Raw genomic sequence first — 54,296 nt, forward strand, 5'->3', positions numbered from 1 at the left:
ACCTTTTTGTTTCACAAAAGGTTCTTTGTGGCGAAAGAAGGTTCTTCAGATTATAAAAAGGTAAGAAAGAGATGGTTCTTTGACTCCATGGTTCTTTGTGGAACCAAAAATGGCTCTTCTATGGCATCGCTGTGAAGAACCTTTTAAGCACCTTTTTAGTAAGAGTGTAAAGCGCTAAAAATTACAACCCGATCTCATGAAAGTGCATATAAATAGTACGCCAAATAAAAATGAAAACTCGGAAAAATGGACTTCGGCGTGTATATGCTACGCGAAGGGTAGGATTAGGGTTGTGGGGTAGATGCGTATCATATGCACGCCAAACACGTTCGTATCATATATACGCCAAAGTCCATTTTTACGTATCAATACCACGAGTTTTCGTTTTTATTTGGAGTACTATTTATACGCATTTTCATGAGACCGGGCTCAAAAATTAACTCTCTTCATAATCCGTATTTACAGTATCGTTACAATAGGCTACATTTTAATAATTGGTTAGTGTGTTTTATCTGTATTTTGATTAAATGTTAGCACCTGTAGTACCTCCCCTTAAAAGGGCTGATGCACACTGTGTAGTACGTGGCCCCCGGTCAACACCAGTCCCCAATGAGCATCTACGACTGAGTATTGACAGCCAGCGTGTTCACATAGCCGTGAGGACACATGTCGTTTTCGGAAACGCAGTGGGAGAACTGGGCTGTGTTGCCCCCGCGTCCACGTGCAAACCTCCGGACACCTCTTAAGGACATGCACTGTTCAACCAGCTCCAGGCACTTACACCCCAAGAAGAAGATGTTCTTGAACATGAAAACCGATATGGGCGTTTTGTAAACAAAGACGAGGAAACATCTGACCACCAAAAGCGGTGCGTTGAGCAGCACGCCGGTGAAGAACCTCGCCCATATCCAGCGACAGTTCATCTCTGAGGCCGTCAACTCGTAAAGCCAAACAACTGGAACGCCCAGTGCGATGAAATACACAGATATAACCGTGTACCTAAGGTATATGTTGGGGATTTCGTTTTTAAGGAGCAGTTCCACCAGCGTGAAGCTGTCCAGGATGTCTAAGCAGGTGCTCATGAAGCAGCCTTGGGAGTGAAAGCGCGTGGCACCGTTGGGATCTTCAATGATGGAGTTGATGAGGCAGTAAAGCAAAGGCGCGCACAGAAGCATGGTTATTTTAAACCCGGTGATGCCAAATGGCACCTTCAGGGCGATCAGATCCAGGATGGACGTTTCCAGAACGAGCACCACTTTTGGGGTGGACGCAATCACGTAGATAAGCCATGCCAGGTACGCAAAGGTGAACTCCCCGAGGTTGCATCCAAAGATGGAGCTCTTCTGATGGAAACCACAAGCTCGTTCTCGCTTACTCCTGGCGTTTTTCATGAAGAAGATCGCCCATCCCGATATGACCACCAGATCCGTGGCTATCCACGAGCACCAGTAGAGATCCGTGAAGATGATGAGGTAGAAATCCAGCATGCCTCCTTGGAGAACGAGCACGAGGAAACACAAGATCTTATAAAACAGGTTCTTATTAGACCTCTGCACGAACAGAGGGGTGGACTGCATGAATTCGCCCGATGTCATGGTGTAAGACTGAGGCTGAGCTGTGGCTGAGGAGGAGACCAGGGGCTGGGAGCTGCCCTCCTCGAGGTTGGCACTGCCGCTGGTGGTCTGCGTGTCCCTCCTGGACGCGACGCTTCGGATGAACAACAGCTGTCCGTTTTCTGGTGCTGAGGAGACAGGTGAGTCGGGCTGGGAGATGTCTTTTATGATTTCAGCAGTCATTGTATTCATGCCTTCTCCTCCCGACTTGTTTTGGCTCTGCTAGTGTAATGATAGCCGCTCAAGGGGGCAGAGGAGGAAATCCCGTTATGGAATTGCGGTGGAATGGAATGCGCGCTTACCATTCTCTCCAAATGAAAGCTGATAAATAACGAACTTAGTGATGATTGAATCTACGAATCCGATATTCCTCAAAACATAAATCAATGGTTCAAACATTTAATATTCCCGTTTAATAGTGAAGATGTACTTAGAATATTACTAAATTAATTGTTCATGTCATTATTGATTGCGTTTTTTAATTTAGTAGCCTATACTTTGGTCCTCTATTCATTTTTTGAGTGCTTGTGGAATGTAAATTGTTGGAAGTAAAAGCGTTTTTATTGCAAACAGTTAATTTTGGTCTTCGCAATCTGTACATCAAATTAAAAAATAATAATGGAAGAAGAATAGCCTATAAAAATGCTACAGTAAACGTTTTCTTATCTGTAGCTACTGCTAAAATTATAATTTAAAAGTCAATGAAATACGATTTTAGTTTTAATTCAAATGCTGAAAATTTTAATTAAATGTTGAAATGGGACAAATTGGAAGGTATGAATTACCTTATAATTTGCAAAATAAATGAACATGTTTAACAAGATAAACATGTATAGGCCTACACTGTAAAAAGTGATGTTGGCTTAAAAAAAAAATTGAGGAAACCCGTTGCCTTAAAATTTTTAAGTAAATGATAATTTAAAAAAATAAGTTAATTGAATTGTCAAGTTTCCTAAATTTTTTTAAGTTAAGTCAACTTTCACTTTTTACAGTGTACTTGGTGAAGCCATGGTGAAAAAATATATTTGTAAAAGTTATTAGTAATTCTAATAATTTATGAAAAGGCGGCAATCTCAGAATAAAACCAAAATGTCACTTTTTAATTTTATTCAAAGACGCTTTGTTTCTGGAAAGATAAGAATATGTAAAATAAGAATAATGTTGATGATATGATGTGAATTTCACAATACGGTTTCCATAAAAATGCAAAACAAGTACGATGCGAAAGGCTTCACCAAAGCAGTGCTTTTATAGACAATCACATTTGTCTTGAAGATGATGTGCATTCAAGCATAATCACTCACAGAAGCCTGATGTAGGACATCAGAAGCCTAGTATGAACATAATGAGCATCATTATTTATCAGAGTCTGAGCATTGTTTCATTACAAAAATGCTGCAGTTTGTTACACAGTCTCTCAGCTGTATTAGTGCTTAATGCTGATTTATAAAATATTTTAAACCATCTATTTCTAAAGGTTTGTTGCAGGTATAACTTTCATTTACAAAAAAACAATGCCGTAATATATTTTGGGCCAGAATGAATAAGACTTTTTTTAACCAATAAGCCCATTGCATAACTGCTAAATTAAATACCATGATAGCAGGCTATTCTCCATTACACGCATAACTACAGAGACAACAAAAATGCCCTGAATACTTTATCTCCAAACCTCTAAGGCTAAATATTACCAATCTGTCAGTAACATTTACATAAAAACCCACAGACGTGTAATAATTTGATAATAAACTTTAATTTCAAGTTACATTGGATGGTTCTGAACCATAGAAAACAAGCACATTTCTGTATAAACATATGCATATCAACCAAGTTCGACAAGAACCGAATAACAATTGGGTGTTTGTGGTTTGACTACTGCCAGCTGAGCTTAATATGCAATATTCACTGAAGCAAAAACAGATTTACAATTAATAGACAGTTAAACTGATGAACATTCAGCTTCATATTTGAATGCATTTAAGTCGGCTTTTGGGAGTCCAGATTCACAAATCTTCGGCACACTCAGTTCGTAGGGACTTCCCATGGGATACCACAGCTAATAAGGTACAGCTAAAAAGGTACAAAAAAAACAACTCGGTGGATAATTTAATAGTGAGGAACAAAACATTTAGGGATAAATGTTACACGAGTTGTCCGTGTGAATGTTGACGAGTGCATTTGTGACATCCAGGAAGCTCCCCGCCACCACCACCTCCCACCCAGTCAGAATCAGTGCATGAGAAGAGGATATTTCAAAAATATCAGAAGCATTAACAGCCACCAGTTAGTTAGGTCATACACAGTTGCTGTATCCTCACAGTCAATAATAAACATGTCAAACCCACACCCGAGATAAACTCGGTCAGGTTTGTTAGCTATATCTTTCCAATTTTATATATAACTTAGTGTCCTTTCTTGCAATTTTTTAAATTACTTTTGTTTTTGCTCTTTATACTTATTCTAGTACATTAACCAGACATGGACAGACTCACAGAATGGAGAAGGTTTCCTAGAAAATATTTTTTAGCACAAGAGCTATTTTTTATGTCTTTTGACGTGTGTTTTATATTCATTTGTTGAATCTGAAATGAATTCATTGTTTTAATGGCCTGCTGAAAGGCACTGCCACAACACAGGGGAAAAAAGACGCTACTGCCCATCAGTCACACAAGACAGTTCTGTCTAGTTTCTAATAGGGATAGAAAGAGTAAATAGGGACAAGGGTTAGTCTAGGAGGGAGTTAGCGAAGGACGGAAGGAGGCCTGCTATAGGTACAGCTCGTAGTAATCGTCCAGCTCTTCGTGGAACAAGTCCCACTCATCTTCGGAGTCGGTGACATCATCGTCGGTTCCGGCAGCCAGAAGCATGAGGAGCATCTCGCTGAGCTCGAACGTCACCATCTCGTCTTCGTTGTCGAAGGAGTCGCTGTTCTCCCGCTCGTCGAAAAGATCCCAGAGTGGCGTCCGTCTGGAGTTCTGCAACACAGATTCCATTAATGGCTCAATCGAATTCGTTGCACATCATTAAGTAAATACGATATGCTTTCACGCAACGGAATTTTCAGTTTGGCCATAAGGCTTCAGTAGAAGCTTTACCCGGTTTCTTCCGTTGGAGCCGGTCTGTCTCCTCTGGGGTTGAGGCTCTTCCAGACGCCCATCAGGAAAGGCATGCTTGTAAAAGCAGTTGGCTCCAAATGGACAGGTCCCACGGCCTTCATCAAAATATCGGCATGATTTACCCCTGGGTATGAAGATGGACAAAACTGATTAGCTAAACAAATGAGTCACAAAAATGCTTCATAATGCTTTGGCCCTAAAGGGAGAGTTCACCCAAAAATGAAAATTCTGTCATTAATTACTCACCCTCAGAAATTGAGAGAATAGTATTTTCGTAGATTCATAAAATTAAAGTTGAACATGGACTATTTTAACGATGTCCTTACTACCTTTCTGGGCCTTGAACGTGTCGGTTGCATTGTTGTCTATGCAGGGTCAGAAAGCTCTCGGATTTCATCAAAAAAATTCTTCATTTGTGTTCTGAAGATGAACGAAGGTCTTACGGGTTTGGAACAACATGAGGGTGAGTAAATAATAACAGAATTTTCATTTTTGGGTGAACTATCCTTTTAAAATTACAGTTCTGTCATTTATTCACTTTCATGTTAACACCGAAGGACTACAACACCTGCATGAGTTCAAAAATGGCTTGTAAATGCCATTTAACACCACTGAAGCCAACAAAATTGGTTCTTACATTTATCACGACCAAATGTCAAATTCGATGCAAAGATTATTGCTGTTACATCTGATATGAGAGCTACAGAAGAGGGGGAAATTTTCAAGGAATAATGATTTAAATTTCGGTCGGGTCATCACACAAAGCTATAATATGAATTCAGAAAACCTGGAATATAGTGCACTAGTCATGGGGGAAAACTTTAATGCTGCATATTTTGTCATTTTTGTCCCAGTCCCAACACCCTTTACTTTCATTATATGGACAAGAGTGGCCAGAATACTTTTCCATAGAAGGCAAACGACATTCGGGTGAGTAAATGACAGAATTTAATTATTACTTATTTATTACTATTTTACTCTTAATTTAATCAGAAAAATTCTCATTTGTGTACCCCATGCCATCCTTGTACTTCTGAATGAGTTGCTGTTTCTCCTCCTTGTCCTCCACCCAGTATTCACTTGGTATGACAAAGTTTGATGTGATTCGACACTCTGGGCAGGACCTGAACACATTCATTTGTTACTAAAAATATGGTTGTTCCTTTTACACCAGCACTGATCTTTAAAAGAAGAGGTGGACAATTACAATTAGCGATAATAATCCTAAGGTAACGATCATAGTATTTGAAGTGATTAAAGATCATCTCCCCAGAATCCAATTCAACTTAATACACGTTTAATTATCTTAAGGACGGTCTTACTTTATGATCTTGCTCTCGAACTGCTTGGCGCTCCGCCATTTCCTGATGCACTTGAGGCAGTAACAGTGGCTGCAGTTGGAGAGGATGCCGAAACGGCGTTCGCTGGGGTTGGTTTTCTCGAACACCACCTCCATGCACACGCCACACATCATGTCTTTGCTACGCTGGATGGCAAACGAGATTTCCATGTCCTTCTCGTGAGCCTCAATGCAGGCCTGCCATTAACAAACAATATGAGATTTTACTCTAAAACGTTCCGAAAATGGAAAGAGTCTGAGAACAGGATGTCAACTCCGTACTCACCCTGATGTGTTGCGAGCGTTGAGAGGTGTCGGAAGGATGGAGAACTTGTAGGCCGCACATGTCGCAAACGTCGCCGTGGAGGTAGGCACAGTTGAGGCCATAGCGACATTCGCCAACAGCGGCGTACGGGCAAAGCTGTTTCTTCATTTCTTTGTTAGCTAGTTCTTTCTCGTACTCTTCTTCGATGAGAGGTCCAGGCCCCTCAAACGGCACTGGCTCAGCTGCAGAGAGAACAAAAGAGGAATGATTTTAAAGGAATAGTTCACCCAGAAATGAAAATTCTGTCATTAATTACTCGTTCATCTTCTGAACACAAAGGAAAATATTTGAGATGAAATCTAAGAGCTTTCTGACCCTAAGAGCTTTTTGGGGTGAACTAACCCTTTAAGGTTTAGAGACCGAGTTCCTGGGATAGGGATAGAAAATCAACCACGTTATTGTGGTGTAGGCTGAAGAATACCAATCTTTTTGTTTGCAATCTAAAGATGACACCACAAATGTTTTATTTTTTAAATTCAGTCCTTCAGATTGAGACATAAATTACCTGAAAGAAATTTGAAAAAGAAACGGCAAGATTTATTGACGTATTTGGCGGTTTCCTAATGTGGTCCACCACAGTAAACGCTGGAGGAAAAGCACCTGCTTTCCTGAACGTAGAAGTTTTGGCCGCCACCCAAAGACTAGGAAAGAAACAGAACTGTTCCTTCAGCTCTTTGCTGATGAAGTCATCCTTTAAGATAAATGTAAGTGGGTCTGGGCCAACAAGAACAAGAGAGCACACTGGTAGAGCATAGCTTAAGCGCTGCTGCGTGTGCAGGGTCAGGCCAAGTTTAGTGAGGGGGCTGATTATTTATGCATTATAAAACGGCTAGTTCAGATCGTATGTGCCACATTTGAAGTAGTCATAAAATGGTGATAAATACACACCTGTGGCCAAACATTCTATAAGAATGTGCCAAGTTGCTACGTTGCTTGGCAACTGTAAAAAGCCTACAGTTAATGAGCTACATTACGACACGGCAGAGTTATTTTATTATTATTTATAGTATTTATTTACATTTTGAATTGGCTGTCATTTTAAAGTCAAAATTTATGTGCTTTTGTCTTTTTTTTTTAGATTTCTTATATTTAGCTTTTATTTCCGTTTTAATAATTTTCTAAAAAGTTTCCCCATATTGTATTGTTTAAAATCATTTTATTTAATTGAAATAAACCTGAATAAACCTGTTTTCATTTACTATAACATTACTACACAGAAGAATCATGTTGCGGTAATTTTACCACCTTTTTAGATTTAGCGATGACTTCACGTTGTGTGTCGGCACAGCATTCCTTGGTGTTCATCCCAAGGTCATGGTTTCGATACCCAAGGAATGCACATGCTGATAAAATGTGTAACTTGAATGTACTCACTTTGGATAAAAGCACTTTCCAAAGTGTAACTGCAAAACCCTTTCCGTGTAACTTTACAATAAGATTCAATTTGTTAGCTTATGTTATGCATTACGCACTAACAATAATAAACGATAGTTTCACAACATTTATTAATGTCAACAAATTGAAACTTACTGTGTTTCCAATCAATTATTTAATTATTTACAGAAACGTATTGAAAAGTTGCATCTAGTTGAAACCCAGTCTGCTTGGGAATCAGAGTAAGAGAATCCAGATACATTGTCTAATTTATTTTCCAGTAAGTGAAAATCAGTTCCTTTGGTTCTTGTATACAACCAATGAAAAAGCATGCCACAAAAACAGTAACCACCACAACAGTTACAGCATTATGACGACAAACCAAAGCATTGGTCAAACAAATAGATTTAAAATAAAAGCCTAATTGTAAAAGAGCCTTCATATTGAAAACCGAATGCTTGGCTTATCACAGTGTTTTCACAGATTGTCTTGGCAGTGACAACTGAACACGTTTCCCTGCTACACTCACCCCTCCCACAGTAGGGCTGCCCTGGCACGAACTCGGCAGCATTGACCCAGTCCACTGCCCCCAAGCCTTGGGGCTTCTCCTGGGCATCGGTTGTACCACCTGGCCCATCAGACACGGGATCAGGAGTGCCAGCAAGGGGAGCAGCGGTCAGCGGCACCGACGGCTTAGAACTAGGGACTTCGTCTTGCTTGGCAGGTTTAGTATGTTCATACCTGAGGCACAATGCAAATTTAATGAAAATACAATAAAATGTGGACTGATACAGAAGGTAAGCCATGCAATGAAAATGCACCCCTAGGTCTACGTAGTTTATCTCTGAAATGAAAGCTTCTAAATGAAAAACTTGTTTTCTGTGGTAGTTATGAAATGTAATTACATTTTTGCTAGTATAAATACACAGAAAAATCATATTTAAGTGAGTGTTGGGTGTTATTAAAACAATGTGCTTAGATAAACTATTTTAGACAGGCTTTAGCACCTTATAATCATTAAGCGGCTGGGTGTTTTTCTTTCTCAGGTGTCAGAGCGTTTCCCACTGGAGATATTTTTTTCTCAAGCTGATACAGTCACAAACTTGAAGACTTGTGTGTGGTTACCATGGTGAGTACATGTCTTGTTCACACTCCTAATGCAGCAGTTAGCCTCTTTCAGAAGTGATTCATTTAAATACGTAACATTTCCGAGTGGGTTTGACAGTGTAAACTGTCTGCAGTCTTCACCATGCTAATGAAAACACAATGGCTAAACATTTCGAGATGAAAAAACATAGAAGACAACAAATGTAGGTAAACCAGTCAACCTTACTAGTGTACAAGAACAAGTTTTAAATGTAGTGTCAGGTTGCTTGCATCTGAGGGGACGTTTCAGACAACATAATTATTAAGAAGTATGATTCACCAATGTTATTAAAAAAAAAAAAAACTTGTGTTTTTTTACAGCGTTCACAGTACAGTGTAATAAGTATTGAGTTGCTGATTATTTATGTAATGAGTAATATAAAATTACATGTACATGCGGTGTATTTACTTTGTAAAACTACTTGTACGTACATATTACTATTCTTTTTTCATGCATTTTATTTTTCAAACCAACTTGCATTCAAGCATTTGAAGTATGCATTTTATCGCGTTATGTATGTGTTCCCTGGAAATCAAACATGTGACCTTGCCATTTCATTTCTAGCCGTTTTCACTTTAATTTTCAATTTAATTGAACAATAGTCAATTTATTAAGTAACATCAAATAAATAAATAATAATTGAATATAAATTAGAAAATTTATATGACAAGAATGGCCAAACAAGAATGACAATACAGTTTCTCAATACAAATATTACAAGAAACTAATACAAAAAATAAATATGCCATGCACTCATAGCATACTATTATTTACGATAGCTAACAAGCCTGATGACATTGTCATAACATATAGTTTAGTATATGACCTTCATATTTCTCATTATTCCCCATCAAAACACACTTCAATGCTTTCCTTAAGCATCCAGAGACCCCTCCATCCTCAAACCTCTTGGGTCATTCAGCCCTATTCTAGCCCAATGCGTGTTTGTGTGCGTGTGTCGGCCTATACGTGGGGGTGGGGGTCGCATAAATAAATGACACAGCAGTGGAAGCACAAGTGGCTACTGCAGAATGGCGGAATGAACCGAATGAACCTGACGGCGGTAGCAACAGCAGCAGAAGAAGACAGACAGAGAGAGAGAGAGAGAGAGGGATGCATGTTAACACACTGGGGTTATGTAAGTGCCATGCAGGCTGCAGTGTGCTGCTTTATTTGGCCCCCAGATTGGTGGGGGTGGGGGGGCACATAGGAGACAGCAAGAGACAGAGATAGACACAAAGCAGCAAAGAAGAATCCATCCATAATGAAGCATACACTGAGGCCCATTCTACACACACTTAATGAAAGCTCACCCCCCTTTCTCGCAAAACACACAAGAACAATAATGCGGTAAACCCCATATGGGGACAAAAGCATCACTGCACCTCCCTATACATCTGACAAAGCTGACAATACAAATCAGACATCAATCTAGCCTCCAGACATCAGATATTTAAGCTCAAGACCTTGTAACGGCAGGAAACAGTCCTCTCAAGCCGAGCAAGAGGGAGCTCTCGGTCAGATGTAATGCTGTCATAGAACAGCCTCGGCAAACAAAGACATTCCCATACTGCTGAGCTGGGGGCAGCAGTTACTATGGGGATACACTTGACTGCAGACAGATATGAGACAAACATTGTCTACACTGTCTGGCTCGCAGGCTAATTTTTTACTCTGCTTCCAGCACCAATGCATTGGACTGCAATGGTTAAAGGTGGTGTGTTTGTAGGCCATTTCTTTTTGAGTTTCTAAAGATATATAAATGCCAATTGGTGCACTCAAAAAGAGATGGCCTACAAACAGACCATTTGCATGTGTTGCATTAGTTTTGGCATTTATATGTCTACAGGCAGCATTAATACACCACAAATGTAAACAGTCAGTTTTGTAGGCCATTTCCTTTTGAGTGCACTTGGTGTCCTTGGGTATGAAAACGCCAACATTAATGTAACACAAATGCATACGCAACTCGACCTGTAATAGCTCTTAAAGTGACAGTGAAAACATGAAAATTCATGTCACTTCAAACATATATGACCTAATTTTTTATATTTAAATAATGTCCATACAATGACAGTCAATGATAGCCAATGTTGTTTATGCACAAAAATGCTCTTCAAAATATCTTCTTTTGTGTTTTGCAGGAAAAAGATACTCGCACAGCTTTAGGAATTAAAAAATGATGGCAGAATATTCAATTTGGGTGAACTATCCCTTTAAGAAAGCGACAAACTCAACCACTTGTTTACAGAAAATTCTGCGTCTTAGATATCACGGGTACAACACTTCTCAGAAGCCTTGCTTACCACTACTACATTTAAACACACTCACGTGTTACAGCCCCAAACCCGGAAATACAGATTACATTACCTTTGATGTTATGTAATATATACACAGATCTAATCAGGAGAGTAAGCGGTTGTTTTGAAGCACATTCTGTTTCAACACTTACATTTCATCATTGTGTCTCTTACCTGCAACGGTCCCCAAAAGCACAGCATCCCTTTTGAAAGAACTTGCAGATCATGGTTGGCTTGCAGCTGCTGAGGTCGTGTAAATATCGACAGTTGTCGCCCTCTTTGCAAAGCCCGTGCATGAAATACCTACAAATGAAAATGTATTCTGAGCTTGATATGACAGCACTCATAGAGAATCCACTGTATAGGATTTTACACATTGTGAACAAAGGTTGCTTTATGACACCCTAATATAAAATGATCGATATCCATCTCACACTAGTAAGCATCAGAGCTTATGATTCATAATACACTGCCCACATCATTTACTGTATAAACAGCTTAACCCAAATAACCCTTCATATGTTACATTTGACAACAGTGCTAATGTAAACATTACATATTACTTGGGTTTGTTGTAATCTCAAAAACACCTACTTATATTTTATACTATTAGATATGTGGGTTATTTTGTACAGTCATGGCTAGACTAGGATAAAGCTTGGTAAATGGATTCATTTACATAAATCATCAAGGCTGACACTGACACATTGGCTGCTGCCCAAACTGGTAAACTCAAGGTTTTTTAATGGCTTCCTTGAATAGGCTACTCTTTACTGTCAAACTGACTGCCATATGTGGCGAATGCAGTGCTGTGATGTTTATCACAAACACGGATGTTGCAGAGATAAACACACACACAGAGAGAGGAAGAAAGGACCGCAAATAGCAGCCGCTGTCGGACTGATGATCGGTGCGTTACAACAACAAACACACACACACTCCTCCAGTTCAGCACAAAGACAGCGGCGCTATCCGATGCCTCGCCGTCGACACACGGACAGGCGGTTGCGTTTTATATTTATGACCGTATAATGTTGAAACAGCCGCGTTCCTCGACTGATTTTCACTAACCTGCAGGTTACGTGCTTCGTCCAGCCTCCGATAACTGCTGGAGCCGCTGTTGACGCTGCCGCTGCCTCCGCCATTGCTGTTTATGTTGAAGCCCCAGCACCCGGATCTTCCGGAAAGCGGCTGTTCTGCGCTCGGACATTTTCGGAAAACCGAAGGCGTCGTACTTGATCGAGTGTTTTCGGAAAACAAAAACCGCATCGTAATCGGGTATTTTCGGAAAGCCGAAGACATAACACGAGTCAGGTGCCTTACTAAAACATTCCAATAAAAGTAATTGCTAATAAAATTAGGGGAAACACCTCTTCAAATGAATACATTTTCGACATACCCTAAAAAATAACGCGTATACCTGTTGTTCTTTTTCTAAATCAGGGACAGACAGTTTGTAGTTAATTTGATCGTACACAAATTAGCGTTCAGATACTTTTTGGAGTGAATATTCAGAATAAAATATTAAACATATTAAAATCTTAACCAGTGTTGAGCAGTAACTAGTTACTAGTAATTTAGTTACTGTAATAATATTACTTTTTGCAGTAACTAGTAGTGTAACAATTTACTAATAAGATTTCAGTAATAATATTACAGTTACTTTCCATAAAACAGCTTAATTACTTTCGATGCCTCAACCCCGCTGATTTAAAATCTAACAATCAAATAATTGATTATTATCATGACTGGCACATGCATGTGACGTCCCCAGTACAGCAGGCAAGCTTGGAATATGGAAAAGCTTACATTCAGCAGATAGAAATATTGCATTATATCAGCATGCAATCATACATTACATTAATATAATTACAAATATTTTTGGAAAATTAAACGGTTTCTTACAAACATTTGATAAAATACATAACGAAATTTAATCGCATATGGGTAACGGAAAAATTACTTCAAGCTACACATGACAATTAATGAGATGAATACAACACTTCTACTTGAATGTCACTATCAATCAATATTGAGTGTTTGTAATAACTTCTGACTGCGATCCAATGTGGATTTTGGTCAAATGATGAGGCAGAAATATGTTGTTAGTAACATTCTAGAAGAATTTTATCTGGAAGATACACAGTTACAACTTCTGTGGGGCGTGAAGAAAAAAGTAATGTAACTAAGTACTGTTGCCAGAAAGTAATAAGTAAATTAACAATATTACTTTTGAAAGGAGTAACTAGTAATGAGTAATATATTACATTCTTTGAGTATCTAGCCCAACACTGATCTTAACATGTATTGGTGATAATCACATTATCGAAGATTATAGCCTAGCATTCGATCTGTATTCTTTAAAATGAGTAAAAAGTGTAATTTCCAAGCGAATTACTTTAAGTGGTGTCGTGTTTCTCTGAAAAGCCGATGGAATTAGGTATTGCTTTTCCTTGTTTCATGTTTCAAAACTTTATGGAGAGTTTTCACGTAAATGCCAAAACCCACTACTATGGTTGCCAAATATTACACACTTCAAATATAGCAAAGAGAAAGAAGGTAGAAATAGCAAACAGATAATGTAATGTTTTGCTGGGAATTTTGAAAAGCACACTTTTCCCAAAGCAAATAGAAATTTTGTTGGAATTTGTTTGGAATTCCTTTAAAGAAGTCCCATTCCTTATTGAACATATGATTAATAACTGTCCTTAAGAGGAACCATGCATGTACATTTTATTTTATTATTTATTTATTTTTTGTATTATTTGCTCATTTATAGGTTCTTCAATCATTTTTGGTCATTAATAATACAATACAATACAATACAATTTTATTTATATAGCACAGTTTAAAAACAACCGAAGTTGACCAAAGTGCTTTACAACACTATACAGACTATAGGCAGAATTAAATACAGCTAAAAAACTCAGATATTCACAGAATATACACAGGCTATAAGAATGTGTGGCACTCCAAACACAAGGACAGAGACAATTTATCATGGAGTATCAAACGCCAACGAGAAGAAATAGGTCTTTAATGTGGATTTAAAAACCGACAAGGTTGGAGCATAATCCTGCAAACACTATGCTTTATAAGCAGCTTCTTGAGAAGAAAGATGTCAGCGCACCAAACATAATAGGCTATATTCTGAAGAAATGTTTAAAAAATAAATATATATATATATATATATATATATATATATATATATATATATATATATATATATATATATATATAATTTTTTTTAATTAAAAAATCTATTAATTTCATAATATAAACAGTTCATCATCACATGTCAGATGTAAACAGGTGTTCTTGTAAGACAATGGTAAGGAAAGTCCCTTCACTGTTCCTTTTTACACCTGACCTCAGAGTCACCAAAACAAAAGTCTGGGTATTTCTGTCTCCTGAAACCATTATCATTGTGACTGGTGTTAAATATTTAAAAGCTCATTATTAAACAAATCCCTGGCATCCCCTGTATTTTTTATTTATTTATTTGAAATTTTTTTCTCCCTGGATTGCAGGTATTGACATTTAATTAGTGCATTAACATTTTCAATGAAATCCGTTAGTGCTCTTTCTCTCTATATAAACACACCCAGTAAATAAGTAGAATAAATAGCACCGATGGAGGTGTTGCAGCCACAGCATTAACATGGGTGAGTAAATATGCGAATGTGCAGTAACAAGGTAAGTCATATTAAAATGCAACCTTTCTGTAATGAAACTAAACTAACTAAATGTGTTATAAATTACTTTAGAGAAATTTTTCCCTTTTAAGGTTTTATCCATGGGCATTTACAGAAGTTGAGTATTGTGCATTTAGGGAAGTTAAAGTACTTCGTAAAACACCATTGTGTAATTGTTTTGTAAATATGGTTAATACCGTGTCTTTATAAGGCCACATAATCTTGTGCACAGCAGAGCTCAAGCTGTAAATGGACAGGAAGAAAATCTTACAATTATTTATTGAACTACAAATATTCATGTTTCATATATAAGGTAAACAACCATTTATTTGTTCAAATATATATATATATTAGTGGTGGGCATAGATTAATTTTTTTAATCTAGATTAATCTCACTGTAATCTTGGAATTAATCTAGATTAATCTAGATTAAAATGGCTCATTTGAATTCTGCCAAGTAGATAAGTAAACAACTAGCAGTCATCAAGAATTTTATATTGATAATAACATTGAAGACATTGTATGATTATTCCTTAAAGATAAGGTTTTAATAGTTTTAGTAGTAGTAGCCTATTATGTTCTGCCCAATGTCTTCAAGTGAAACCGAACTTTTATTTTGACGGGTTGCCGTGAGGATAGTTTTTCTCAAATGAAACGCTCGAATGCTCATGAAGTGACTCTCAGAGCAGTTCTGGAGATGTTGTTCATGTATTTATGTCCTCATTTAGTGAGACGACAGACGTTAATATCGCCGCAAGCGTCACGCGGTCTTCTGTATGAGTAGTGAACAAACCCGCGCGTCTGCGCCATACATTAACACAGAGACACACAGAAGTCATATTTAAATAGACGTTTCGCGGCTTAATATTTACAAATAGGAGTGGGAGTGTGCTCACTTGTGTGTGCGCCACGCTTGTTTGTGTGTGTGTGTGTGTGTGTGTGTGTGTGTGCGAACCGGGGCGGAACTCCGCTGTGCGCGCGATACAGAGAGCGCGACCATGTAACGTAGAGACAGAAATGACTTGCCGATTTCCATTTGGAAGCTTCTTAAAAATAAATCGAGGTGAAATTCATCATAGCTTGCGTAGTATAGACCCAGCTCCCAACCCAACTTTGAGAATAGATTAACGGCGATATTTTTTTTATCGCCCGATAAGAGTCTCACGTTAACGCAGCACGTTAACGCCGATAACGGCCCACCACTAATATATATATATATATATATATATATAAAATTTTGTCAAAGCAAGTGTATAGCAGTCATTTAGCTTATTGTTTTAATGGTATATGTAAAAATAATCTACAGTACAGGAAACTGTATATTATTTTATGTTAATATAAAAAATAAAAATATTATAAAATATAATATTTTGTTAGATTTTTAATTCATTATGTTTTTATTATGTATTTACATCTTTTTTTACATAAATTTAGCTATTCAGTTGCACATTTAGCAAAATAAATATATGCATATATAATTAATGCATGATTTAACACATATAAACCTTTTTATTTGCAGAGGATGTCCTCCACCATCTGGCCTGTGCTCATTTCATGTCTCTTACTGATTTCGTTAAAAGCACATGGCGAAGAAGTTGGATATTGTTCCACTTTGACGGAGCACACTAAAGATCTTTCCAATAATAATCTAACAAGGATACCATCACATTTATCAATCAGCATAGAGTACTTAGATGTGTCCCACAACAATATCTCCAGCATTGTTCACGGTGACCTGTCTGGTTTAACCAATCTCTGCTTCCTCAAAGTCACACACTGCGGACTTCAATACATCTCCCCTGATGCCTTCAGCAGAAACTCTGAAATCAAAGTACTGAACATCTCCTACAACCGTCTGACGGTCATTCCTAATTTGCATTTGCCCCAGCTAAGGATCCTAGACCTATCCACCAATCCATATCCCAGTTATGCACTTCCAGGCTCGTTTGGTAACTTAAGTTACCTTTCGATCCTTGCGATCGGTAGTAAAGATGCTACTTCTGTTAATGTGGAGGACTTTGTTCCTCTTCAAAACACCCATTTAAAAAAAATCATATTTGGAGATGGAACGGAATTACAGAACTATGAAAATGGCTCTTTTTCGCAACTCAAATCTTTACAGGAAGTTGTTGTGAAAGTGACCTTTTGCCAGCGTTTTGACATCTTCAATGACATGATTATGGATTTTGATCAAACCCAAACGAAAAAAATTCAGCTTGTAAAGTTATTTCCAGACCAATGTACCATCAAGACTGATCCTTTCATGGCTTTTAAAGATTTGCGCGTCCTCAGTAACTTAAGCATCGTAGATACCTGGCTCAACAGCTCTGTGATGGTGAAACTGTTCAAAAATGTTTGGAAATCATCTTTTGAGGAAACTGTGTTTTTAAACATCACATACAATGAGGACACTCCTGATGGCTTCCAGCTTTCAAAGCAGAATCACACCACGAATCTACAAGCCTTCGTACTTGATGGTGTACACCACCATCAGTACCATTACCCCACTTTTAACGTGAGTGTGGAACTAGTCAACAAACTAACCGACCTGAAGTTCTCCGGTACCGGAATGAATATTCTTCCATGCAATCTAATTTCAGCCATAAAGTCTCTACAAGTCTTGGACCTGTCAAACAACCTCTTGGAAGAAAGTGGCTTCTGGTGGATTGGTTGTACATCACACAAAGTCTTTCCAGCCTTGAGGAAACTCTCGCTAAGCCATAACCGTTTCAAAGACCTTGCTGAGATTGCCAAAAACATCAATGATATGAAGTTCTTAGAGTCTCTTGACTTGAGTTTCAACTCTATTTCCATTGGCAAACCATGTTTTTGGCCGCCCCACTTGATTGAGTTGAGTCTCAGCCACAACAATCTAGGAAACAATGTGTTTGACTACCTATCTCCATACTTCCAAAAGATAGACCTTTCGAAGACAGGCATAAGTGTTATTCCTTTGAATATTATATCATTGTTTCCCAGACTAACGTACCTTTATCTGAGTTTTAACAGCATACAGGTCATCCCAGCGGATCTTCGGGCTCCTATGTTAGTAAGCCTGCACATCGACCAGAACGCTATTACTTTCATTAGCCAGAAATCAATGGAAGGTTTCCCCAAGCTGAGGACTTTAAAAGCCGGCCTCAATCCATTTAGCTGTGATTGCGATTCCTTTTGGTTCATGGCGGCGTATAATAAATCACTTCTCTCAGATTGGCCCCAGGATTACACTTGCAGCACCCCGCCGTTGTTTTCCGGTCGGCGTTTGGAGACATATGAGCACGGATGGCTGTCCTGTCAACCGGGCTTGCAGGCTGCTGTGGTTCTGTCCGTGTTATCTGTGGTGGGAGTTGCTCTAGCCATCATTGTTTATGCTTGTGATGGTATTTGGTATGCCAAAATGCTTTGGGTTTGGATCCGAGTGAAAAGGAGAGGCTACAAGAGGGCTGATCGACTGCTAAATGCCACCTTTCGCTACCATGCCTTTATTTCCTACAGCCAACATGACTCAGCTTGGGTGGGATCTCAGCTGGTACCTGAATTAGAAAGGTCAGGCCTGTCTCTTTGCGTCCATGAGAGAGATTTTGAACCTGGGAAGTGGATTGTGGACAATATAATCCATTGTGTGGAGGACAGCTACAAGAGCCTCTTCATCCTGTCCAAACACTTTGTGCAAAGCGAGTGGTGCAACTATGAACTGTTCTTCGCCCAGCACAGGGCGATTAGTGTGAACAACGACTCTCTGGTCTTCATTCTGTTGGAGCCCATACCAGCAGACTCGCTACCCAAAAAGTTTCTAAAGTTAAGAACACTGCTGAGGCGGAAAACGTACCTGGAGTGGCCGGCAGATGAACGCAAGCAGAGAGTGTTCTGGTGCAATCTTAAAGCTATTCTGCAGACCGTAGACCAGAGCAAGATTTTAAAGGATGTGGCCACAGACATTGCTGAAATGTGTCCTCTGGTGCCTGTTAAAGAATGAAATTCTGTTTATATTTTTGAAATACTGTAAATAAAATTGTGATTTAAAAAAAAAAAAGAATCTTAAGTTTCTGGCTTGCATGAACCTTTAGTGCAGAACAAAAGTTCTGTTCTATTCAGTGTTGGGATATTTTCATTTCTTTTTAAACTGTGTTCTTTGTTTCGACTCAGATAGCCAGCCCAAACATGAAATATTCTTTCTAAAAAAAAACCTTGGCCTGTGTCTCCACCTACTGTTGAACTTCAGAAGTGGTGCAAACTTGTATTTTTAAACTTGATAAGTTCAAGTTTTCAGTACTAATACTAATACTTCACCAATTTCTTGAACATTTGTTCAGTGATGTAATAATAAAGATAATAATAATAAAAATAAAAATACTGATATGGGGCAAACTGTCACGTCACACTTTTTTAAATCAGTTTTTTTATTATTATTGTTGTTGTTAGTAAATAAATAATTATTAGTTATTATTATTATTATTTATTATTATTAAATAAATTATATAAAGAAAGAAAGAAACAAACAAACAAAGAAAAATAGTGATATTTAAATTACTGGGGCTGTCACACTTTTTACCCCAGTTATTATTACTACAAGTAGTATTAGTAATATTCTGGCTTTAGTGATGTATAGCTATGTATAGCTAATGCATAACTTTGACACAATTTTGCAACATGTATAAAATTTACAACATGAAAATCTGCAGCAAAGTTAGTAAAACAATTATGATACATAATTCATACAATAAGATAATTAATGCAACAGCGATATTTACCTATAATTGGCCAATATGTAGCCTATTGTAATTTATAAATTGCGCAAAGTGTAGGCTACAATTTAAAACATCTTGCTCTAATAAAACAGTAACATTAGGCAATAAGACATTTATGAAACAATTCATGAAAAACGTAATAGGTAATGTACAAATAGCATATATATTAAGCCATTTATTTGCCAACAAACGTTGCAGTTATTTTGCAAATGTACAAAATTTATGACTTCACATTTTGCTTCAATAAAAAAAGTGAAAATATACACAGTTCGACCTTCACTGTATCTTGTTCTCTAAACATTTCCAGTGTCCGCTGTATATTGCACACTACATTACCCACATACGCCCAAGCCCATCATCAACTGCGCATGCGCGGAAAGTCACTACTTGACGCGCCCCCCCTTCCTATTTCAATGTAAGATGGTGGTTAGGAGGCACTACCGCTCTACAAAGAGGCTATAAGAAACAAGGCTTGGTGTTTTCGCATCAAATCACACAGGAGCAGGGACAAACCACCCGGGAAATTATATTGTGACCTGTTGTGCTAGACCTGGGCCGTTCAGATAGATTTTATTTGCTGTGAAGCTGTCTGTACAGATAGACAGGGTGAGTATCCCACCAAGGCCTCTCTTGTCCACCGCCTCCACATTCAGCTGCTTTCCTCTCTCAATTCACCTCTTTATAACATACCTCATCCCTCTTTATCCCTCAAACGTCCATTTCTTGTGGAAATGCCTGTGTTTTGTGTGTGTTTCATCAGTCTGGCAGACTAACGTTAGTCGTACAGTTAGCCGAGTAGCCACTAGCCGCACCTTTTGACCGGCTTTTAATAAAATACACGAATATTAATTCTCGCTTCGCCAAACACTGACTTATTTTTTGTCATTCAGACTCTTAGACAGTACACAGTATATGTACACTGATTTTAGTATGTATTTAGCCTGTTGAATAACTTCCATATGTGCTAGCGTTGCTGGTTTACTCAAAGGCATTAACAAGGAAACGCATTTCATTTCTGTATATGCATATGTACTTTGACAGAGGGAATTTCCTTGTTGTTTGAATAGGAAGTTGCCGTTATTTCTGAGCAAAAATGATTTTAAAAACATTTTAAAGACATGACGTCTCGTGTTTCTGTGATATTGACATTGCTCCGTTACTGCAGTTTATTTTATTATTTTTGTCCACACCCTTTATTATTGTGTGTGGCGCCCGTTTCAGTAGGCAGTCCACTGACAGGAGGTGCTTCCTATAGGTTTTCATGGACCAAAAGCACCTGTCATCCTTTCCACAAGAAATAATATGAAGCCAGAGTCTCTCAGAAGAGGATATTTTTGTGTTTGGTTGCAACATTATGTTTCTGTTGAGTGTGCATCATTAATACTGTTGTCAGCAGTGGGCCTTTTGAGCTTACCATCTGCATTTTTTCTTTCGGATGTGAGCGTATTTTTAAAGGAATAAACAAGCCAGAAATGAAAACTTGACCATGTTATTTCAGACCCATATTTCTTTCTTCTGTGGAACACAAAATTAGATGTTGGGTAGAATCGTTTTGATTGTATGGAAAGACCGATGCAATGGCTGAGACTGTCCATTCGGTTCCATCCAGTTTAGGGGTGAACTTTTTCCTTAAACACTTTACTTTGTTGCATGACAGATAGCATGTAATTTAAATGAAGGTTTGCCGGTTATATTTATGCAGGCGCATATCCTTGTAAGAGGGTAACACGAGAGAGTTTTGCTTGTATTGGGCTTTGGGAGCGATAACAGGTGGGTTTTAAGTGGACCGATTGTCATGGTTCCAGTGCACCGTCAGGCATTGTTTGTGCCAGACACAATGTTTGAGAGACAATTTTCTGGCAAGGGTCACTGGTGCTATATGATCCCGTTCTGAATGGACATCTGCCTTTGTGTTCAGTTGCATAGAAATGGCGCTGTTTGTTTGTATAGTTGGTTGAAAAAGTTAATTTGCACCTTTACATTCAGTCCGAACGGGTCAGCCGCAATCCTGGCGGTACAGGAAAAAAGCCTTTTAATTTCAACTTTGGTAAGATCTGGAAAGATCGGCTGTTTTGTGATTAAAGCTCTTTAGCTGTGTTAGATAACCATGCTTTTTTTCTCGGCTATGGGCTATTGCAGATATGTTCAAAAATGGATACCTTTTGTGCTACATTTCAGTGTTTTTAGTGCTTTTTATTCTGTCTGGCCAGAATAGTTTTTGTGGCAAAGGCATCTCTTTCATTCCTTGCCGATGCCTCTTCCATCTTTCTCATGAAGAGCAGCCCACAAATGGACACGACTCCCACTCTGATGATAATTTCAGCTAAGTTCTTCTGTGACATCAGAATGATGCCAGCTGAGACAACTGTCCATCTATTTGCTAATTGTCACCATATTGCATACATTTGTCAAAGCAAAAGGCAGCTTTTAGAGCCTTTGACTATAAATTTAACCATGATGTTTTGAATTCAATCTGTCTTAATATGTAGCAGTGTGTAGTTGACATTTGTTTGTAGTTGTGTATTAGGATGTGTAATTGAAATGAGTGTGTACTAGAGCTGCTGACTTGACTTGATGGAACTGCATGTTCACCACCCTTCAAAGCCCACTTAAAACAGACCTTCCTTTTGACTTGCTCATAAAATTAACTGCCTGTTGCACTTTCCAAGGACTTTCTAGTCCATCTTTGAGGCTTTAGCTTGTGATTTTTGTTTTAAGTTGCAGTTTTGTCATAAAGTGTTATGAAACCCTTCAATTTTGTTTGTAGATGGCAGTGTTCCTGAGATTTGCGCTGTTTTTGTGGTTTCAAATGTTGACTCTCTATTAAAGGTAACAGCATTTTGACCAAATTTTCAAAGTCCATTTCAAAAACACAGACCTTTTGATTTGACTCGCATATAAAATTAACTACCTGTTACAGAAACACTTTCAAAATGGTGCCAAAGAATATACAGTATAAGTCTGCCTTCAAGACTTAATCTTGATTTGACTTAATCAAGACTTAATTTGTTTTGTTTTTTAAGTTGCTGTGTTCAGTGTTGCACAGCTGTTATTCTCATCCTTTGGTGTGGTCTTTAATGTTGTTATTGATGTTTTGTCATAAAATGTTGTGAAAGCCTTTGATTTTTGCTTCTAGATGTCACAATGTTCCTGATATTTGCATTGTTTTTGTGCCTTCAGATTTTGGCTTTCTATTTAAGGTTATGCCAAAAGTTTTCTGAATCATACATGCAAGTTGTTGGTACATAAGTGAGCTATCAGAAATGTTCAATTTACTCTGTTTTTGCTTTAAATGGGTGTGCTGTAGCATCTCAGTGAGGTGCGGAGAAACCAAAAGCCCAATGAGCTTGCGATTAGCAGTTTGAATATTTTCTCAAGGATTTCGGTATGCTTTGAAGAAAGGTCATTCCATGTTGACCCCTGCACACAGGATTGAGGGCTCTTAAGTCTGTCCGTTCAGCTTTCAGCTCCCACGGCACTCTGGGTTAATGTATACACAAAAACACGTACCGTCGCCAGAACTCAAACATTGTAGGTTTAGTTTATCTTTTGTTCCTACGCTTTCCCAGCACCTAAGTCACCTTGCAAACATGTTTGTTACCGTGTCTGCTCCAAAGAGATTTGTGAGTGATTCTGGCTTTATTAAGCTTAATGATTTCAGTTTAGTTTAATCCAGATTTGCATTTACATTGGAAGTCAAATCAGGATTTGTACTCTTTGAACTGTGATAATCAGAAACGAGACCTTTTGCACAACATTTGTCTTAATTTTAAAGGTCATCTTGTGACTTTTATTGCCCCGTTTCGTTCCATATTATGCATCTTTCTTTCACAACATGTGCATGTAATGTTGGATGCCAGAGGGAATCAAACCCTGCACAGCTTGAGTGTGTCTTGGGGGTTTATAATCATTGTGGTGGAATCAAATATTATTATTTTTTTTCATGAGTGATGGTTAAATGTTTGTTATGAATCGTCCCCAGCAGGGGCCAGCGGAAGGCTTTCATTACTCAGAGCTGTTATCCGTCTCTGCTGGGAAGCAATCCCATCCTCACCAACAGTGGGAATTCCTTCTCCATACAGTCCTGGCCCTGGGGCCGGCAAAAAACCCCTCACACTCCGTTTCTAATTCCATATTGGCATGTTAAGGAGACTGTGCTTTGCATTTTCCCCACCACCCCCCTTACTAGCTGGGGTGAGACCTTGTCGATCCGAGGAAGTGCTGATTACCCTACATGTAGCGCAGACCGCCCCCTGCTTTCAATCAGCATTTCCCTTTTAAAGGGAGATTCAAGGGACTGACTCCTCCTGCTGTACTCTGCGTGGCCAGGATGGGATATTTTTAGACAAGTCCCGTTTTTCCCCCTATCCTCTTGTAACCACACGCTGTCCCCTCTTCACACTCCTGGTGCTTCCGTTACTGACAGTGACCATAAGACCCTATGGACAATTGGAGCTTTGTTGGCTTTTAGTCTGTGTGTGCGCGCTAGCTGTGAAGCTATACATACAACACTGGGTAACACTTTACAATAAGTTTCATTAGTTAACAACATTAGTAAACATGAACTAAGAATGAACAATACTTCTACAGCATTTATTAATCTTAAAGTTAATTTCAGCATTTACTAATGCATTATTGAAATCACAAGTTGTATTTAACATTAATGCACTGTTAACTAGGATGAATAAACAATGAACAACTGTATTTTCATTAACATTAACGAAGATTAATAAATAGTGTAATAAATGTATTGTTCATTGTTAGTAAATACATTTAACAAATGACACCTTATTGTAAAGTGTTACCCAACACTGTTTGAAAGTTTGGGTCAGTAAGTTCTTGAAGTCTCTTATGCTCAACTAGGCTGCATTTATTTGATCAGAAATGCAGTATAAAACAGTAATGTTGTGAAATATTATTGCAATTTAAAATCTGTTTTCTATTTTAATGCATTTTAAAATGTAAAATATTCATGTAATATGGCAAAGTGGAATACATTACACTTCAGTGTGACTTGATCTTTCAGAAATGCTGATTTGGTGCTCAAGAAACATTTGTTATTATTGATGTAATTTTTTAACCGACTTATTCATTTTAGGCTTTTTTTTTTTTTAATAGAAAGTTCAAAAGAACAGCATTTATTTGAAATATAGATCTTTTATAACATTATAATAGTCTTTACTGTAAGTTTGATCAACTTAATGTGTCCTTTGTGTACGAAAGTATTAAAGTACTCACCACAACGTTTTGTGTATACTGTACTCAACAGTAAGGACGGTCAAAAAACATTGTTCATGTGCGTAGAAATTTTCCTTGGAAAACATACTCAAAATTTTGACTCGCACTGCACAGGTTTTTGGCCAATCAGTTGCTCTCTAGAATGTCCCTCCCCTGCTTAAAACAGGAACTACAAATATAAGGCTAATCTCATCCAGTCTGGTTGTTTCCCTTATAGTTTATAAGATATTGCTGGTTCTGTAACGTTTTTTGCCATTTTGTTTAAAGGGGTCCTATTATGCTCTTTTACAAAATCTTGATTTTGTTTTGGGGGTGTACTAGAACATGCTCTCATGCTTGGTGGTTTGAAAAACGCATTATTTTTCACATAATTTACATTATTACAATACCTTTCTCCCCAGCCTGGCACAAACGGCTCGATTAGTTCCAGGTTTGATGAAGGACCACTTTCCGAAAAACTAAATGTGTTGTGATTGGTTAGCTATCCCAGTACGTTGTGATTGGCGAACAGCTTAGACAGTGTTTCAGTACTAAGCAGCAAGTTCCGTCTGCTCCGGTATAGTTAAGGATGGTGTCAATATTGCCATATCAATTTGGACCCCGAGAATATTGAACAAGAGGATCGCGCAGAACCTTTGCACGCACGGATATTGCAAGACATATTAGAGTGGTAACGTTATTTTATTTATTTTTTGTTGGCTAAATCACATTTTAGATGCAATGTCAACAACCACTTAAAAATAACTGCATTTACTATGTACAGATAAGTGCGACGGTAATATGTATAACATGAATTGCAGTGGAACTGTTATACAGTTGAATTTATTTATACCATAGTTTCGTAATTGAAGTGTAAATTCTGCAGATTACATCATTATCCAGTATTGTCCTGTCAGCAATTTATAAGTGGGAACTGCTCTGTCTTTCAGTAAATGTTTTTTGGAGAAACCAGCACTGTACTCCCTCATGTTGTGGAAGATGTCCTCAGTAAAATGAGGCCACTGTTTCCTGACATCGTCCGCTTTAAGAAGGAAAAAGACATTTGGGCACGGGGTGAAAAAAAACAGCGTGTCTTCGACATGGCAAAAACTTGACGCTACAGCAGTGCTACTTCGTCGTCGTCGTCTTGTCTGATGCACTTTCAACCAAGTGCTCTAACCAAGACCTCGCCCCTCCACAGCCACCAACCATTCGAATTTCTGTAGGCGGGATTTCTTTTAATGATATTTTAATGGGCAGCTTTGTGATGTGATATAACACCCGGAAATGAGTCGTTCGTTGTAGTTCTTGAAAAGGGATTTTTTTTTTTTAATTGAAATATCTCCCTTTGGAGTGGACTTGTAAGATTTGCAACTCTGTAGATCTTTTTTATGCCCAAACATACACACTACACACTGACTAAAATTCAAAAAGTGAAAAAGCATAATTGGACCCCTTTAATGTGACAGATGAATCACTCCATGGAAGCTTCGTATTCTGAGTTTGTTTGGTAATGCACACTAGGCTGTCCTGTATTTGTTCCCATTTAGGAGCTTCGTTCAGACCATTGTTTGATAAATGAACCTTGTGGGGAAGTGCCTCTAGGGAACGTAACTGTCTTGGACAAACTGTTGTATTTGTGCTCATCCGTGTTGTTTATTTCAGTACTACTGCAGAAGACATTAAATCAAAATGTGACGACACACATGGACCAAAAGAAAACCGATTGCCCCCAAGACGTAAATTAGCTTGCATTTAGCCCTGTTGTCTCACCCCCTGCTAAATTAAATGAATTAAACCTCATTTTTTTCTTTTTTTTAAACTCGACATTATTTTTCAGTAGGCTTTTAAATGAAGATGCTAGCAGTCACATACCTTCCCATCATATTGCTTTTCAGCCAATGCATCCTACATTTGAGATGCAAACCTTGTCATGAGCCCACGGATCTGTGTTCCATATGAGGGTCCAAAACCTCATTTTCTGTAATTGCTGAATTTGCACCTACACATTTAGACAACTAGTTCACTGGATGATCCCTAGAGGATATGCATACTTGTTATTGAAACTGTTGCAATTGCTTGTGTGGGTGTTTGGGCTTGTCGATTCCAATTATGCCTTCAATTCCTCTCTTGACTTGGGTTTTAAACTCCTCCCACACACACAAACACACTCTTACTAGTAGCAGTCTCATTATTGGCTCTCTGTTGCAACCTCTAGTATGCTTTGAGACTATTTGAGTGATATAAGCCTAATTCTGTCTCACATCTGAAGATTAAGCACTGTTGGAAAGAAACAAGATTTTTGTAGATATTGGCTACATTTTTAAACCTAGAAGTTTTGTTTGTTTGACAATTATTGGCATTTAAAAACAAATACAACATTATTTTATTACAATCAAAGAATTGTTTAAACTTATTAACTTTGATATTCATATTAAAAGTATTTAAAAAGCATTTAAAACTAAATTTAAAACACACAAAAAATAATATATATATATTTTTTCTCATCAGCTCTGCATCTAAACTGTGAGAACACCCCACTCTTTTCTCCGCGCCGTGCCATAGGATGTCCCGCAGCCCTGAGGTGAAGGAGGACCCCATGGAGTGCCCACTGTGCATGGAACCATTGGAAATTGACGACGTCAACTTTTTCCCTTGCACCTGCGGCTATCAGATCTGCCGCTTCTGCTGGCATCGCATACGCACAGATGAGAACGGCCTCTGCCCGGCCTGCAGAAAGGTAACCAATGAGCCAGTACAGCACACAAACCAATTTGGTTAGAATCATCCTTGATTACTTATATTAAACTATGCAAATTATTAGACCTGCAAACTAAAATGAGATCTAGTTTTACATGTTGCAATTTGGGCTTTACCACTTGATTTCATTTATACAGTTTTAACCCAAGGAACCTTTGACACTTTAATTTATTTCTAAGAAACTGCTCTATTGGGGAGCTCCAGGAGATTAGTTTTAATGGCTAGCTTTCAGCATCCCAGGGAGCTTTGCTGGAATAATTCATGCTCCTCCTGTTGCCTCAGGGTCTGCACGATTTTTATTGTTGCTTTACAGCTGTGTGGAGGGAACGTGCAGCACAACAAGCCTCCAGTTCTTGTATGCTTTTTCTAAATGCTCCCAGACAATCACTTAAATCAGTCCCTATAGTGTCCAGTTTACTGCAGCTCCTTAGCCTTTATTTGCAGGATGTGTGTTATTATTTCCAGTTCCATCTAAAAAAAAAAACCCAGGGTATCCACTGATCCTTAATCAGTGTCATATTAAAATTTCTTTTTAAAATGAAAGGCTGTATAGTCATAAATGGCATATGAAAACATTTTATTAAATGTGGAAATTTGGGAGAATGCATTTGACAGCTCTTTATGTGAGTTTTAGTGTATGTGTTTAAATACTGCTGTTTATTAAAATGTATCGATATATTGTTACACATAGTATGTAACAATATATCGATGCAGAAAATTATTTTGCATTGCTTTAAAATGTTAAACGAAAAGATTTTGATTGAAACATTTCAGACGTTTGAGTATTTTATTTATTTAATCTTTTTGAATATTTTTACCATTTGATGCTGCTGATATGGTCAAATTATTTAAATTTCCATTTTGTCATTAATCATTTAGTGAAACACAATCTTTAAGAATGATTTCATCTAACATTTAAGATCTTGTGTTTGGTTTAGCCCTATCCAGAAGACCCTGCAGTCTACAAACCTCTCTCTCAAGAGGAACTTCAGAGGATAAAGAATGAGAAGAAGCAGAAGCAGAATGAGCGGAAGCAGAAGATCACAGAGAACCGCAAGCACCTCTCCAGTGTGCGAGTCGTCCAGAGAAACCTGGTGTTTGTGGTGGGCCTTTCACAACGACTCGCCGATCCCGAGGTGATTCAGCAAAATACACTGACCTCTGTGTAACTGATGTTCCTCTCACTCAGGATAAATGACTCCATTGCACTAAAGCTTGATATTCATCTTGGTGGTATTTGGTAGTAAGCTCTCAAAATTCACCCACACTTGGTTTCTGTGCTTTATAAAAGTTTCAGTGCAAGCAAGATATGAAAAAGTAAGCATTTTTCTGTCCTGTCAAGGGGCTTATCTATTTTTTTAAGTGTTAAAAAATGAAGCTTACAGTAAGGAACATTTGTCCCAGCTGCTAAAACATTCCTGATCAGGTGAAAAGAACATTAAAATACTTTTTTGAGTTCATATCCTTTTGTGTAAAAAGACCCACCTAGGGCTGCACGTTACATCGTTTCAGCATTGATATCGCGATGTGTGCATCTGCGATAGTCACAGCGCAAGATGTGCGATGTTCATTTGTTATATTTATACTGATCATTTTCGTGACAGGCTCGTGTCATGTCGCTCTGATTTTTCGTGCACACCACATCCGCTGTAGACAGCATCCCTGATTATGGGTTATTAATTTGTCGCACCGCGCAGCTCGCGTCTGGTGTAGACACGGTGAGAGCCACGCAAGGTGCACGTGAACACTCAATTCCGTTCATCTCCGTGTTTATTTGTGTCTGAAATGACACATACACGCAAAACTGTCAAAATGCATGTCTCTGCAGGTTGCTTATGGCTTAGGTTAAGGTAAACTATCGAGAAAGTAAATGGATAGTACTGTTTTTTTTTTTTGTTTTTTTGTTTTTTTAGCTATTTTCTATGCTGATTTATTCACCTACAAAATCACCCCAATCATTGATTTTTTTTTTTTTTTAAATCTGGTGATTTATTCATTTTATTTTTTTCAAATATCGTGCAGCCCTAGACCCACCTGACTCTAATCAAGTAGCTACTAGTGGTTGACCCATATAGGGATCATAATTTCATTTAAAGTTAGTAAATAACTCAACCATCAAGCTTTCTGTAATTAAAACTACACTTTACATAATATCCAAAATAAATAATTTGAAAATGAATCAATTAGAATAATTTGAACTAAATAAATGGATTTATACACTTTTTGATTTTGTAATACTGTTATAGTATTTTTTTTTTTTTTATATATAAAAAAAAAATGTGAGTATGTGCACTGGTAATCATATTAATGACCGTTCAATGCAAATTTTACATGCAGCGAATATGATGTATAAATGCATATTTTCTGAATGCTGATGGTATATTTAGAAGCATTATAGCCCTTCTATTATTGACAGAACTGTTAAAAACAGTAAACTAATGAAGACAAAGAAAAGGAGCTCCTGTGCTCTCAGTCCTGCTTATGATAAAAGTCCTGCATATGACTTATAAAAGTCCTGCTTATTGATCTATGCTGAGAAGTAAAAAGTCAAATATCGGCTGCAATATTGGTGATATATTGGTAAACCGCTTGTAGTTACTGGTGTCAATGTAAAAATATGCATTTTCAGACTTCTTGATGCTACTATTCTTCATTATTACGGTATTTCTTTTGGCATATTGTACAGGATCACTTCCATCTGGCTGCATGAAACTCCTGGAAGATGTGTAGATTTGATTTTATGCCACATATCATCAAATGGAAAAAAGAGACCATAAATGGTTTCCTGGGAAATGAAAGCTACCTGCCCACCAGCTGCACTTTGCCTGCATAACCAGCCCACGAAAACAGCTTTCACTCTCTTTTCGCTCCCTTCTCTCTGACGCTCTTTTTCTCCCTCTATTTGCCATCACAGCTGACGTCATGTACCCTGAATAGATCTCAGCAGAGAACAAGTTATTCAGTGTGAAAAACCGAGAGAGAACATGCCTTCTAAATTAAAGAGCGTTCGAATGAGATAAGGAGAACAAAGCTTTAAAAACATCAAATCTACATTGTGACAATGTTTTTATGCGGTTTGTCTGCTTGAATGTTCTTTCTATACCGATCATCCCTTCACTTTTCAGTCTTTGTGCCTTCATTTATTTCACACCGAGGGTGTGAAAAAGAACAAAAAACTGAAAGCGAGCGAGGCCGCTACACTCGAACAAAGACTGCAAAGAAACATCCGGGCTGCTTTCACAGTTCAAGAGTGACCAGAATCTCAAAAGCACCATGCTGTCGAGGCGAAGCCCTCCGCCAATGAACTGTCAGTCACCCACCAGAGACCTACTTGTGTGCCACACTTCGTTTTCACTGTTGATTTGGCTGAACATTGTGGACTTCCTGTTGATAGTGTTTAGGTCATCGGTTCTCAATACAGTACGTCATTCACGCATATCCTGGTTTTTTATTTCATCCTCAAAAGACTTGTGTAAAATGGTTTACTCATGTAAGGTTTTATAAGTAGAAACGGTCTTTGGTGGTGTAAAACTGGAGTTTAAATTGTTAAATAATATTTGCCACAGTGCTGATGAGATGCATTTAGTTCCTAACCTAGATTTCCTATGCCTTTCTCATATAATAAAATGTGATTGAGTCATATCCTTCCGATGAATCATGGTAATAAGGTGTGCTCTCTCCCTGTGTGACTTAACTAAACAAACTGCATTTGCATGTGCTGTTGATGATCTGCAAACAGCAATCAGGTCTTTTTAAATATATTATTGATGTCTGATTGCAGGTCTTAAAAAGGCCGGAGTACTTCGGGAAGTTTGGGAAGATCCATAAGGTGGTCATCAATAACAGCACTTCTTATGCTGGCTCACAGGTGAGCTTTGTTTTCTTCCCAGCTAGCTTAGTGTCTGCTCAAACGATTTAAACAAGCAAATATTTTGCATAATAAACATTTTTACAGGGCCTGCCATTTGTGCATTAGATGACATCTGAGTTAGTCATCTAATATGCTTTGATATTTGTCCCCAGGGTCCTAGTGCCAGTGCCTACGTCACTTACATTCGATCAGAAGATGCCCTCAGAGCTATACAATGTGTTAACAATGTTGTAGTAGACGGCAGAACACTTAAGGTAATGAAAACTCAGAAAAAAAATAGTCTAATATTATGAAGAATTAGTTACTTCCAGTGTGCATTATATCTAAATATGCCATTTTTCATGCAGGCTTCTTTAGGTACAACAAAATACTGCAGTTATTTTCTAAAAAGCATGCAGTGCCCCAAACCAGACTGTATGTATCTTCACGAGCTGGGAGACGAAGCTGCTAGTTTCACGAAAGAAGAAATGCAGGTAATGTTGCTGCTTCCTGCTTTTTAACTTCTTTATTGACATTGACAGACTTGCGTCTGAGCTCATACCATTTGACATTGCAGGCAGGGAAACATCAGGAATATGAACAGAAACTCTTACAGGAGCTCTACAAAACAAACCCTAACTTCCTGCAGAGCTCAACAGGGGAGAAGACAAAGGGCAAATCAGGCACATCACAGAGGTTTGTACTGAATCATACCTTTCACACCAGCTCCAATTAAAAACCTATTTATTTATTCTTTCATTTAGTAATAACACGTGGAAATATGGAAGTTATTTCATATTTTTGATGACTTTATTGTTCAGAGTTATGCAGAAAACTATAATTATGAGTAGTGAAGTTATAATTAAAATGAATTCATTATAATTTGTTCATTTATACTTTCATTAAGCATTAAAATATTAATAATGAATATGGAAAAATTAATGTTTTGTTGGTGTCTACCTCCTTTACATTTAATGTTTCTATCATATTTAAAGTTTCATATCATATTCCCCAGTTCCAACAGTAACAACAAAGAAGCTTGGCCTTCGTTACAAACCACAGGAAAGATGCCCAATGGGCTTCCAGAACACCATAAGACCCCACCCCTAGATGGTGGCTCCGACTCTGAAAACATGACTCCAGACGGTCTGGACACAGAGCTCGGCCTTGGCTCCATCACTGGCCTGCCTCCCTTCACATCAAACTGTGACTCTGTCAGGTAGCCAGCCTGTGAACTTCTGCCTAGTGCCATATTCTGTCAGCCTTTTTTTCTTTGCCAAATTATTTGGAAAAACTTAATAATCTTTTCTCAAGCACTTAAGGGCACCGAGGGTTCAAGGTATTGTTGGATGGTAAAATAAACTCTGAATACTCTAGAAGGACAAAATGCATTACAGTACATTTACTTGTGAAATTACACTTGTTTTCTTTGTGATAATTAAGGACATTTTCTCCCAAAAATTTGCTTAATGCTGTCAGACATTTTTTTTTTTAATGAAAAACTTTTCATCTTTTAAAATGAGCTTAATACAGTTTAATTTGTGTAACACAGTAATTCATGTACTGTATGAATGTAACTAATTCAAGTTTGCATTATTTTCCTGCAGCCCAAATAACAAACCTTCAGATTCCATTGGTATAAGTAACGGAGAAACATCACAACTAGTAAGTTCAGGATCACACTGCTGATCATTATTTACCTTTCTGAATGGAAAACTGTACACTTATCTAAAACCACTTTTCTTTAAATAGAGCAGGTAATGTTTTAACCCAAGTTAAAAACACGCATCCTGATTTTATTTTATTTTTTTTTTTTTTTTTTTTTCTTCCTCTCTCTTACTAAATCCTCCAGATTTCCGGCCATGACTCTCCATCACCGCCTCCTGGCCTGTCCAAGCCATCTCTAGTGGTGCCTATCTGTGTAGCAGGGCTGACAGTACGGTCGCCTTTCGAAGGAGCAGCAGCCGAGTCACAATCGCTCTTTTCAGACAACAGCAACTTCCGACACCCCAATCCCATCCCCAGCGGCGTGTCCGGCTTTTCCAGTTCCCTTCACAGCAACTCCGATTGGCCCACTGCCCCAGAACCACAGAGCCTTTTCACGTCAGGTACCTGGACCCATTTAGACATCTCAAGGGCCAAATATTATTTGCACCACATTACACATAAAAATGTACAATTCTCCTTCTTCATTCTGACAGATACCATACCAGTGTCGTCCTCTACAGACTGGCAAGCGGCCTTCGGTTTTGGTTCTTCGGCCAAGCAACAGGATGACGACCTCGGCTTTGACCCATTTGACGTCACCAGTAAGGCACTGGCTGACCTTATAGAGAAAGAGCTCTCAGTTCAAGACAAAGCCTCCTTACCCATGACCGGCACAATATCAGCGCCAATCTTCCCTCACGGGCCTTTACTCGGCCCGCTCCACAACGCCCCTTCCATGAAAGGCCCACTTCAGCCCCCCACATCCTCACACTTCGCCCCAAACTCCAGCTTGCCCTCACGGGGCTTCTCCCAGCTCCCACACCGCACTGTCTACAACTCCTTCAGCTTTCCCGGCCAGACGCAGACCTCTCGCCACAGTTGGATGGGCATGCCCATGCGCAATAACCTCCCTCACTTGAATCACACCAGAGTCCTTTCTTCTGCTGCACAGCACAGCAGCTTTTTGGACTTGAACTTGGTGCCACAACAGCAACATCACCACAGTACGGTGCTCGGGGGTATTCATATGACAGGTAAGTGCAAACCGGTGCTGGGGATCTGTGTGTGTGTGTGTGTGTGTATATCAATAAATTTTGTTTTAGATAGATAGACAGACAGACAGATAGATGATAGATAGACACATCTATCTATCTATCTGTCTATCTGTGTGTGTATATGGGTAGTTGACAAATAAAAATTGGACTGTGTCCTATGATGTGACAGCAAAGATGTAGAAAAAAAACAACTTAGAAAAATGAGAAAAATGTATCTTCAATCTTGGTTACAAATGGCATGAGAGAGGTTTGTCTTCAATGTTAGAATCTTTTTTTTTTTTTTACATTTTTCCGTCACACCATAGGACACATTGATATGGTCAACTACCCATAGATAGATAGAGAGCGAGATAGATAGAGAGCGAGATAGATAGAGAGCGAGATGGATAGAGAGCGAGATAGATAGAGAGCGAGATAGATAGAGAGCGAGATAGATAGAGAGCGAGATAGATAGAGAGCGAGATAGATATATGAACATTAGGAATAAATTTATTAAATGGACATCTAAAATTTAAACATTAATTAAAAAATATATATATATTACTTTATATTACTTGTTTAATATTGTTCTATATTTAATAAAAACTAAATAAAAAATATTTTTAAATGGACTTCTAAAGTTGCATTACATGTAATTTACAGTATATGTGTTTGCATTATGGGTAGCTGTCATTGCAAACTCGGTCACAGGAGGGCAGTGTGGTGCTGTTTTGATAGCATGCAGAAATGTACATCATCAGAGCTCTGTCATAGAAGATTCTGGTGATTGCCGAGGGCTCTCTCATGGAATGAAACCTCATGATTTGAAGTATAGCAGTGAGATCGCTGTCACATTTAGTGCTGATACAAATTGTACAGAATATAATCATCATCCCCTGAGGACGTCTTCGTGACAGAACTGCAATTTTGCGTAATGCATGATGGGCCAGCCCACTTTTTTTTTCTTACCTTTTAGCATTTTGTGTTTCTGTGATTTATGTGGTAGACCTCTGAGTGCGGGTGTCCACCTCGGGCAATAAACGCTTTTATTTAAAATCAGTCTAGCCTAATTAATTCAGTTTGACTTGAAAAGACAGATGGTTTTCCTGACCTAAACTTAAAGATTAATGTTTACAAAGATTCATCTTTGTGCTCTGGATGTGAGAACAGCCTGTAACTCAAGAAAATATCAAATTCACTGGTATTATCCATCTGAAGAGAAAGTACTCAGACGGGGGGAAGAGGCTACAGTTTGACATTTCACTTAAGCCCTTACCTGAACCTGTCAGTGAGGAGCCAAGCTGAAAAAAAAATCCAGATATCAAATATCATAAAACAGCCCCAGTTTGGTTCGATACCATGACAACGTAGACAAATAAAAGTTGGTACTGAAAATGTATTCAGAAATTTTAAAAGCAGCTGAGCTGCTGTCATGCAACTGAAAAAATGCATTTAAGTCTAGATGTAGCGTCAGTTAGTTGCTCCCCAAACACGTCCTGAATTGATCTTTCAGAAATTTAGTTCATTTAAATAGAAAGTGTTTCCTTGCGGTCTAGCTTTAGGGCTTTTTATGTGAAACAATCTAATCTGCTGACACTGCTGTGGAAGTGTAGCATTTTCTAACAGGCTGTTTGTTTCTCAGCGTGCCTCCTACTTTTTAAGATTAGATTAACTTGTATTTCAGATGGTGCAAAAATAAGGGAAGGGAAATTGGAAGTGACCTGAGGGTTTCATTACTCGTAGAAACAATGAATAACTGGCATGACTTATTTTTTTTAATACTACTGGCTCCATTTCTGGCTCTGTTGTGCTATGCAGTGTATTTTGTTTGTTTCTTAAATCCATGGGTCTCATTGAGAGAAAATGGTCTTCCCTGTATGCAATGGTGTCCTCCAGAGGATGCAGCTGCCCAGGACCTGGGAGGGGAACATTGCATTATTTACGAAGAAGAGTCCAAAATACCAAAATAGGCTGGAGGGGCCAACACATGCAGTCTCATAACTTGTTATTTTGTTGTTTGAGTGAGAGATCAATTTCTGCTGTATTGAAAATGTAGAATTAGATGTAATTGAGTTTTTTTTAATTTTTTTTTTTTTTGCTCGTTAGCTTTTTATATAATAATAATAATAATAATAATAATAGTAATAATTTTATATATATATATATATATATATATATATATATATATATATATATATATATATATATATATATATATATATATAATTTTTTTTTTTAAATCCTGATTTTGTTAAACAAATCACAGTGTACAGTAATTCACTCAGTTACTGATTCACTAATTTTTAATTGCTATAAATTAATGCAAAAATAACTGAAAACATACGTAGGCTATATGTAATATTTTAATCATCCAAGTTAACTTGATTATCAGTCGATTCTACAACCTGAATTCAGGAAATGTTGGGATGTTTTTTTCTTAATTTGAATAAAATAAAAACTAAAAGACTTTCAAATCACATGAGCCAATATTTTATTCACAATAGAACATAGAGAACATAAATGTTTAAATGGAGAAATTTTACTCTTATCCACTAAATTAGCTCATTTCAAATTTGATGCCTGCTACAGGTCTCAAAAAAGTTGGCACGGGGGCAACAAAGGGCTGAAAAAGCAAGACATTTTGAAAAGATTCAGCTGGTAGAACATTTAGTAACTAATTAAGTTAAATGACTTCAGGTCTGTAACATGATTAGCTCTAAAAGGGATGTCTTAGAATGGCAAAGATGGGCAGAGGCTCTCCAATCTGTGAAAGAGTGTGTAAAAAGATTGTGGAATACTTTTAAAAACAATGTTCCTCAACGTCATATTGCAAAGGCTTTGCAAATGTCATAATCTACAGTGCATAACATCATCAAAAGATTCAGAGAAACTGGAGAAATCTCTGTGTGTAAGGGACAAGGCCGAAGACCTTTGTTGGATGCCCGTGGTCACCGGGCCCTCAGACGACACTGCATCACTCATTGGCATGATTCTGTCATTGACATTACTAAATGGGCCCAGGAATACTTCCAGAAACCACTGTCGGTAAACACAATCCTCCGTGCCATCTGCAGATGCCAATTAAAGCTCTGTCATGCAAAAAGGAAGCCATATTTGAATATGGTCCAGAAGCGCCGTCGTGTCCTGTGGGCCAAGGCTCATTTAAAACAGACTGTTTCAAAGTGGAAATGTGTTCTATGGTCAGACGAGTCCACAATTGACATTCTTGTTGGAAATCACGGACGCCGTGTCCTCCGGGCTAAAGAGGAGGGAGACCTTACAGCGTGTTATCAGCGTTCAGTTCAAAAGCCAGCATCTCTGATGGTATGGGGGTGCGTAAGTGCATACTGTATGGGCAGCTTGCAAGATTTGGAAGGCACTAAGTGAAAGTGACGTGACATGTGGCCAAGTATGGTTACCCATACTCGGAATTTGTGCTCTGCTTTTAACCCATCCAAAGTGCACACATACAGTAGTGAAGACGCATACCGTGAACACACACCCGGAGCAGTTGGGGGTTCGGTGCCTTGCTCAAAGGCACCACAGTTGTGGTATTGCGGGTGGAGAGAGCGCTGTACATTCACTCCCCCGACCTACAATTCCTGCCAGACCTGAGATTCGAACTCGGTTATGAGTCCAACTCTAACCATTAGGCCATGACTTCCCCGACATAACCACTATGAATGCTGAAAGCGAGATAAAGGTTTTAGAACAACATATGCTCCTCTCCAGACGACGTCTATTTCAGGGAAGGCTTTGTGTATTTCAGCAGGACAATGCAAAACCACATACTGCAGCTATTACAACAGCATGGCTTCGTAGTAGAAGAGTCCGGGTGCTGAATTAGCCTGCCTGCAGTCCCAGATCTTTCAACTATAGAGAACATTTGGTGCATCATTAAATAAAAAATACGTCAAAGACGACCACAAACTCTTCATCAGCTGGAAACCTATATCAGGCGAGAATGGGACCAAATTCCAAAACCAAAACTCCAGAAACTCATAACCTCGATGCCCAGACTTCTTCAAACTGTTTTGAAAAGAAGAGGAGATGCTACACCATGGTAAACATGCCCCCGTCCCAACTATTTTGAGACCTGTAGCAGGCATCAAATTTGAAATGAGTTCATTTTGTGCATAAAATTGTAAAATTTCTCAGTTTAAACATTTATCTATGTTCTATTGTGAATAAAATATTGGCTCATGTGATTTGAAATTCTTTTAGTTTTCATTTTATTCAAATTTTAAAAAACGTCCCAGCATTTCTACAATTCGGTTTGTACTTGATGTCAGCATGGCCTGATTTTTGTGATAACACATTTGACCAAATATTTATTTATTTGAGCAAAAATACAGTAAAAATGTTTTAATAAAATGTATATCAAGAATATAAATATATTAAGTTTATTACAATTTAAAATTAATTTAATAATGAATTTAAAAAATCTGCTTGAAATATATTTAAAGGTGCTGTATGTAGGATTGACACCGAGTGGTTGAACTAGGTATTGCAGTCCAAATTCAAAATATTGAAGACCGTTTTTTTCACCCGGCCCCTCCTACTCAGACTTGACACACACGCAGGTTGCCAGATTAACGACACCAACAGGAACGAGCGCACATGACGATGAATACAATTAAATACGCTGTGTTTTCCACCAACTGGCAACCCGCGGTGCCGAAATACAATTGGGTAAACTGTCAGTGGGCGGGTTTCACAAACCATAACAAACACAGACATTCCGTGCCGGAATGCACATTTTCAAAGGAGAATAACTGACTGTAGCGTTGTTTTTCAGATAAACATGTTAATTTAGCATGTTTCTTAAATATCTGCAAACATATGGTATTTTTATGCTTTAGGAGAGACAAAGTCCTACAGTACCTTTAAAAATGTAATTATTAGAAATCATTCTAATATGCTAATTTGCGGTTTAGGAAAGATTTCTTCTCATCAGTGTTGAAAACAGTTAATATTAATAAATTTAATAAAGTTGCTTAATATTTTTGTTGAAAGCATGGTACACTCCAGGATAAATAGAAATTGAGTATTCTTTTTTTTTTTTTTTTCAACATTTTATAAATGTCTTTACAGTCATATTTGATTAATTTGTTGCATCCTTAAGGTTGAATAAATTAACCCCCCCCAAATAAAAACTTACTGACCCCAAACTTTTGAACAGTGGTGTGTATATAAAAGAATCTGAATTGAATTACTATAATATACAAAAATAGCTTTAATGTGATGTATACATTGCAGTGGTTACTTGTTCGTTTAATATTTTATTAACGCCCCAGTCTAACTGATATATTGTTCGTCACAGAACAGAAAGCTGAATGATGCAAAAAGACCTACTTTACACCCTCTACAGCCCTGCAAGACAAATTTTGTTTCTTCACTCTGCTGATGTGATTTTGAGTTTAGCTTTTGTCCCATCCGCATAAATAAAACATGACGACACTTGTTTATCTGCGTATGCTAATGCGAACATGGGTGATTGTGTTAATGCCTGCCACACTTGGCTAGATGAGCACTTTCTAATCAGAAGTAAGAACTGTGTAGAGGTTTAAAAAGAACACCTCATTCACGTTATTCAACACCTCATTCATCTTATCCCCTTCTTCAGAGGTGTTTCATTAAAGCCCAGTCCCCCTCAAGTGTTGATATAGAGTGTCTAGATTCTCATATTGGCTCGTTCTCACACTTGACTTGTTTATCTGCACAGGTTTGATGGTATCGACTGCAGAACCAATTCAGCGTTTCCCAAGTGAACGTGTCACTTCCTCTGTGTTTGAGGCCTGATCGCCCTTATTTTGGTGGCTGAGAAAGAGAAACGGTCACTGGGAAAACATCTACTGTAAAATAATGAAATATGGTAGAATATTCTCCATGCAGAATATGCATGTGTACTCATCAATGGAGAAACATGCTTTTTGCATCAAGATGATGTATTTGGTACATCTCCCAACAGGGGCTACCTGGCCCCTGCTAACCAGCCAAACTTTAGTTGAGATCCATTATGTCTGGTTTTAACTGACTAATGGAGTAATAAACACATCGCTGACTTTGCAGCATCCATAGTTTTGACCCTTGCCCACGCTCAGGAGAAACTCCTGTCAAAAGGTGTCAGAGGGGAGCTCCGTCTGCTCTTTAAATTCCCATGTTGCCAAATAATTAAATTACAAGCATGACCTGTTTTGACAGTATCAGTGCGTCTGGTGTCTTGGCCGGATGCACCTTTATTGTCTGAAGACCTTTTAACAGCAGGCTGTCCCAGTAGACTCCCATATTGCTGGTGGTATTACACTTGCATTTGTTAGTACAGTTACAGTGTGGGATAGAGTTGGACTGTAATGCTGCTAAAAATTCAGAAACTTAACTTAAAGCTTTTGTGTAATGCATTAATAGGTCAGTTATTAATATGTATAATGCATTCTAATTATTCATGAGTATTGTAATACATTATATCTTATAGTAAATAATTATAACCGAATTTAAAATGCATATTGTAACAATGAATTGATAAGTGTTATAATGTACTGAATGTTTATTCATAAGGTGCGTTACAAGGCATAATTAATGCATTAAAACTACTTTTATAATGCATTATACATAAAGGCTTTAAGTGTTACCAAAATTTCATAACTTTTTTTTATTTTTATATACTTTGTCTGTTTTTTGTTTTTTTTCTGATATACGTGTTTGCTCTGAAGTCGTCTGAAATTAATTTTGTGAGTTAATTTTTTTTTTTTAATTCTCACAAATTATTTCACGCAATTAGACTGTATTTATTACAATATTCAAATAGAAAAGTACCATGTTTATTCAAAATGTTTATTGCAAGAAATGTAATTTAATTGAAAATGCTTAACTAAAGAAACAGGGAAATTTAAATAAAAAATTATCTAAGTGTAATTTAATTTAAGTGTTCTATTTAATTTTAATTTCAATACATTTTTAATGAATACTCCAATACGGTGAAATAAACAGTGTTGGGCAAGCTACTTGGAAAATGTAGTAAGCTAAGCTAACAGTTACTCTTCTTTAAATGAAGCTTAACTACACTAAAGCTACAGCCCTGGGAAATGTAGCAAGCTAAGATACAGCAACATGGCAAAAGTAGTTTACTACATCCAAGCTATTTAAAAATAAAAAAAATAAAAATTCTATTGAACCAACTTCATACCAAGTCAATGCTCTCTCAGTGATCAATAAAACTGTCAGTCAAGCAGATAGACAGGCATGTTCAGTTTAATTGTTTATTCAACAGCTGTTCCAAACCAATTTGGCAACATAATCAGTATCAAATACAGGGCCGGATTGACCTCAAATTGTGACATAGGCAAAATAAATGTTTGCTGTCGGCCGGAAACCTCCTATTGGTAGTTGGTAGTGTGGCTTTATTGTATAAAGATACATTTATATAAATGGTAACACTTCACAATAAGGTTCAGTAGTTAACATTAGTTAACTAGTGTAGTTAACATGAACTAAGAATGAACAATACTTCTGCAGCATTTATCTTAATGTTAATTTCAACATTTACTAACGCATTATTAAAATCAAAAGTTGTTTGTTAACATTTGTTAATGCACTGTGAACTACCAATGAACGACTGTATTTTCATTAACTAACATTAACAAAGATTAATAAATACTGTAACAAATGTATTTTAATGAAATCATTTTGTATAGTGTTACCATATAGATGTTTAGGCCTACAGATAGGTTATGTTTATTTGCATTGTTGCATGCAGTGGCGGTTCTACATTGAATTACTCTCCGGGCAAGACCCCCTTCCGAGGAAAAAAAAGTGTAGGTTTTTGCAAAAGATTTTGCACTAACAGCCATGTTTTACTATAACAATATATGTGTAAGACAAGCTTATATTTCTCAATTGCACAAATCCTTCAACAGAACATTTGAAAAACACAATTCTGCACAAAACAGTATAAGTTATCAGAACTTAAATAAATATACTCTATATACATAATAAACACTCGGTGTTTATTTGGCACTCGACAATCAACAGATTTCCCATCCCCCAACACTGTCACTCACGACCAGAAGTCAAGACTAAACCAATTCACCTCCACATAATCGTTTTGTTACCTATTTTTATTAGCCATTTCACACAATTCAGAAAAAACAAAAACGTGCAAATTATAGGCCTGTGTTTTAATATTATGAATGAAATGTGCGTTATTTGGAAGAAAGTCAAGGTGTGACTGACTTTAGCCCACTTGTCCCACTAATGGAGCGGACAAGCCCTCCTTGTCCGCTCCATTTGGGAGAGGTGAACTGTCCCGTGCGGCCACGCCCCCTTCCCCTTTCCACTTCTCACAGCTTCTGTGCACGGTACCTTCTCAGCAAGCAGGGGCGCCAATTCGCCAGTTCCCCATACAGTTATATGATAGATAATAGAAAACCGCTTAGCGGCGCAGATGATTTTTTTAATTATTTTTTTCAAGTGCTTGTGCCGCCCCTCACGTGTCATGAAAAAATGCCGCCCCGGGCGACTGCCCGGTTCGCCCATGCCTAAAACCGCCACTGGTTGTGTGTGTCATTAGATATTAATATAAACATTTCACCAAAATCAGGTTCAAATACGAAGCTTTTGACCAGCGAATGTTGTTTTTTCCCCCCTGACTCGTGTCCCGTTTTCCCCAGTTTTCTGTCATTTATGTGATTTATGTGGGCGTTCGGTTTTTTTTTTATTCTATCATATTATGAAAGATTCAGCGCTTCGCACAAGCTATTTGGCTGTGACTTGACAACAAATGCTAGAGAAACTCTTCTCCGCTCCTCAAGAACAAAAAACAAACAAACAAAAAGCATTAGCCTTTATAAATAGTGTTTTTTGAGTAAAGAAACCGCTGTACTTATTCAATCAACAGTTCTTTATTTACCTTCAGACTGCAAACAAGCTGAGATGCTCCAAAATGTGCACCGCACGTCATTGACGAAAGAGGCGGGAGGAATAATGAGGTTTGACTGACAGTTTGAGGAGCCAATGGCGTTACGAGCTTTAATGTCTGTGGCGGCACTTACTGATCCAGGATCAGTGATCTGTAGCCGTTATATTTCTGATTTGAACTTGAGTTTCAGAATGCTTTCTTTGGAAAATGTAACGTTAGCTTTTGTTGACGCTACCGCGCTGCTTGATCAAAAAAAGAGCTTCGCTATTGAAAAGCTATTTGATTCAGAAAACAGTGACGCTACCGCGATGCTACTGCCCATCACTGGAAATGAAATGCATATTTGTAATCGTTACCTAACTGTAATGGTTAAAACATTTGTGTTGCCAACTGTGTAATGCCTTGCAAGGAAATTTGGGTGATGCAAACATTGTTGAATCAATGTTTTTAATAGATGAAAAGGACAATTTATAGATTTGTGAAAATAAATCCAACTTCCCAACGTCTCTGCTTTATTCTAATGAGGTCATAATCAGAGATTATATAAAAATGAAATTTTATCAAAGTTAGGACTCTGCCACGCCCCCCCTAAAACGGCTCATTCAAACATGCCCCCACATCTCTACATCACGATGTGGAAATATTTGCGTAATGCCACCCAAATGTTCACGCAAAGAAAGAAGGCGTGGTTTCAGTAACCGCAGTAGTATTAACGCAGCTGTGTGCTTCTATGTGAAAGCAAAAGCACTTTATTTGGCCTTCTGAAAGTAGATGCATTTTGGAATCATTAAGATTGCTTACAACAGAACAGCACAACCCAGATGTTATCACAATGTTTTTTATATTGTGAATGCACACAAATAAAAGTAGACCCTTTACAGTTCGAATGATGTATTACTCTTATCTTTATGAGCAAACATTATGGCGTATTTTAAGTTGTTTCCACTATTATTTTAAGTTCTTTTCACGCGTGTGTGTGTTTGAGTGTGTGCGTGAGAGACAGAGAGAGAGAGAGAAATAAATTCAAATGAACAATCAAACTTGTTTCTTTATTAAAATATAAAATTCATTCATTTATCAATATGCCATAGCCTACCATATTTCTTTGTTAAAGAGCATAATACAAAGTCTTTTAGCATGAAAGCACGTATTTTTAATGTGTGACAGCGTCTAAATCTAAAAAACTAAATCTCTGCAGTTTGTAACAAACCAAACCGTGTGAAAATCCGGTAAAAATTCGGGAGTTATGATTATTGTAGTTGGGGATACACATTCCTCAGTAGAAATTAATGCAGGGGCGCATTGGAGACCCATCCAAGATGGCGGCCGCGCTGTACGTCAGCTCAATAGGCAGCGTCAGTCTATGAGGCGTCTACGTATATTATGTCTATGCCTAAAACCGCCACTGGTTGTGTGTGTCATTAGATATTAATATAAACATTTCACCAAAATCAGGTTCAAATCTGAAGCTTTTGACCAGCGAATGTTGTTTTCCCCTGACTCGTGTCCCGTTTTCCCCAGTTTTCTGTCATTTATGTGATTTATGTGGGCGTTCGGTTTTTTATTCTATCATATTATGAAAGATTCAGCGCCGCACAAGCTATTTGGCTGTGACTTGACAACAAATGCTAGAGAAACTCTTCTCCGCTCCTCAAGAACAAAAACAAACAAACAAAAAGCATTAGCCTTTATAAATAGTGTTTTTGAGTAAAGAAACCGCTGTACTTATTCAATCAACAGTTCTTTATTTACCTTCAGACTGCAAACAAGCTGAGATGCTCCAAAATGTGCACCGCACGTCATTGACGAAAGAGGCGGAGGAATAATGAGGTTTGACTGACAGTTTGAGGAGCCAATGGCGTTACGAGCTTTAATGTCTGTGGCGGCACTTACTGATCCAGGATCAGTGATCTGTAGCCGTTATATTTCTGATTCTGATTTCTTTGGAAAATGTAACGTTAGCTTTTGTTGACGCTACCGCGCTGCTTGATCAAAAAAAGAGCTTCGCTACTGAAAAGCTATTTGATTCAGAAAACAGTGACGCTACCGCGACGCTACTGCCCATCACTGGAAATGAAATGCATATTTGTAATCGTTACCTAACTGTAATGGTTAAAACATTTGTGTTGCCAACTGTGTAATGCCTTGCAAGGAAATTTGGGTGATGCAAACATTGTTGAATCAATGTTTTTAATAGATGAAAAGGACAATTTATAGATTTGTGAAAATAAATCCAACTTCCCAACGTCTCTGCTTTATTCTAATGAGGTCATAATCAGAGATTATATAAAAATGAAATTTTATCAAAGTTAAGACTCTGCCACGCCCCCCCTAAAACGGCTCATTCAAACATGCCCCCACATGTCTACATCACGATGTGGAAATATTTGCGTAATGCCACCCAAATGTTCACGCAAAGAAAGAAGGCGTGGTTTCAGTAACCGCAGTAGTATTAACGCAGCTGTGTGCTTCTATGTGAAAGCAAAAGCACTTTATTTGGCCTTCTGAAAGTAGATGCATTTTGGAATCATTAAGATTGCTTACAACAGAACAGCACAACCCAGATGTTATCACAACGCATTTTATTGAAGACAGTTTCATGAACCTAGGAGAGGAGGTAATTCTGATTTTGCTATGACAATCTGAAGCTTCTGAATCAGCGACTGTATGTATGTTTTGTTATTAAAGTATTTGCTATTGACTGTTTAAATGCGGAGTTTTGCGCGTCGTGTGTGTGAGAGAGAGAGACAGGGTCACATCACAGTGGAGTCAGCTGTCTTAATCGCGTGTGCAAATACATACGAGCACTATCACGGTGTCTGTCACGCAACTCTGTTCCCCTCTCGGGTTTGAACTGATGGTAAAACTACGGACATTAACTCTTTACTTTTATTTTGAAAGATGAAGCTCGCAATTATGGAAAGGGGCGTTACATTTCCGACGAGTGCTTGTGGTGTTCGGCCAATCACAATGCACTGTGCCAGTTGGCCAATCAGAGCAGACTGCACTTGTCGGAAGGAGGGACTTTGCAGAAAAAGAAGCGTCTGAGAGAGGCGGGGCATAGAGGACCTACAATAATGTACAGTATTTGGAAAAATAATGTGTTTTTTGAACATTAAAGCATGTCAACACATTCTGTTACACCAAATATACAAAATAATGATCTTTAAAAAAGCATCATATGATGCCTTTAATATTGATTTGATATTTAATTTTTTTATTTTTCTATTTTCACCTTCTTATACGATTTATTGTCCAGGCTTTGAGGAAGCTGATGTTGGAGGAAGGTGCCTAGAAAAGTTTGCTGAGTCTTAAGTCAAGCTCAGAGGCTAAAGACTTGTTTTTTTCCTGCCAGGGTTGTTATCTCGTCACTCCATACCCCTGTCTTTGCAATTCTTCCTTGTTTGTTTGTCCATCCCTCTCTCACTCTTTCTCTCCATTCCTCCTTCATCATCTTTGCTGCCTGGTTTCTCCCTCCCTGTGGGCAGAAGCAAACCTTAGGAGAATACTGGCCTGATTAGAGAAGAAAAGGTTTATTTTGGCCTGAGTCCAGCCGAAAGAAGCTCTGTGTTATTGAAGCCGCACATCTCTCCTCCAGTGTGACACAGAGAAAAAAATAAATGAGAAACTAATTGAATAATAACGGGACTGTAAAAAGCTTTATAATGATTGTTCCTCCATTAGTAAGGGCAAGTAGACTCAGAAGGGAGCCAAAGATCACCTGTTGTTTTTGCTGAATCAAGTATAACTCATCATTACTGTAGCTGCTATTAATCCACAGTCCGGCTTTGATTAATGCTGTTTCTTGATGTGATATCCTGAATAAAAATTCAGTTTTTAGGGAATTAAATTAAATTGTGTTTTTGTTAGGGCTATCAATCGATCTTCAGCCATTATATGCCAAATAATAAGTCAAATTAATTCCTTGATTTGATTGCGTCACATTGCGTCATTTTCACCATAAAGCGTTGCATTTTTAAGACGGCATCAGACTTAAAGCTGTCCCAGTTTTCTGTCGCACTTTGTTCAACTGCTTTTGAATGTTTGTTTGGTTTTGTCACAATTATAAAATGAATCATACCAAATTAACCCTCGAAATTGGTAGTTTTTTTATGTTGTGCAAGTAAAATGTTGAAACTGATAATTGCTTTTTTTCTCTCTCTCTCTCTCTTTCTCCATCTCCATCGTCTTTTGCGGTGTATTTGTGCACATGGGCATTTGGATACCCCACCATCACCTTCCCAAACAGAAAACAGCACCTCAGTAGAAAGTCTAAATGTCAAGGAGTGGCAGGATGGGCTCAGAGCACTTTTACCCAACATCAACATCAACTTTGGTGGACTGCCCAGCTCCTCCTCATCTTCGTCTTCATCCTCCTCCTCCTCATCCAGCGTGAACCACACAGGCGGCATCTCACACAGCCTTAGCTGGGACGGCACAGCCAGCTGGATGGACCCTGCCATCATCACAGGTACAGCCTGAATTACCGTGTGCAAATACATACGAGCACTATCACGGTGTCTGTCACGCAACTCTGTTCCTCTCGGGTTTGAACTGATGGTAAAACTACGGACATTAACTCTTTACTTTTATTTTGAAAGATGAAGCTCGCAATTATGGAAAGGGGCGTTACATTTCCGACGAGTGCTTGTGGTGTTCGGCCAATCACAATGCACTGTGCCAGTTGGCCAATCAGAGCAGACTGCACTTGTCGGAAGGAGGGACTTTGCAGAAAAAGAAGCGTCTGAGAGAGGCGGGGCATAGAGGACCTACAATAATGTACAGTATTTGGAAAAATAATGTGTTTTTTGAACATTAAAGCATGTCAACACATTCTGTTACACCAAATATACAAAATAATGATCTTTAAAAAAGCATCATATGATGCCTTTAATATTGATTTGATATTTAATTTTTTTATTTTTCTATTTTCACCTTCTTATACGATTTATTGTCCAGGCTTTGAGGAAGCTGATGTTGGAGGAAGGTGCCTAGAAAAGTTTGCTGAGTCTTAAGTCAAGCTCAGAGGCTAAAGACTTGTTTTTTTTTTTCCTGCCAGGGTTGTTATCTCGTTCACTCCATACCCCTGTCTTTGCAATTCTTCCTTGTTTGTTTGTCCATCCCTCTCTCACTCTTTCTCTCCATTCCCTCCTTCATCATCTTTGCTGCCTGGTTTCTCCCTCCCTGTGGGCAGAAGCAAACCTTAGGAGAATACTGGCCTGATTAGAGAAGAAAAGGTTTATTTTGGCCTGAGTCCAGCCGAAAGAAGCTCTGTGTTATTGAAGCCGCACATCTCTCCTCCAGTGTGACACAGAGAAAAAAATAAATGAGAAACTAATTGAATAATAACGGGACTGTAAAAAGCTTTATAATGATTGTTCCTCCATTAGTAAGGGCAAGTAGACTCAGAAGGGAGCCAAAGATCACCTGTTGTTTTTGCTGAATCAAGTATAACTCATCATTACTGTAGCTGCTATTAATCCACAGTCCGGCTTTGATTAATGCTGTTTCTTGATGTGATATCCTGAATAAAAATTCAGTTTTTAGGGAATTAAATTAAATTGTGTTTTTGTTAGGGCTATCAATCGATCTTCAGCCATTATATGCCAAATAATAAGTCAAATTAATTCCTTGATTTGATTGCGTCACATTGCGTCATTTTCACCATAAAGCGTTGCATTTTTAAGACGGCATCAGACTTAAAGCTGTCCCAGTTTTCTGTCGCACTTTGTTCAACTGCTTTTGAATGTTTGTTTGGTTTTGTCACAATTATAAAATGAATCATACCAAATTAACCCTCGAAATTGGTAGTTTTTTTATGTTGTGCAAGTAAAATGTTGAAACTGATAATTGCTTTTTTTCTCTCTCTCTCTCTCTTTCTCCATCTCCATCGTCTTTTGCGGTGTATTTGTGCACATGGGCATTTGGATACCCCACCATCACCTTCCCAAACAGAAAACAGCACCTCAGTAGAAAGTCTAAATGTCAAGGAGTGGCAGGATGGGCTCAGAGCACTTTTACCCAACATCAACATCAACTTTGGTGGACTGCCCAGCTCCTCCTCATCTTCGTCTTCATCCTCCTCCTCCTCATCCAGCGTGAACCACACAGGCGGCATCTCACACAGCCTTAGCTGGGACGGCACAGCCAGCTGGATGGACCCTGCCATCATCACAGGTACAGCCTGAATTACCTTGTTAAAAATATTTAAAATTAATTGTGAATAATTCCTTCCCTTTTTCTCGTTGGACCCACTTTATATTAAGTGTCTTTACTACTATGTCCTTACATGTAAATTAATCAATGGATATGATGTACTTATTATGCACATGTTTTTACATTGTAATAATATAAAAAATACATTCATGTAGTTCCGTATGCAACTAATGTCTGTAGTTACATCTCTACAATTACACTGTCAACCCTACCTCAACCCCTTAAACCTAACCAAACCAGCAAACGTATTCCTAATATTAACTGTATCCCACCCCGATAACTGTAAAAGTTTTTTGCAACACAGCATAAACATAATAATTGCATTGTACCTGACATTTAATTTTTTTAAAACTACCTAATAAGATAGGGCTAAAAAATTATCTATATTATGTACATAAAAATACAAAAATATTAAAGGGATAGTTCACCCAAAAATGAAAATTCAATGTTTATCTGCTTACCCCCAGGGCATCCAAGATGTAGGTGACTTTGTTTCTTCAGTAGAACACAAAGATTTTTAACTCAAACCATTGCAGTCTTTGTCATATAATGCCAGTCAATGGGCACAGAATCTTTGAGAGAGAAAAAAATATGCACAGACACATTCAAATTAAACCTTGCCACGTTGACGCGTCAACGGCTCTATCCCTTTAAGCATTGAGCATTTAATATTTCATTATTTATTATTAAGTATATATTATTAAATGTTAATATTAACGTGATTTTAATATTGAAAAATGTTCTCAATGTTTTTGGTTTTGTGAGAATAAAATAGAATAACATGTTCGGTTCTGATGGGCTTAAAATCACAAAACACATTTGTGAAACAAATTTACCTGACCTCGGGAAAAACCAAGCCCGTTCAAATTGTGCCTTTGGGAACTAAAATGAATAATGCATTTAGGCCTTTTAAACATTTATTCTGTAACCTTTTCACTAAAAATGTCAGCGATGTAAAGCCATTTTAAGGGCCATAGAAGAGGGCACACGTTTCAGATCAATTTGGTCTCCTGCACTTTCAGACAGTCTAAAGCATCCATGTGCACTAGAATCACAGTGCACAGTGCCAACAATCAGTATACAAAGTGGTTAAATATGCAGTGAACATTTACAGCATTCTTCTGTATCTTATTGTTATAGCTACATTCTTATCCACTGTTTGATAGACAAAAACTGAATTGTGCAGCTATTTTTGTAATCAATACTTCAAGCAAAGTTTAGCCATTTTTCTCCCCCGGGTTGAAGGGAAATAGCAATGTCTTATCTGTTGCTCCCTAAGGTTGAAGTTGCAATCTGTTTGGATGTCACGGATATTGTCTGGGTGCTCTCAGCGGCTGCCTGCAGCATCCATCATCCACAGGGGGTTTGGAATTAATAGTTCACAGCAGGCCAGCATGTTTTAAGTGGTGCAAAAGCACCCAAAAATGCCCTGTTTCCTTATGTAATTAATCCCATTATTGCAAATTATTTAGCAATGTCCTCAATGTCGCCTACATGATGATTGGATTTGTTGGAAAAAAAGCAAACTGTTGCTTAGTTTGTACAGTATGCGGTTATGTTTAAAGTGATTTAATTCCATCTGTCAATAGATATATACTAATTATTTTTTCATAACTTTGAAACTGTTTGAATCACTTGATGCTCCTTTTATGTGGTTCATACCTATAATGACTTGATACACTTCTATGATAATCACGTCTTTAATTTCTGACATAATTTTTTTTTTCTCCAATGCTGAACATAAAAATGTCAGGGTGTCCATATTTCATAATGAAGGGGGAAAAATCTTCATTGAAAGAAAAAAATCTTAAAATAAGCAGGGAAGCAGTTTTGTTAATGTAAATTGTTAAAATCACACTGAAAATTATAGTTGTGATTTAACTGTCAAGCTTAAGTCTCCAAAAAATTCGATAATTTGATCTTTTTATAAATAACATGGGAAGGTTAGTCCATATTGTAAAATGTTATGCATTATGTCTCCCTAAAAACATATATATTGTTTAATCATCATTTATAAATATTTAGATGTGCACACTCCAAGGAAATTTTCTAATTAAAATTGAATTAGAAAAATTGTAAAACCATATAGATCCACCATTTATAAAAAATAAAATAAATAAGAACCTGGCACATGAATTTTAAAGTAGAATATTTTAAATATTTCAAATTTTAAATCAAATCAAAGTTAATAATTTTTTCCCTATCACTTTCAGGTATCCCAGCATCCTCAGGCAACAGTCTGGACTCTCTGCAGGATGACAATCCTCCCCACTGGCTCAATTCCTTGCAGGCACTCACAGAGATGGATGTCCCTACTGGCTCCACAGTGCCCCCTCAGCCCCCACACAGTGGCCCCTTCGCAGCCCAGTTCCCCCACAGAGCCGGCTGGACCCCTTATCCAACCACAGCCACGGCCAACCCCGCCACCCAGTTCCACTCACCTCCCCCAGGCTTCCAGACCGCCTTCAGAGCCTCAGCGCAGGCCTCCACAGATCTGCTACAGAGTGCCGGCATGGACCGCCATTAGGAACTGTGAAATCCTATTCCCCTTATCCGAAGAACAGCAGACAAATCAGTACAAAGCTATTAACAAAATAACAAGATTATGTATTGTTTTCTCTCTTCATCTTGCGCTCATTTTTATCCCGGATTTGTGTTTCCCTTGGTTTAGTCTTTCTTTTTCTTTGTTGCCCAACTGCTCTGTTCCAGCTTTCCCAATTCAAACGGTCATATAAATAAGCCAGTTCTTGCAGAAAACAGGTATGAGGCCTAAACAAGCTCCCTAGTAATATTAACGTCACTACATAATTTTTGGAACACTACATACCAGTACGCATCATCAATGATGTGCGTTCCTGAAATTCCATTGGAACCAAATGGAAAGCATCAAATGAAAAGTGTCTTGATTTAGAAACAAGAGTCTGCCTTCAAAGCTAAACCAAAAAGAACAGCACCTGTTCATCCATCTGCACAACAGAGGAGCTACTTCCTGTGAGAGTCCTTAAAGCCATGCAGCTAAGCAATCAAGTAGATGTCCAAAATCAAAACAGGGCTTCAGTTCTTGTTTAATCAAAAGGGTACTTGGCTTCCATTTTTCTGACTGATCAAAGGCATAATGATGGCGAAGCAAAAAGCACTTTTACCGAGGATCTTTGGCCTTTAACTTTGTTCTACCTTTTTTGTTAAAAGGGAGATGCATTTTTAGGGGTCAAAAACGTGGTGCCCGTTCTCGATGTGGCATTTAGCTGTAGATGGATGCAGGCCTTTGCCTTTGACCCTTCTGCCAAATTGTCTGGTTGGTTGGGGGGGTCTTCCGCTTTCGATCGCAACACCGCAGTTAACCTCTGTATCAGAGGGCGGCAAGTTGCGAAATTAAGAGGAATCGAGGGCTGGGTACCACCGACCCCTTTCAAGCGCAGGGCTCGTGTAGCACAAGGGGCGCCACCGTGTGGCGTCTCTCATAGCTGCCTCGGCGTACGTGGCCTAATCAGTGTTTACGCTCTGACTATGCTCCCTGAAGAAACTTGAAGGTGTGTGAGGTGTACAGAGTTTTAGGAACTAGATCTAGAGTTGGAGTGCGGTGACGTGTGAATGTGTGGCGTGAAACTTGGTGGGTGCGTGAAGAAACTAATCAGGGTTAAAGGGCTTTTCGAATGATTCTGGCGGAGGGAAATTCATGAGGATGTGATCATAACGTTTGTGTCTGTAGCGGTTACTTTGCACGTGGTTTTTTTTTTTTTTCACAAAAGGGAAAGCTGGGATAGCGGCACTACTGGGCAACTGATGTTTTGGCAATACACAGGGGGCTCGTCCGGGACGGTTAACACTGTTCATCACTCCTACTCGCCCCCATCTCAGTTTTCTTTTAACGGTCTTAATCCTGTATCAGCTGTGTAGGTTCCTGCTGAGAGTTCGGTATTCAACAGTATTCAAGAGGAATTAATAAATTAAATTTCGACGACAACGACGAAGCCAGTACTGTTTAACTTGGGTTTTTCACAGTGCTAAAATGTAAGAAAAATGAAGAGCTGAAGGAAATTGTACCTCTCTAAAGGCCTGGAGGAAAATAAAAACTAAATCTTAAATAAAAGACGAAATGTCATGCTTGAGTCGAAGTGATCTTTCTCATTTTTTGTCTGTCAACCTTCAACTTTCTTTCAGCACCTCGAGACGTGATGAAAGGCGATGATGGGCTCGCGTTCGCAAGTTCTTGCTCAGTGCTCGGACACGTCCTCCTCATTTGCGTCAGCGCTCTTCGACAATTGCTTCTTTGAGAGATCAGGTCTGGAGGAGGGTTTGTGGCACTTAATTTTTTTTTTTTTTTGTTCGTTCTAGTGGGTGTCAATACCAACCTCCGGTGCACGAGCCTTCAAATACTTTCGGTGCGGCCCAATTAACTTTATCTCAGTAAAGAGGCAGCGGCTCCCAGATAATGTCAAGAGTGCATTAGGCGTTCGCAGCGAGCTTACCGAGCGCTCTGCTTTCAAACGCTCAGCAGAGCCACTCTGTCATGCTCTCGTGCTTAAATTACTGCAGTGCTGATCTAATTGGCAGTGGAAGCTGCCAGCAAATATGCAATACTGAAACTGCAGTGACTGGGCATGTGTTTTCTCCAGGGCCTCGATTATAATGACCCAAATACGTAATGTATTCCTTCGTAGAGTGGTTGAGTCAATATATATAGAGACTGAATGATCGAGTGCCTCATTTCCGTTTTATCACCTAAAATGATTTGCATATGTATAACAGCGTTATTTAATGGTGTAATTAGTTAAATGAGGCAGGACCTGAAATCGCTCTTGTCTAGGTCAGTGGTTCTCAACAGTTTTTTTTTTTTTTTTTTTTTTTTAAATACTGGAAATGTGCAGATGAAATGCTGAGCTGAAATGCTCTCACAGTTTCCTGCACAACTTATTCAGCAGCACAATACTGAAACTT

At 38.2% G+C, this 54,296-nt stretch overlaps 4 protein-coding genes across 5 annotated transcripts; 2 read left to right on the top strand and 2 right to left on the bottom strand.

Moving 5' to 3' along the window:
* Positions 1 to 442: 442 nt before the first annotated feature.
* tmem121b (transmembrane protein 121B) lies at positions 443 to 1,796 on the bottom strand. Its single transcript, XM_058772394.1, has one exon. The coding sequence runs from the start codon at positions 1,794 to 1,796 to the stop codon at positions 618 to 620; it is 1,179 nt and encodes a 392-aa protein (XP_058628377.1). The 3' UTR covers positions 443 to 617.
* Positions 1,797 to 3,346: 1,550 nt separating this feature from the next.
* Positions 3,347 to 12,435, bottom strand: mkrn1 (makorin, ring finger protein, 1). The gene is made up of 8 exons (XM_058773484.1): positions 12,286 to 12,435; positions 11,389 to 11,517; positions 8,297 to 8,508; positions 6,355 to 6,575; positions 6,052 to 6,266; positions 5,743 to 5,853; positions 4,709 to 4,853; positions 3,347 to 4,588 (listed from the first exon to the last, which is right to left on the bottom strand). The coding sequence occupies exons 1-8, from the start codon at positions 12,357 to 12,359 to the stop codon at positions 4,379 to 4,381; spliced, it is 1,317 nt and encodes a 438-aa protein (XP_058629467.1). The 5' UTR covers positions 12,360 to 12,435; the 3' UTR covers positions 3,347 to 4,378.
* On the top strand, positions 8,516 to 18,885 carry LOC131539136 (toll-like receptor 1). Of its 2 annotated transcripts, none has more exons than XM_058773482.1 (2): positions 8,516 to 8,896; positions 16,429 to 18,885. In XM_058773482.1, the coding sequence occupies exons 1-2, from the start codon at positions 8,894 to 8,896 to the stop codon at positions 18,883 to 18,885; spliced, it is 2,460 nt and encodes an 819-aa protein (XP_058629465.1). In that variant the 5' UTR covers positions 8,516 to 8,893. The 2 variants fall into 2 exon arrangements, with proteins under 2 accessions (XP_058629465.1, XP_058629466.1); XM_058773483.1 differs by lacking the exon at positions 8,516 to 8,896 and adding an exon at positions 14,557 to 15,972.
* Positions 18,886 to 20,051: 1,166 nt separating this feature from the next.
* Positions 20,052 to 53,467, top strand: cnot4b (CCR4-NOT transcription complex, subunit 4b). The gene is made up of 14 exons (XM_058774253.1): positions 20,052 to 20,263; positions 27,386 to 27,614; positions 28,573 to 28,770; positions 31,416 to 31,502; positions 31,658 to 31,759; positions 31,853 to 31,978; positions 32,062 to 32,180; positions 32,500 to 32,703; positions 33,092 to 33,149; positions 33,337 to 33,592; positions 33,686 to 34,225; positions 47,392 to 47,577; positions 49,254 to 49,319; positions 51,572 to 53,467. The coding sequence occupies exons 2-14, from the start codon at positions 27,441 to 27,443 to the stop codon at positions 51,883 to 51,885; spliced, it is 2,430 nt and encodes an 809-aa protein (XP_058630236.1). The 5' UTR covers positions 20,052 to 20,263; positions 27,386 to 27,440; the 3' UTR covers positions 51,886 to 53,467.
* The last annotated feature ends 829 nt before the right edge of the window (positions 53,468 to 54,296 follow it).

This window comes from Onychostoma macrolepis, chromosome 04, assembly GCF_012432095.1.
Source record: "Onychostoma macrolepis isolate SWU-2019 chromosome 04, ASM1243209v1, whole genome shotgun sequence".
In the NCBI taxonomy this organism is placed as follows: domain Eukaryota; kingdom Metazoa; phylum Chordata; class Actinopteri; order Cypriniformes; family Cyprinidae; genus Onychostoma; species Onychostoma macrolepis.

Excerpts from the sequence above, each read along its gene's own strand:
- mkrn1 (XM_058773484.1), bottom strand. The coding sequence starts at position 12,359 with ATGGCGGAGGCAGCGGCAGCGTCAACAGCGGCTCCAGCAGTTATCGGA. Across the intron at positions 8,509-11,388 it reads GCTTTTGGGGACCGTTGCAG|GTATGAACATACTAAACCTG; the intron begins GTAAGAGACACA and ends ATTGTGCCTCAG. Across the intron at positions 6,576-8,296 it reads GCAGCCCTACTGTGGGAGGG|CTGAGCCAGTGCCGTTTGAG; the intron begins GTGAGTGTAGCA and ends TTCTCTCTGCAG.
- tmem121b (XM_058772394.1), bottom strand. The coding sequence starts at position 1,796 with ATGACTGCTGAAATCATAAAAGACATCTCCCAGCCCGACTCACCTGTC.
- cnot4b (XM_058774253.1), top strand. The coding sequence starts at position 27,441 with ATGTCCCGCAGCCCTGAGGTGAAGGAGGACCCCATGGAGTGCCCACTG. Across the intron at positions 27,615-28,572 it reads TCTGCCCGGCCTGCAGAAAG|CCCTATCCAGAAGACCCTGC; the intron begins GTAACCAATGAG and ends TGTTTGGTTTAG. Across the intron at positions 34,226-47,391 it reads CGGGGGTATTCATATGACAG|AAAACAGCACCTCAGTAGAA; the intron begins GTAAGTGCAAAC and ends CTTCCCAAACAG.